We start from the raw sequence: 57,921 nt of genomic DNA, 5'->3' as shown, positions 1-57,921 counted from the left end.
CCACGTCAATCCCACCTCACGTTAACCTATTTTCACATTTGGAATTTAAAAAACTTTGGTTTCACACATTTTTCGTTGGTGTCAGATTATTTATAACATATTGGTGATGAACACTGGTCAGAAGGGCCCCCTGGAAATTTTTGCTTGGGGCCACAACAGACTCTAGAATTGCCTCCGGGTGCTCCGGTTTCCCCCACAGTCCAAAGACATGCAGGTTAGGTTAACTGGTGACTCTAAATTGAGCGTAGGTGTGAATGTGAGTGTGAATGGTTGTCTGTGTCTATGTGTCAGCCCTGTGATGACCTGGCGACTTGTCCAGGGTGTACCCTGCCTTTCACCCGTAGTCAGCTGGGATAGGCTCCAGCTTGCCCGCGACCCTGTAGAACAGGATAAAGCGGCTACAGATAACGAGATGAGATGAGACTGTAGGTTCACTAGTAGGCCATAGAACAGCTTTAATGTAGCCATTCATTATTTCCTCTGAGAGACAAAGCAGATACCTGACTGTATGAATGACACCTTGGTTCTGTCATTAAGGACAGAGAGGTCATGACTGTCATGACACTTGTGGTTTGATTACATGTTGGCATTTTAATTGTAAGGAGTTTAAACTTCCATGTGAGCATGGGCGTAGCATACGTGGGGGACATGTCCCCCGCACTTCCCGTATTTGTGCCCTCTGTCCCCCGCACTTTTTACAGCCATTACAACCACTCAGTTCATTTTTAACGTGTGGAAACGCGTTATTCCGAGCCACCTCTAAACGCATCATGAGCAGGCGGCGCTCAGGCAGTAAAAACCCCGCTGTCGTGTGTGATCAGAGACGCTTTAGAAAATATTGTGTGATTATCTTTGGTGTGATTCAGATCTGGGCAGCGCTTCTGTATGTTCAGCAAACCAGCCAAGAGGCTAAAGACTTTAGACAATTTTTTTTTCCAAACAAACCATGTAAGTTGAGTAATGCTGTTGAATGTAGATAATGTTTAGCGAAAGGATGACAAATAGATGTCAATTTAGTTAGTTAAGCTAGCTAGCTAACTTAGAGGCGGTAGTAACTAGTTACATTTACTCCGTTACATTTACTTGAATAACTTTTTGGATAAATTGTACTCTTAAGAGTTGTTTTGTTTCAAGATATGTTTTACTTTTACTTGAGTAATATTATCCTAAAGTAACAATACTCTTACTTGAGTAACTTTACTATTTTGATCTGTGGTTGGTAGAAGCGAGCAACTGGACTTGCTTGAAGATTCTTGAAAACGTTTCGCCTCTGATCCGAAAGGCTTCCTCAGTTCTGTCTGACTAACAGGGAGTATCCAGTATTTATCCTCTCATGGATCATCATAGAATCCGAATCAGAATGCTGATGGCTGCATTGTAGGTGGTGTTCACACGGCAACTTTTACTCCGGTGTAGCACCGGGGCTGCCCCGGTAGAGCGTTCACACGGTACAAAGTTATACCGGTGTAGCCCCTGAAAGCTGCTTAAACCGGTGCAAATCTAACCCTGCTCGGGAGGTGGTTTAAGAAATTTACTCCGGAGTAAATGCTAGTTTGCGGGGCAGCACCGATATAAAATGGGCCGTCTGAACGCTACAGGGGTAGACTCGCTACGCGTGAGGAGAGTTGATTACATACGGGCATTGCATAATTTTGCATCCTGGTATTTTGCGCTTCCAAAATGGCGAATATCAACAACAACAGAACTGCGTGTCTTCCAGTGTTGCCAGATTGTCAGTTTTAAGTGCATTTTGGTGGATTTGAACATATTTTGGGATGGAAAAAGTCAGCAATATCTGGCAACACTGGTGTCTTCATCCACGTTGTTTTCCCGGCGCTTGATGATGCCATGACAACCGGGAAAAGGAAGTACATTTTCACGCATGCGCATATTTCATTTCCGCATTATTACTATCGGAAATGATAGTAATAATGATAGGAAATGATATCAAAACTTTATTACTATCAAAGGAAATGATAGTAATAAAGTTTTTGCTACTATAACACGGTCGCAGAAACTGCCGTGTGACCGCAAGTGGGGCTGCACCGGTGCTAACACGCTTCTCTCTAGTAAGCAGGGTTGTGACGTGTGAACGCTCCACAAAATTTACACCGGTGTAAGATATATCGCAACAAAATACATCGGTGCAGCATCGATGCAAATATGTGCCGTGTGAACAGGGCTATTGACACCCACCTCTGTTCAGTGATGGTATTTCCAGGTTGACAAAAATGAACAATCCTCTCTGGCTAAGATGTCTGCCAGTTCTCTGGAAGTCCTCTCATACTCCCGCACCAGTCGAAGGGATCTCATCCCAAAGTGTGTAGAAACATATCTGTGAAGATTCTCAGACTACATCCACACGACAACGGCAACGAGATTTTTTTTTTTTTAATATCGCGTCCACATGGGCAACGGATCAATAAAATTTCAGGTACATATGGCAACGCAACGCTTGCTGAAAACACATGCCACACCACTACGTGCGCTGTAAGACGGTCCCATCGGAAACACCAGAACAATAGAAGAAGTAGGACGCATGCGCATAAACCCCTTCTTCTGTAGCATTAGCCACATAAAGTTTTGATTATTAATCAGTAGCGTAAAATGAAAGTCGCGGAAAGAGGAATGAATGGGGGTAGATGGAAGCCGGTACGCCAACATTCTGATATCCTCCAGAATTCTTTAATGGCCCGGAATAAATTGAATGCTACACGTTGATGGGTTACTTTGTTCTTCTACGCCCTTTTTGAGGAATGTATTGTCGGCAGGGGCATATCACCCGCGGGGGATGCATGTTTCATCCCCCCCACTTTTGTTGAAACACAATTTCATCCCCCGCACTTTTGTCAGATTGAAATGACATCATTATGAAAATTATACAGCTACTATAAAATGTGTAACAAGGAAGTAAACTATTGCCATAACGTTAGACAAAAAACAGCCACGCAACGGACTCAAAACAGTTTTTCTCACCCGACTAATCAGCAGTTACGTGAATATAATAGCCAGTTTGCATAGCGTGCCGAAAGCGCTCAATAATACAGTATCTGTCTGCAGAGCTGCAGAGCCAACACCAGTTTTACCGCTGATTCACCGTTCCAGGTTTGACGTCGCATGCGGTGCTTACTGTGCCTGGCTCTGCGGCTCTGCACACAGACCCTTCTCAAAGCGCTTGCGATGCCATCGTTCAAACAGTTGTCCCAGGTGCCATGCCCTAAAAGATTGTATTAATAGTAGTTACTAGTTGTAAAGTCAGTTGAGGCAAGTTTTTTATTACGAGTGTGTGTGTTTGTACCAAGTCTACTTTTCATGCATTATAACTGCTTATCACTTTTTAGAAGAGTTTTTTAATTGAGATTTAAAGGCATTTCAAATCAAATGAATGTTCAATAATTGTTGTACAGTAATGTTATTTGGCCATTAAGTGTTTGTTGTATGTGTAGTCTATTGCATCATTTTCAAATTTTATGCATTAAACCTGATGTAATGCATGAGGCAAACAAGTTTTGTACACGAGTTTGAATAATTAAAGACATTAAAAGCAGGAACTGCCCCGTCTTATTTGAATGCTATACTAAAGAGGTCCTTCCAGGATGCTGCGCTTCTCCAACATGAACTGATCAGCCATGCCTCCTGCTCACACAAAGCGATCCCAGTCCAAACTGTTATGCATGATGGTGTATGATCTATACACTGTGTATGACTTCTTGGGCTATATGAAGTTTTTGGTTTTGTTTATATCAGTGTATACCAGTGTAGGCAGCAATACTGACATCTCTGTTATAGAACAGTATCCTGTTACCTAGAATTATCACTCAATACTTTTTGCCTTCACTTACTGAATAATTACATAGCCCTGGCAGTAACAACACCAAAACCCAACATGATAGATCTCTGCATGAAATGCAGAACTTGGCTGGAGTCAACTGGATTTATAGGCTTTCTGCTGTCCTCCCTTTCATTTGCATCCATGGACCATGGGTATGAAAAAGTTCCATATCGGTCATTGACAGTACATCACAGTGTACACGCCAGGGTGTATATAGCCATAAACCGATTTCTAATGATATGGCTTCCCCATTCCAGAACACCCCCACTTTTGGAAAGCTTGATACGCCCCTGATTGTCGGACTTAAATCAACATCTGAAGAGGTGAGATCGCTCCTTTTTTTCCCTATTTTTGCTGGCGGGATTGTTTTTGTTTTTGGAAAGCGCACGGGTGGTGCGCGGTTTTGGTTATACTGCTTCCACAGTGTTTGGACTAAAGACTCTGCCCTAAGGGCTATTCTCTCACTCTCTCTCTCTCTCTTGCTCTCTCTCTCTCTCTCTCTCTCACTTTGCACCATTACACAATAAATATTCACAGTGAAAATATTTTGTAAACGCGTTTCATGAACCAAGTTATAGGATTTGTTGACAACTCGCATCGAGTTCGTTACACTTCTACCCGGCGTGAAGCACTGACAGTCATGTGGTTGTGACGTCATCATAAACAAATCCATTCTACTCATCCAGACGACTTCGCAACGGCGCCGTTGCCAGATTTTTTCACTCTGGAACCCGGACTCAAAAGATTTCGTTTTGGGGCACCCAAAACGCCGGTGCCGCGTGGACGCCAGGCCGAAATGATAAATAATTTTATCAGATTCACCTGAATCCGTTGCCGTGTGGACAGGGCCTCAGTCATCCAGGTACATAGTAATCTGTGGTTGGTAGAAGAGAGCAACTGGACTTGCTTGAAGATTCTTGAAAACATTTCGCCTCTCATCCAAAAGGCTTCCTCAGTTCTGTCTGTCTGTCGTTTTCAAGAATCTTCAAGCAAGTCCAGTTGCTCTCTTCTACCAACCACAGATTACTGGGTGATTCTCATGAAGCTGCAGTGAACATGTCCAGGACGCATTTTCCAAAATCAATACTTAATTCACATAAACTCTGATATTTTGTGTAAAGAAAATAGGGAGCACTGTATGGACAAATTGTTTTCATCATCATATAAACTAATTTTTATATCAATTAAACAAAAAATCTATGGAAATTCTCATTACCGTTATGTGTCCGCATCCCTTTTTTTAATGTTTACTTTAAATCATATAAAAATTCCTAATTATATAAAAAAATACAGTGTAAAGTTATTTTAAAACATCTATATTTATGCATAATATTAATATTTTTTGTGTTGAACAAAAAAAAGGTACTTGATTTTAAACAAAATAACTGTGTCCGCACCAAATGTTTCTCATTACCGTTTCATGATTTCACCCCCCTATAAAAAGTACACCGTGCCTTTAAATTGATCAGCTATCCCATGATGCATCACTTCAGATACAAGATTCAAAATGGAGACAAGGTCAGTTGCTCACTCTTCTCTTACTTTGTGATATTTATGTTAATGTTGCTAAATCTGTCCTCAGTTACACTGTCTATTATCATTACCATTATGATTTAATACTCATTACTTTTAAAAATAAAAAAACCATATTATTTTATGATTATGATCACAATATAAGGCTTTAACATGTGGCAAAGTTATAGGTTGCTAGCATTTCAGGTTATTTGTGAAATTAGCCAAGAGTATCTCATTACCGTTACTCAATATTATAATTACCATGCACTGTGAGGGCAATAAATAAATGTCAAAAAAAAAAAGTAATTGTCATGGACTGTGCTGTTCATTTAATGGGATATTTTGTGGAAATATGAAATAAATTGTCAAAAAATGTTTTTAACTCATGATCTAGCTTCATCATTTACTGTAACAGTGATGAAAATTATTCTGGATCATGTAAGCCTCAAATAAGAATAAAATTCCATTAAAATATTTTTCCATTAAAAAAAGATCAACATAGTAAAGTTCACACTCTATTTTAGGCTCTCAACTTGAAAAAATACTGAAATGAGGTGAAAAACTTTATGTTAATGTAAACATAAGTCTTCATGAGAATCACCCTGTGTACCTGGATGAGTGCTTACGAAAATCTACCACAGTTTACTATGGTTTTACCATGGTTTTTATGTAGTAACCATGATTCTACCATGGTATCTCATGGTTATTCTAAGTACTATGAACCAACCATAGTATTACTATGGTTCATCCATGGTAGTAACCATGGATCTACTATGGTATTTCATGGTGATTCTAAGTACTATGAACCAACCATAGCATTACTGTGGTTTATCCATAGTACTGCAGTAGCTGTGGTAGCATCATAGTTGTATGTGTAATAGGTCATAGTAACTATGAAATTAGTTTAAAAAGGGATAGTATGGTTTTTAAAAGGATGCACTAACTGTAGTATTACCATGCTTTCGTCCAACAGTCAACGCTGTAGAGAAGGATCTCGATTAACAGCCCAGATACATTAACATTTACTTAGAACCTAAAAATTTAAGTGAACATTGGGGTAAAATGCACCATGGTTTTCATGGTTACCCAAAAAACCATGAATAACTATAAACCATGGTAAAACCATGGTTAGTTTTCGTGATTCCTAATTCTATTTCAAAATGTTGCTTTCCACATATTTTTTAATCTTTATTGCCACAATAGAAAGAGCAGGGTGAGAGAGGAGACAGTGGACCAGAGGCCAACAGGGATAATTATGCAGGGTCACAGGTGAGAAGAGAATATAACTAGCTATGTCACTACTACTATTCTTAATTCTATTTATACATTTTACTTTATAGATTTAGATAGTAGATCATTTTAAAGAACTAAAGTCGGTTCCGGGTGGCACGGTGGTGTAGTGGTTAGCGCTGTCGCCTCACAGCAAGAAGGTCCGGGTTCGAGCCCCGTGGCCGGTGAGGGCCTTTCTGTGCGGAGTTTGCATGTTCTCCCCGTGTCCGCGTGGGTTTCCTCCGGGTGCTCCGGTTTCCCCCACAGTCCAAAGACATGCAGGTTAGGTTAACTGGTGACTCTAAATTGACCGTAGGTGTGAGTGTGAATGGTTGTGTATGTGTCAGCCCTGTGATGACCTGGCGACTTGTCCAGGGTGTACCCCGCCTTTCGCCCGTAGTCAGCTGGGATAGGCTCTAGCTGGCCTGCGACCCTGTAGAAGGACAAAGCGGCTAGAGATAATGAGATGAGATGAGAAAGTCGGTTCCCCGGTGCTGTGCTGTTTGTGGTGATGTGGTTCTTTAGCTGCTAAGGAGAGGTGCAGTTGAATGTGAGAGGATGATAAATCACTCAGTAGACCTCTGAATAATTTGTCCCCCTCACTTCTCCAGTGGGCGGCACGGTGGTGTAATGGTTAGCGCTGTCGCCTCACAGCAAGAAGGTCCGGGTTCGAGCCCCGTGGCCGGCGAGGGCCTTTCTGTGTGGAGTTTGCATGTTCTCCCCGTGTCTGCGTGGGTTTCCTCCGGGTGCTCCGGTTTCCCCCACAGTCCACAGACATGCAGGTTAGGTTAACTGGTGACTCTAAATTGAGCGTAGGTGTGAATGTGAGTGTGAATGGTTGTCTGTGTCTATGTGTCAGCCCTGTGATGACCTGGCGACTTGTCCAGGGTGTACCCCGCCTTTCGCCCGTAGTCAGCTGGGATAGGCTCCAGCTTGCCTGCGACCCTGTAGAACAGGATAAAGCGGCTAGAGATAATGAGATGAGATGAGAATGAGACTTCTCCGGTGATGCTGCGCGTGCGCGTGCGCGCATCCACAGGAGATAAAGCGGAAACCTGATTGCCGAGCGCTTCTGCTCCACCCGCTGGCGCGCGCCGCCTTTTCAGCGGAAACACTCACACGTGCACGCACGCGCTCCGAGCAGACAGCGCGCGCGCTGAGCAGCAGACAGCAGCGGCACGTGGACTTGATGCCCCGCTCGGGCTGCTCCCGCAGGGAAGCCGAATGGTGTGAGGGTCGAGGCGCCCTGAAGAGGCGGCCATGTTGGTGCTCAGGGTTCTGGCCGGGTTCTGCCTGTGCAGCGCGGCCGCCTCTGGATACGGAAGATGGACGAAGAACTTTCGCACCAACTCAAATGAAGTGGACAAACCCGGCTCTCAGCCGCACATCATTTTCGTTATGGTGGACGATCAGGGTTACAGGGACGTGGGATATCACGGGTCCGAGATCAAGACCCCGACACTGGACTGGCTGGCGGCGAACGGAGTGAAACTGGAGAATTATTACGTGCAGCCGCTGTGCAGCCCATCCCGCAGTCAGCTCATGACCGGCAGGTGAGCATGTGTTCCAGCCCCTCAATCAGCCTGCATGCACATCCTGACCCGCTGTGCCTTATTCATCTCATCTCATCTCATTATCTGTAGCCGCTTTATCCTGTTCCGAAAGGCGGGGTACACCCTGGACAAGTTGCCAGGTCATCACAGGGCTGACACATAGACACAGACAACCATTCACACTCACATTCACACCTACGGTCAATTTAGAGTCACCAGTTAACCTAACCTGCATGTCTTTGGACTGTGGGGGAAACCGGAGCACCCGGAGGAAACCCACGCGGACACGGGGAGAACATGCAAACTCCACACAGAAAGGCCCTCGCCGGCCCCGGGGCTCGAACCTGGACCTTCTTGCTGTGAGGTGACAGCGCTAACCACTACACCACCGTGCCACCCATTATTATTATTATTATGCATAATAATAGTCCTAATAATAAGCACGGTGGTGTAGCAGTTAGCGCTGTCGCCTCACAGCAAGAAGGTTCTGGGTTCGAGCCGGCGAGGGCCTTTCTGTGTGGAGTTTGCATGTTCTCCCCGTGTCCGCATGGGTTTCCTCCACAGTCCAAAGACATGCAGGTTAGGTTAACTGGTGGCTCTAAATTGACCGTAGGTGTGAATGTGAGTGTGAATGATCCAGCTTGCCTGCCAGAACAGGATAAGCAGCTACAGATAATGGATGGATGGATAATAACCAGTTTAGGGTGGCACAGTGGTGTAGTGGTTAGCGCTGTCGCCTCACAGCAAGAAGGTCCGGGTTCAAGCCCCGTGGCCGGCAAGGGCCTTTCTGTGCGGAGTTTGCATGTTCTCCCCGTGTCCGCGTGGGTTTCCTCCACAGTCCAAAGACATGCAGGTTAGGTTAACTGGTGACTCTAAATTGAGCGTAGGTGTGAATGTGAGTGTGAATGGTTGTCTGTATCTATGTGTCAGCCCTGTGATGACCTGGCGGCTTGTCCAGGGTGTACCCCGCCTTTCGCCCGTAGTCAGCTGGGATAGGCTCCAGCTTGCCTGCAGTACAGGTTAGGCGGCTACAGATGATGGATGGATGGATGTACAAACCCAGTAGCTGGGTATTTTACCAAATCTGGAAACCCACACAGACATGGCGAGAACATGCAAACTCCACACAGAAAGGCCCCCGTCGGTCATGAGGTTCGATCCCAGAACCTTTTTGCTGTGAGGCAACAGTGCTTACTACTGCGCCACCAAATCCACATTAAATTGTGTACATTTCACAATAAAGTCCTAATTTCTGCACTATAGGACTGAAATTGACACTAAAGTGTGCATATTTTACAGCAAAGACATACTTTCTGCCCCATAAGACTGAAATATACACTATATAAATATAATAAGCATGTATCTTTTACATTAAAACTCTTGCGTTTACACTGAAGTGCTAAAATCATCAAGAACTCTGAAATAAATTCTGAGCAGAAGCATGTACATGTTGTACCAAAGCGCTGCAGTCTGTTTCACTGACGGCTCACATATCAGCCATGGGTAACGCTACACGTGTTGTTCATTTCCACACAATCTACATAAATGCTGTCAAGCATTCTATTATAATGAACTCATTTCAGATTACATCTTCAAGCCTGCATTCAGGATATCAGTGTTCCACAATATGCCACAATATGAATCATACAAAACCCCATGCACAAGCCTTGATGTTACATTTTTATTACCCTAGATAATGTCTGTCGTCAGATACTGTACAGACACTGTCGTAGACATTTATAGTAAAATACTGCATCCTAATGGAAATCACCCCAACTGTTCACTCATTGCGCAATGCACATTTCCAAGCTCGGATGCCTTCAGGTCAAATCCATTCATTAATGAATAAGGAATAAAACATGTCCGACTGTGCTGTTGTAGGAAAATAATCCACCAGGGGGTGGTGTTATTTTGGACTGAAGTCGATTATTTTCCTGTACTAGCATGGGGTGTTTTATTCCTCTCATACCACAGCAATTTGCCAACTCATTCATTCCCATCTCATTATCTCTAGCCGCTTTATCCTATTCTACAGGGTCGCAGGCAAGCTGGAGCCTATCCCAGCTGACTACGGGCGAGAGGCGGGGTACACCCTGGACAAGTCGCCAGGTCATCACAGGGCTGACACATAGACACAGACAACCATTCACACTCACATTCACACCTACGCTCAATTTAGAGTCACCAGTTAACCTAACCTGCATGTCTTTGGACTGTGGGGGAAACCGGAGCACCCGGAGGAAACCCACGCGGACACGGGGAGAACATGCAAACTCCGCACAGAAAGGCCCTCGCCGGCCACGGGGCTCAAACCTGGACCTTCTTGCTGTGAGGCGACAGCGTTAACCACTACACCACCGTGCCGCCCCAATTTGCCAACTCTTACACTTTTTATTTATTTATACAGTAAACATAGATGGGCGGAACCAGTGTTGGGCACGTTACTTTCAAAAAGTAATTAGTTATAGTTACTAGTTACTTTTCCCAAAAAGTAACTGAGTTAGTAACGGAGTTACTTTGTCATAAAAGTAACTAATTACCAGGGAAAGTAATTATTCCGTTACATTTTGTTCCCCCTCAAAAAAATCTAATTAAATTGGTGTAATCATAATAAAAGTGAATGTTAAATGTGTTTAATGACTGAAATGGACACTTAACAGAACCAATTAGTAATGTCATCTACACTATATTAATATTTTTGTGGGACAATGTGAGATAATGCATCTATCAAATGTAATATATTTTTGTAGTTATTAAAATTATATTACTAATTACTGGCCACTGACGAGGACAAACGCTTTGTTCCTCGACATAATGTGCATTGCACGTAAACACTCTTGCCTTTTATTTCAAGTAATGAAAAGTAATGGCTGTATTTCCAATGTGAAAGCGCAGTGCTGGGCTGACCGCTCGCCATCGCTGGGTCTTCTGATTGAAAGAGCGTGCAGTAGTGCAGTAGGCGTGGCCTACCTACGTATGTTGTCCAAATCTACTCTGATTGGCTTACTGTGCCGTTGTCTCGCATCTCCCCGCCCCACACGAAAGCAGAGTAAAGAAAGGCTGAGCGAGCAGCGTGCCAGATGAGAACAGCTTTAATAAAGTAACGCATAGTATTTTATTGCAAGTAACGGGAACGGCGTTATAACAATGTAAAAAGTAATTAGTTAGATTACTCGTTACTAAAAAAAGTAACGCCGTTAGTAACTCCGTTTATTTGTAACGCCGTTATTCCCATCAGTGGGCGGAACGGTGGTGTCGTGGTCAGCACTGTCGCCTCACAGCAATGAAGTTTGAGATGAAGTTTATCTTCTCATGTTGAAAAACTCACACTTTTCATACAAAATACATCACAGATCCAGGCCTAGAAATTCATATATTTTTTCACCAGCCAGCCGGACTAGTTACCTTCCAAAGTAAGTCGCCAAACAGAAAATCAACCCGCCAAAATTTATTCATGTATGAATTTTACTTCTGTCAAAAATAACGCAAAAGAGAGTAGTTACCATTGTTCATGACTAATGTGCATTTATTTCAAGACCCGAGTATTTTGATACTGTGGTTAAATACATAAATGAGAACAACACAGAGCACCATAATATAATATCAACAAATAATATATTGGAAAAAAAACTTGGCAACTTGGTGTACGAGTATTGAAAACAAATATACTTACTATCATGACTATAGCACCCAAAATATGTCCAACATGCTTTCTGTATTTAACCATTTATGAGAGAGAAAGCATTAGGAGCATCATATTGACTAGGAATCAACTTGAAAAAAATGAATTATTCCATAAAAATCGTATCGCAGCCGAGGCCTACCCTGCTCCCACGTTTGCTTGTAAGTCCTTTGTCGTTTCTCCTTCTCGTACTCTTTATCAGTGGCCTTTTACTCCTCTTCAGACCGAGGTCGCTTTGTCCCCGTCTCTGGCGGTTTCTGTACACCTTTCAGAAAATTCCACATCGCAACGTAGCTTTGGCAGATGTAGATGTAAACAACAACAACAAAAATGCGTGTTTAAACGGGCGATAATGTGGCCACATCTGTTGAATGTGATAACGTGATTACCACGATATTCAACGAGATGCGTTATATGCATGCGCAGTTGTGAAAAAACCGACAACCTGACTCGGACACGATATGATTCAGAATTCTTCGGTATTTTCCGTCCTGCCGATAAACACATCGATTAACACAGACATGGCACACGCTTAATATGTGGCGGCTTTAGTTGACGGTGTGTCTGAATCTTTGCTTCATATATATATATATATATATATATATATATATATATATATATATATATATATATATATTTTATTTTCAACTAGCCAGCCGGGCTGGTTAGTGACAGGAATTACCCGCCAAATGACAAATGAAGTCGCCTCGGGCGACCGGACCACCGCGAATTTCAAGCCGTGCATATCTGAGTGATGTATTTTCCCAATATTTCACTCAGATGATGTTATGACTAGATGCACATTGTCAAAATGGCGTACCGGTTCAAAATTTAAATTCTTTTGATTAATTTGTGGTGGCATGGTGGTGTAGTGGTTAGTGCTGTCGCCTCACAGCAAGAAGGTCCGGGTTCGAGCCCTGTGGCCGACGAGGGCCTTTCTGTATGGAGTTTGCATGTTCTCCCCGTGTCCGCGTGGGTTTCCTCCGGGTGCTCCGGTTTCCCCCACAGTCCAAAGACATGCAGGTTAGGTTAACTGGTGACTCTAAATTGACCGTAGGTGTGAATGTGAGTGTGAATGGTTGTCTGTGTCTATGTGTCAGCCCTGTGATGACCTGGCGACTTGTCCAGGGTGTACCCCGCCTTTCGCCCGTAGTCAGCTGGGATAGGCTCCAGCTTGCCTGCGACCCTGTAGAACAGGATAAAGCGGCTACAGATAACGAGATGAAATGAGATGATTAACTTGCATGTAGTGGTTAGCACTGTATCAGCTTTGCAATGACCTGGCGACTTGTCCAGGGTGTACCCCGCCTCTCGCCCATAGTCAGCTGGGATAGGCTCCAGCTTGCCCACAACCCTGCACAGGATAAGCAGCTACAGATAATGGATGGATAAACATAGGGATCAACAATGCTTATAACCATTTATCCTCACTCACCCATTTCAGTAATGATTTTATCTGAGAACACGCCGCATGAGGCAGAACCGCACCCTGTCTTTCACAGGGCACCATGCGCTCACATACATATTCACAATTACTGGCAGTTTATCTTTGCCAATTCACCGCTGGGGATGTTTTTAGGAAGTGGGAGGAAAACTGAGAACCACACGGATAAGATAAAATATACTTTATATCTAGGAGGGAGCATGCACAGAATCTCCACATAGACACATTAATGACATTTAGCAGACACTCTTATCCAGAGCAGCCTGGGAAGCAGTTGGGGTTTTGGTGATTGCTCAAGGGCACCTCAGCCATTTCTGCTGGTCTAGGGAATCAAACCAGCAACCTTTTGGTCCCAAAGCTGCTTCTCTAACCATAAGGCCATGACTTTCCACGGTAACCAAACACTATGACATTTATAATTACAATTAATTTAACGGAGTGTCCATGAATCAGGCTAGTTCTTGTTATCAGTTATGTTTGTAATGGTTATAAACCGTTCCCTCACCCTTTTCTCTCACAATCTCTCTTTTGAAGTTAATATACAGCTTGCCGTGTTACCAGTAAGTCCTGACTTACTGACCATTACAGCACACGAACACCCAAAGCTCTTTTCATAAATGTTAAATAAACGTCTCCTTACAGAAAGCTTCACTGTATCAACAAGGCTAGGTTTTTTTTTTCTTTATTAAATAACAAATCCGGGCAGCACGGTGGTGTAGTGGTTAGCACTGTCGCCTCACAGCAAGAAGGTCCAGGTTCGAGCCCCGTGGCCGGCGAGGGCCTTTCTGTGCAGAGTTTGCATGTTCTCCCCGTGTCCGCGTGGGTTTCCTCCGGGTGCTCCGGTTTCCCCCACAGTCCAAAGACATGCAGGTTAGGTTAACTGGTGACTCTAAATTGAGCGTAGGTGTGAATGTGAGTGTGAATGGTTGTCTGTGTCAATGTGTCAGCCCTGTGATGACCTGGCGACTTGTCCAGGGTGTACCCCGCCTTTCACCCGTAGTCAGCTGGGATAGACTCCAGCTTGCCTGCGACCCTGTAGAAGGATAAAGCGGCTAGAGATAATGAGATGAGATGAGATTAAATAACAAATCCGGGCGGCACGGCGGTGTAGTGGTTAGCGCTGTCGCCTCACAGCAAGAAAGTCCGGGTTCAAGCCCCGTGGCCGGCGAGGGCCTTTCTGTGTGGAGTTTGCATGTTCTCCCCGTGTCCGCGTGGGTTTCCTCTGGGTGCTCCGGTTTCCCCCACAGTCCAAAGACATGCAGGTTAGGTTAACTGGTGACTCTAAATTGACCGTAGGTGTGAATGTGAGTGTGAATGGTTGTCTGTGTCTATGTGTCAGCCCTGTGATGACCTGGCGACTTGTCCAGGGTGTACCCCGCCTTTCGCCCGTAGTCAGCTGGGATAGGCTCCAGCTTACCTGCGACCCTCTAGAACAGGATAAAGCGGCTACAGATAATGAGATGAGAAATAACAAATCCTTTTTAGTCAATTAATGATTAGGCTTAGACTATGTGGAACAGCCTCCATACAAGTCTCTGTGGTTTAGTTCTTACGATAGAAATGATAATGTATTATAGCTGTCATCATTTGAATTATAGCTGGCACTATCGTCGGAGTTATGCTGTCCTCGAACGTTAATCAACACCTTCTGATCCATCAGATTTGAGAGTTCAGCAGCACTGTTTTATTTGAACAAACCCTTTAATGTTGAGTAGAATGGTTGAGTGAATTCCTTAAAGCGCTCCACAGGACGAGAAACTTGCCAGGCTCCTGCTTTGAAGGTCATGAAAGAGGCTCCACTTTCACACTCCTTAAGGACTACAGAATAAATACGAGCGTCTAGTGCCCATGTTGAAAGCTCTCGTGACTTTAATAAAGTCTCCTCTTAGAGAAAAGAATGTAAAGAGGCTGCCGGGTACAAGGTATTTGGAATAAGGGGTGCTATTGTTGGTGTGTGTTTGCTTTCTGCTCAGGAATATTTGAAGAGCTCTTTGCATCCTGAACTAACAAGCGAAGTCTTCATCTTATTTACGTGCATAATAAAGCAACGCAGAATGACTAGGAGGATAACCTGTGGCATTGGCATTAAAGCAAGGGCACCAGTCTCAGCAGGCAGATAAATGACATTGTGGGTAATGTAGGAAACCATTAACTGAAGTGAAAGTTTACCAACCTGTCAACGAAAGAAGTTTAAGCTACAAAAATGTCAACTCAGAATTTCTTTACAAAATAAATCTTTGATGCCATTGGCGATCACATTCATATAAAGACTAATAGCAAGTCATTCACTATGGAATTTTCCTTTAAGCCTTAAATCAAATGTTGTGAAATGTCTCGGCGTGTGATGTACGTTTGACTGGAATGAAAAGAGAGATGTATTTCATCAGAGGAGTTAGAGCCTCTTGTAGAGGGACGCAAGTGGATGTGGGATTAACATTTTTGTCTTATACTTGACCTAAATAATAATGTGCTTGTAGATCTGACATGGCTGATGTTGGGGGGAAAAAATGCTGAAATGCCTAAGATGGTCTTTCACCTTGTGTGACGAAGAACCAGAGGCTGCAAGGAAGTGTGTGTCAGAAATCAGATTATGACGGCCAAATGAGTCTCATCTCATCTCATTATCTCTAGCCGCTTTATCCTGTTCTACAGGGTCGCAGGCAAGCTGGAGCCTATCCCAGCTGACTACGGGCGAGAGGCGGGGTACACCCTGGACAAGTCGCCAGGTCATCACAGGGCTGACACATAGACACAGACAACCATTCACACTCACATTCACACCTACGCTCAATTTAGAGTCACCAGTTAACCTAACCTGCATGTCTTTGGACTGTGGGGGAAACCGGAGCACCCGGAGGAAACCCACGCGGACACGGGGAGAACATGCAAACTCCACACAGAAAGGCCCTCGCCAGCCACGGGGCTCGAACCCGGACCTTCTTGCTGTGAGGCGACAGTGCTAACCACTACACCACCGTGCTGCCCGGATTTGTTATTTAATAAAGAAAAAAAAAAACCTAGCCTTGTTGATACAGTGAAGCTTTCTGTAAGGAAACGTTTATTTAACATTTATGAAAAGAGTTTTGGGTGTTCGTGTGCTGTAATGGTCAGTAAGTCAGGACTTACTGGTAACACGGCAAGCTGTATATTAACTTCAAAAGAGAGATTGTGAGAGAAAAGGGTGAGGGAACGGTTTATAACCATTACAAACATAACTGATAACAAGAACTAGCCTGATTCATGGACACTCCGTTAAATTAATTGTAATTATAAATGTCATAGTGTTTGGTTACCGTGGAAAGCCATGGCCTTATGGTTAGAGAAGCAGCTTTGGGACCAAAAGGTTGCTGGTTTGATTCCCTAGACCAGCAGAAATGGCTGAGGTGCCCTTGAGCAATCACCAAAACCCCAACTGCTTCCCAGGCTGCTCTGGATAAGAGTGTCTGCTAAATGTCATTAATGTGTCTATGTGGAGATTCTGTGCATGCTCCCTCCTAGATATAAAGTATATTTTATCTTATCCATGTGGTTCTCAGTTTTCCTCCCACTTCCTAAAAACATCCCCAGCGGTGAATTGGCAAAGATAAACTGCCAGTAATTGTGAATATGTATGTGAGCGCATGGTGCCCTGTGAAAGACAGGGTGCGGTTCTGCCTCATGCGGCGTGTTCTCAGATAAAATCATTACTGAAATGGGTGAGTGAGGATAAATGGTTATAAGCATTGTTGATCCCTATGTTTATCCATCCATTATCTGTAGCTGCTTATCCTGTGCAGGGTTGTGGGCAAGCTGGAGCCTATCCCAGCTGACTATGGGCGAGAGGCGGGGTACACCCTGGACAAGTCGCCAGATCATTGCAAAGCTGATACAGTGCTAACCACTACATGCAAGTTAATCATCTCATTTCATCTCGTTATCTCTAGCCGCTTTATCCTGTTCTACAGGGTCGCAGGCAAGCTGGAGCCTATCCCAGCTGACTACGGGCGAGAGGCGGGGTACACCCTGGACAAGTCGCCAGGTCATCACAGGGCTGACACATAGACACAGACAACCATTCACACTCACATTCACACCTACGCTCAATTTAGAGTCACCAGTTAACCTAACCTGCATGTCTTTGGACTGTGGGGGAAACCGGAGCACCCGGAGGAAACCCACGCGGACATGGGGAGAACATGCAAACTCCGCACAGAAAGGCCCTCGTCGGCCACGGGGCTCGAACCCGGACCTTCTTGCTGTGAGGCGACAGCGCTAACCACTACACCACCATGCCGCCGAGGGCCTTTCTGTGCAGAGTTTGCATGTTGCTTTAATCTTGGTGATTAATGTACATATTGATTAGCGGTTTAAATTTCTGTCATAATTAAGTGATGATTAATTGAACTAGACTATGTACAGTGGCCAAAAAACAAACAAGAGAATGCTCTTCACATGACTTCCTATTTTAGCCAAGTCCACCTGCCCATGCCACACAAAATATAGGTTTGTTCATATCCTATGAGAACTTCTGATTTTGTGTAAATTTACTAACACCAACCTCAACTGATCAGCTTAAAAAGTGTACGACTGGCGATGAGTTACTCTCATTTTATATACATGAATTACCTTGTCAGTTATACACTATATGTCCAAAAGTTCCGTATGTAGACGCCTGACCATCACGCCCATATGTGGACATTCTCCCAATTGTTCCCACAAAGTTGTAAGCAAACAGTTGCCTAGAATGTGTTTATCTACAGCAGTGGCGAACTGTTACTATTAGAGCTGGGACTTCAGCTCAGCCAAAGCTTAGCCAGACACCAAAAAAGCAACAGGGCAAAGGGTTTTGCAAGGGATTAGCGCCAGGCTGCCAGGTCGCTCCGTTGTGTGTAGTTGTTGATATTGATTTTAAAAATACCTAAGAAATTACACAGGGAAACGAACACTTAAGTCAGAGTGAAAAATACTGTAGCGAGCGAGTGAGCATGGGAGAAGAGTCTGGAGACAGAAATCTTAGTTTCTCGGTCATTAGCCTGTACTACTTGCTCTCAATAGCACTGGCTTGACTGCTTTATTAGCATTTGCTAACACTACTGATGAACACTACACCGGCTGGAAGGTGACTTCACTGCTGCGCTGACGGTGCCGACTCGCGGTTAAGCTCACGTTGGTCTTCGAGAAGGCCGAGGGTGATAAATTTTTGGTCCCTCTCACTATGAATCAAAATCTGATTGGTTAATTCATCCATCACCTCCTACATAAACATACACTGCCATGGCCTTCTGTCCCGGCAGTGACGTCGTAACCAACCAGTGACGTCGTAACTCTTCTCAGGATAGACAGCAAACAAAATCTCATTGGATAACTCGATTTTAATGTTTTCAGGACAGTAACCCTTTCATTTCTGAAGCAAATTTGATAGAAAATGAGGCAAAATTAGAAAAGAATAATTGTAATGAAATTATGAACGAATGAAATCAATGAACAAATGAAACAAATAAAATATAACATTTGAAATGCTGATCTGTTTGGGCCTTCTCTGAAGGTCTAGAAGGCCGTGACGGTTCCCCTCTGATTATAAGAGAAGAACATACCAACGGACATCAAAAAACTGGAAAAGAGTGTGCATGTATCATTTTTATAATTTTGTATGTAAATATGTATAATTTTTTTCGTGGTATATCAGATATATTCCATTCAGCTAGCATGATATTGAACGAGTCGAAGACGAGTATATATCTGAGAATATATCTGATATACAACTCCACTCCAGCCAATATTATTTGAATGTCAAATGTTCCCCAGTTTTCTCAGGCCACCAAACATGCAATGGGAATGTGAAAAGATCAAAGACTGAAGAAAACTCAGTGGCTCAGTTCCATGTGTGGTCAATAGTGTATCAGTCTGGCCGAGGGTGATAAATTTTTGGTCCCTTTCACTATAACTCAAAATCTGATTGGTTAATTCATTTGTCACTTCCTACATAAATATACACTGCCATGGCCTTCTGTCCCGGCAATGAAGTCCTAACCAATGAGTGAGCCGGCTCTAAACTCTTCTCAGGATAGAGACAACAAACAAACAAAAATCTCATTGCATAACTCGATTTTAATGTTTCCAGGACAGTAACCCTTTCATTTCTGAAGCAAATTTGATAGAAAATGAAGCCAAATTAAAATTATAAGAGAATAATTATAATGAATGAAATCAATTAAATATAACATTTGAAATGCTGATATGTTCTAGGCCTTCAGAGAAAGCCCAAAGGCCCTGATGGTTCCCCTCTGATATAAAGTAGCATTAAGAGAACCCTTTACTGGAACTAAGGGGCCCAATCATGTTCCATGAAGACATGGTTTGCCAAGGTTGAAGTGGAAGAACTGCAGAGAGCCCTGACCTCAACCCCACTGAACACCTTTGGGATGAAATGGAACGCCAACTACACGTCAGGTCTCCTCAGTGCCTGATGTTATAGTGGCAAAGGAAGGGGGGGGCACTAAATCCATATGGTTTTGGAGTGGGATGTGCAACAAACACAAGGGTATCAGGGCTCGAAATTCATATTTTTTTTTTCACCAGCCAGCCGGACTAGTTACCTTCCAAAGTAACTCGCCAAACAGAAAATCAACTTGCCAAAATTTGTTCATGTATGAATTTTACTTCTGTCAAGAGAGTAGTTACCATTGTTCATGACTAATGTGCATTTATTTCAAGACCCGAGTATTTTGATACTGTTTTTTTTGCACACTTTACAAATTGGCATTTGCTGTTCCACGTCCTCCTCGCGATATCCAAAAAAATGCCAGATGACTGACCCCTTACTAGTTCTTTTAGGAACCAATTCGTCCGCTTCCATTTTTAATTTGTCACTGAAATTGACAGAGCTTACGCGGTAGCCTATGCAGCACCAGTGATTGCACGAACTGAGTGAGCGCTGTAAACCGAAACTAGGAAATCTTCCCGCAAGTTCCTTTCAGCACCTAGATGTTGCCCGGGATTGGTTGGCGAGTGTGTGACGTTAATGTTTTTTTTTTTTTTTTACCCTTAGGCAGCCTGAGGGACAGGGAGAAAACCACCGGAAAAGGTTTTAAACAAACGCAACAAACACGAAACAAACGCAAGTCGGCAGATGACCATAAAATACTCGATAGTTACGATATAATAACGTAATTATCGTTACGTTATATGTATCTACGTTATGTAACATAGATACATATAATAATATAATAATATATATATATATATATATATATATATATATATATATATCTCACACAGAATTTTTGGAGATATATCGAGTATATTCGATATATTGCACAGCCCTAGTCTGAATTTTCTTTCAGCACCTAGATGTCGCCCGGGATTGGTTGGTGAGTGTGTGACGTTATTGTTTTTTTTTTACCCTTAGGCAGCCTCTCACGTTACTGCCTGAGGGACAGGGAGAAAACCACCGGAAAAGGTTTTAAACAAACGCAACGAACACGAATAATTACATGTATCTCACACACAATTTTCGGAGATATATCGAGTATATTCGATATATCGCACAGCCCTAGTCTGAATTTTCGCTTCATATATATTTTTTATTTTCAACTAGCCAGTCGGGCTGCCTAGTAACATGAATTACCCGCCAAATGACAAATTAAGTCGCCTCGGGCGACCGGACCACCGCAAGTTTCGAGCCCTGGGTATGTTGGTCAGATCTCCACATACTTTTGTCCATATAGTGTATCATATTTATTTCAATTACACACACACATTTTGTGAGATTCCGGTTTTGTCATTTATTTAGAGAACACAATAAAAAATTCCATAAATTAAGATAAATAATACTAGCTATTCGATTAGGACAGTGGTTCTCAACCGGGGGGGCGTGCCCCCCTGGTGGGGCGCGGAGGTACTCCAGGGGGGTCGCGAGTAGGCTTCATGTATGGAGGAAAAAAAAAATCTGGGGCTAACAGGCTATAGTAGCTAAGCAGATGCAACACATTTACCCATGTCAAAATGCAGGACATTGGACTATTACATACAAATCAATACTATTATAAAATCTATCATCAATCTATCATAAAATCTTGTGTGTAGGTTATTTTAAGCCCGTGACGCGAACATGACGCAACGTCACGTGAGTGAGTCTGCATACCGTGGCCACCGTGTGAGTGCTTGCCACACACACACTAGTCTGGTTTCTTGCCGAGTTAACTCGTGCCGACTCTCGCTAGTCTACTATCATCAATCCATCGATACAGCGCAAAACCCAAACAGTCTTTTTAAAGACTACTACCCCACACTGTATTTTTGCTTTCCCCATTTCAGCTCTACCCAAATAATTTGTTGTTTTTGTTGTTTTCTTACTGCTAGTCTACTATGGATAATGCTACTACTGCTGCTACTGCTACTACTACTACTACTACTACTAATAATAATAATAATAATCTAGCCCAGGGCTATCTATCTATCTATCTATCTATCTATCTATCTATCTATCTATCTATCTATCTATCTATCTATCTATCTATCTATCTATCTATCTATCTATCGGTCGATATAAGGTGCTGTAGGTCGGGTGGCGTCACTGCGGGTGAGTGTGTTTGGGGGGGGGATGGGGGCGGGGCGAGAAGAGGGGCCCCCAACTGCAATGAACCAGATTTGGTGGGGCCCAGGTTGCAAAAGGTTGAGAACCCCTGGATTAGGACAAAAGAAATGCCACAGTATAAAAGGGTGGTGGGTGTGGTAGCTGATGTGATACACTGGTTGTACTGCAACCAGTACAACCAGTGTATCACACTGACAGTAAGAGGTGCTCCTTTGCCATTAAGTCAAAACATGGGGATCATTTCTACATGTTTCAAAATAGTATCTACTGGAACCGTTTGACTAGCTTTACTTACGCTAGCGGAACGAGTGCTGTGCGCCTTAAAGTTAGCAGTGTTTATGCCACTTAAGTCAAGAAGTGTTTTAATCCATCGACCTACTGTGCTGGTTCCAACTGGTGAAAAAGGCTTAACATACAAAAGCAACAGTTTTGTGTGTCCAGTAGGGGTGAGCAAAAATATCGATACGGCGATATATCACGATACTTTGTCTTCCGATTCAATATCGATACTCAAAATTTGAATATCGATATTTTTTCAAATAATAAATGTTTCAGATGGGTTGTAAATCCAGTACGACTTCCGCTCCGCAAGGTGTCGCTGTGCCGCTACCTCACTGCAAGGCACTCTTCGTCTTCTCTTTTTTTCCCGGTGGTTGCAGTGAGGAAAAAAAACAAGCAAGCATGGCTGTTAACGTAAACCTAGGGACGCCACCGAACTTTAAGGCAGATGTTTGGAGGCACTTTGGATTCCAAAGGAAAGGAGAAAAAAAAACAGTGAGCCGGACAAAGAGTACGCACTCTGCGAAACCTGTTTCGCTCCAATTAGATATTCAGTTTCTACTGCAGGTGACATAATCAGCTCTCAGAGGAGCTGTCTCACCTCTGAGCATGCTGACCAGTTGCTCTTCCTGAAGAAGAACATGCAGTTTTGTAATGTGTGCTCACAGTACAGGTTTGGATCAAACTTTACACAAGTACTAAGTTAAAAAGTTAAAGTCCTTCCCACACCTTACAGTACCTGGTATTCCTAGGCAGTCTCCCACTCAAGTACTAACCAGGCCCAACTCTGTATGGTGGCGCATCGGGCGGCGCCGATCTCCGTTTCCATAGCCCTCGGCCTCTCGCCTATTACATAGCTAGGGTTACAGTGGGGGGCTAGTCCTCTGGTAACCACGAGAGTTTAACTCCCCATGCACATCTGTATTGCAGCGTGCCTTGCCAGATGGTACCATTTTTTTATGATGGTCTTTGGTATGACCCGACCGTGAATAGAACTCACGATCTCCCAATCGAGAGGCAGACACGCTACCACTAGGCCACTAGTCGGTACGCAAGTACTTAGCACAAGTTAAATGTTCTCTGGTATATGTTCTCAAGTTTACAAAGAACAAATTGATATTAGTGTTAGCACTGAAATGTATGTGCAGTCTGCAGTGCAAGTTTTAAGTTTTCATAAAACAATTTGATTCTGCTTGTTAAGCAGCACTGATGTGTCCATGCTTACAGAAAAGTTGATAATACTAGCACAGAAATGGGAATTTTCTGTATGTTGTAGTGAAGCAACTCTTGGTTTTGCCAGCAGTGGAATAGAGACAAATGTATGTCTGGCAAGAGTGTGTAGTTATGTATGTGAAATGTAATTTTACAGTGGTCAATAAATTCTGATTTTCTTCAGTGACACAGATATTGTGATGTGGTTGAAATTTCTTGCAATATATCGATTATCGCTGTACTGTGATATTGTTATCGTGAGCAAAATATCGCCATCGTATCGTGAGGTATCTGGTGATACCCAGCCCTAGTGTCCAGGCTGACGATGTAACAAAGTTCGCTGAAGATAATGTTCTAGTGTCGTATAAACACACAATTCCTGTTCCTGATATTTTATTACGTAGAAGGAATCAAATGTATTTCCTGGTCTACTCTGCTTCATGTGCTCCGTTAGTTGGAATAAATAATAATTCTGTGTTTTCTTCATGCATTCAATATCCAAATGAACTAAAGTTTGACATCTCTGTCCTGAGGTATGGGCAAGAAGGCCCACTAACTTTAACGTAAGTTCTTTTAATGAAAGCTTGTCCAAAGGGTATAATAACTTCATATAATCTAACACAACGTCAACATCCCATGTTTCAGAGTACCTGGGTAAAGGTTTTCGACAATTGAAAACACCCCTGAAATAACGAACAATAAATAGATGATTGGCCACAGTATAACAAGTTCCAGATAAGGGTGTGCCCATTAAATAATTAGATAAAGCTGAACGCGCTGTGTTCATAGTGGAATATTGGCATTTATTAGCATACATGCAGATGCAAAGAAAATTCAAAGCCCATTCCGTATATCCGTGTTGAATCATTCAAGAGAGAACTGTGATCTTAATAAATCACTTATTTATTTTTCTGTCCTTGATGAAATGATGACATGACTGTATCGCATGGTATTGATTTTATGATAACATTCTGCAACGTGCTTGCAATTTTCTCAGTTTCACTACAGTGGAAATTCAATACATTAATTCAGTAACTCGACACTTTCAAAAGAGCAAAATGCTTGCATGGGGTGGCACGGTGGTGTAGTGGTTAGCGCTGTCACCTCACAGCAAGAAGGTCCGGGTTCGAGCCCCGTGGCCGGCGAGGGCCTTTCTGTGTGGAGTTTGCATGTTCTCCCCGTGTCCGCGTGGGTTTCCTCCGGGTGCTCCGGTTTCCCCCACAGTCCAAAGACATGCAGGTTAGGTTAACTGGTGACTCTAAATTGACTGTAGGTATGAGTGTGAATGGTTGTCTATGCCCATGTTTACATTAGACCGTATCAGCGGATCATCAGATTAACATTTTTAAAACGAATAGTGTGCACACAGCAACACCAATACACGGATACGCTCGGCTCCGCAGGCATCCTGCGCTCCAAATCACTCCGCCCTGAACAGCGAGTGCCCTCTGGAGGGTGCGCACTCCGGCCCTGCGCAGCTCACAGAGCACGCGAGTGAAGCGCACAAGCCACGATTCGGGACTGAGCCGCTGTGTGTGTGATCCCAGCGCGTATCACTTACCACTTGCAAGTGGAAGGATGGCAAGCCTAAAGACAATCATAACTACACAATGGGCAGTATTTGCATCAGTATTTGCAGTATTTTCATACTTTTATACTCTTTAATGAAAGGTGATACAAGGTGGAAGTCCGCGCCGTTTTTCAGCAGTCGCGTCACATGACCAACGCCAGCGAATCAGGAAGGTGGATGTCACAGTGACGTTGTCCAATGACGACGCCAGCTAGAGCTCAGCACAGCGTATCCGCGTATCTCAATGTTTACACAGCACCGGAGCTGACACGATCTAGATTGAATACGTGGACCCTGGCGGATTCCCGTTTCCCGGCGTTTCCAGGCGGTTTAATGTAAACGGACCGTGCATCCGCGAAGAAAACGAGACAGATACGGTCTAATGTAAACTTGGCCTATGTGTCAACCCTGTGATGACCTGGCGACTTGTCCAGGGTGTACCCCGCCTTTCGCCCGTAGTCAGCTGGGATAGGCTCCAGCTTGCCTGCGACCCTGTAGAACAGGATAAAGCGGCTAGAGATAATGAGATGAGATGAGAAAATGCTTGCATGTCTTAGTTTTAACTTTTTAGAATAATGTAGTACATTAGGTCACATGGAGTGGAAAAATGGAGAGGATTAAAAAGGAGGAATCGGCAGATTGAATGATCTGTTAGGAAGAATCGGAAACTAGAAAAAGGTGTGACTGAATGACTGTTAGTCTGAGGGAAAACCTAAAAGAGCAGCTTTTTTTTTTTTTTTGATTCAGGGTCTGTATGTGATTAACTGTAGAGTGGAGTTTAATGTGTTTATTTGGACCAGATGTAGGAGGAACACTGTAGTGTGGAAGAACATAGAGCTGGCAGCACTTCCAGCACGGATTGGGTAAGGATTTGTAGAGCTAGTGGCTGTGGTGGTCAAAAGACACATGTATTGTGGACTGCATACAAGGAGAGACTTTTGGTTTTACTGGATGTGTGATAGGTTGAAGTACACTCCAGCGGTTACGTCAACACGCCAGCCGTGATTAGAAACCGTGACAGGATTTTGACAGCAACTTTTAGCAGTTGAAAGAGATTTTGGATCGGGTTCCACTTGTCTGTGGTGTCTCTGACCACAGTTCTAACTCCATAAAAATAAGATTAACTATAAAATATACTCACTTTTACCTTAGCTCAGTATTTTTCTCTTTAACAATACATTTTCAGTCCTTTTTCAAAACACATAACTTAATCTGATGAATCTACGCTCACCGGCCACTTTATTAGATACACCTTGCCAGTCCCGGGTTGGAACCCTTTTTGCCTCCGCAACCATCTTAATTCTTCATGGCATAGATTCAACAAGGTGCTGGAAACATTCCTCAGAGGTTTTGGTCCATATTGACATCATAGCATCATGCAGTTGCTGTAGGTTTGTCGGCTGCACATCCATGACGCGAATCTCCCGTTCCACTACATCCAGGGATGTGATTTTTCCGCGAATTTGCGGAATTCCGCTTTTTTCACCTCAAAACTTGGAAAAAAAAATGTTTCCGATTTTCCCTCAAATCCACATTCGTATCCTATTCGTTCCGACTTTGTTTGAAAGATGGCAGCCTCGGATTTGCATCTTTATGCCTCGATCACGGAGGCTGCCATCTTTCAACTCTTTGTTTGAAGCGAGCGCGTTCATTGGTTGTTACAGAGCGATGGGCCAATCACGTACCTCGTTTCATCTCATTGACGTAATTACGTCATTTACGCAATTACGTGATTGAGATGAAACGAGGTACGTGATTGGCCCATCGCTCTGTAACAACCAATGAACGCGCTTGTTAGCTGTACGTAAGCTCGCTTCAAACAAAGAGTTGAAAGATGGCAACCTCCGTGATCGAGCGTAAAGATGCAAATCGAGTTAAAGAAATCGACAGAATAGTGAAAAACAAGTTCCGCTGGGAATGGTTGGAGAAAGAGGTTGCTACAGACGTTGGACATGAGACTGTGAGACATTTGTTCAGCGATTTCGTTCTTTGGGGAGAGGGCAGAGGTCTCTGGCTGTCAAGTTTGGGGATACTGGGACCTCCCCTGCCCGAGCTACGAGCGTGCAAAGTCGGGCTGGAGCCCGGGATAGAAACGAAACCTAAGCGGAGCGCCGCGGCTCGCCTCGGGGCGAATTACGTCCCAAGGCGCGGGGCTAGCGGGCCCTGCTCGCGCTGGTTCTTTGGGGGGGGGGGAGAGTGAGTGTGTGTGTGTGTGTGTGTGTGTGTGTGTGTGTGTGTGTGTGTGTGTGTGTGTGTGAGTGAGAGTGAGCGTGTGTGTCAGAGTTGCATGTTGACCATTAAATTGGCTTGAATTTGTTAATCATGACAAGTTTTTTCTTGTGTGTTTTGCTTGCCATTTTAGTACAATTTTTAAGTCAGAAAACCCCAAAACCCAGGAGCTTCGGGGGGCTTCCCCCCTTGTCCCCCCACCAGGGCGCTGCCCTGGACCAGCTGGGGGCCTGCGGCCCCCAGACCCCCGCCTAAAATTTTCAGATAATTTCACCAGTCCCAAATCACATCCCTGTACATCCCAAAGGTGCTGTATTGGATTGAGATCTGGTGACTATGGAGGTCATTTGAGTACTCATTGTCATGTTCAAGAAACCAGTTTGAGATGACTTGAGCTTTCTGACATGGCGTGTTATCTTGATGGAAGTAACCATCAGAAGATGGGTACACCGCGGTCATAAAGGGATGGACATGGCCAGCAACAATACTTGGGTAGGCTGTGGCCTTTAAACGATGCTCAGTTGGTACTAAGGGGCTCAAAGTGTGCCAAGAAAATATCCACACACCATTACACCACCACCACCAGCAGCCTGAGCTGTTGATACAAAACAGGGTGGATCTACGCTTTCGTGTTGTTTATGCCAAATTCTGACCCTGCCATCTGAATGTCACAGCAAAAATCAAGACTCATCAGACCAGGCAACGTTTTTCCAATCTTCTATTGTCCGATTTTGGTGAGCCCATGTGAATTGTAGCCTCAGTTTCCTGTTCTTAGCTGACAGGAGTGGCACCTAGTGTGGTCTTCTGTTGGTGTAGCCCAGCTGCTTCAAGGTTCGACATGTTATGCATTCACACATGGTCTTCTGCATACCTTGGTTGTAATGAGTGGTTACTTGAGTGATTGTTGCCTTTTTGTTATCTCGAACCAGTCTTGCCATTCTCCTCTGGCATCAACAAGGCATTTTCACCCAGAGAACTGCTGCTCACTGGATATTTTCTCTTTTTCACACCATTCTCTGTAAACCCTAGATGTGGTTGTGCATGAAAATCCCAGTAGATCAGCAGTTTCTGAAATACTCAGACCAACCCGTCTGGCAACAACAACCATGCCACATTCAAAGTCACTTAAATCACCTTTCTTCCCCATTCTGCTGCTTGGTTTGAACTTCAGCAGGTTGTCTTGACCATATCTACATGCCTAAATATATTGAGTTGCTGCCATGTGATTGGTTGATTAGATATTTGTGTTAACGAGCAGTTGAACAGGTGTGCCTAATAAAGTGGCCGGTGAGTCTATGTTGGTACAGTGATATTGGTCAGTGACCCTAAAGTTCTACGTGTGACTTAAAGCCAACCTTGCTGTTGCAGATTTATGACATCGTAAATTAGAGCTAATGGAGTATAACACGGTGGCATGGTGGTGTAGTGGTTAGCACTGTCACCTCACAGCAAGAAGGTCTTGGGTTCAAACCCAGTGGCCGGCGAGGGCCTTTCTGTGCGGAGTTTGCATGTTCTCCCCATATCCGCGTGGGTTTCCTCCACAGTCCAAAGACATGCAGGTTAGGCTAATTGCTGGCTCTAAATTGACCGTAGATGTGAGTGTGAATGGTTGTGTGTATCTGTGTCAGCCCTGTGATGACCTGGCGACTTGTCCAGGGTGTACCCTGCCTCTTGCCCATATGGCCCTTTTCCACTACCCTTTTTCAGCTCACTTCAGCCCGACACGGCTCGCGTTTCGACTACCAAAAAACAGCACGACTCAGCTCGCTTCAGCTCTGCTTAGCCCCTAAAACTCGCACCGTTTTGGAGTGGGGCTGAAGCGAGCCAAAGCGAGCCGAGTGAGGCTGGGGGCGTGAGCAGACACTCCCCTGTGCACTGATTGGTGAGGAGGAGTGTCCTCACATGCCCACACACGCCCCGCGAGCACGCTGGGATCTGTAAACACTGTAAACCCGGAAGGAGCATAATTACGAATTACGAGAATTTCTGAAGCCTTATGCGCCTCGCCTCATCTATACGCTCTTGCCAGTATCTGTTGGCGTTGTCGGTGACAACAAGCCACAGCACCAAGACCAGCAACACTAACGACTTCATGTTTATTGTTTACTATTCGGGTCGTGAGACTACCGCTTAAAAGCTCACTGATGTCACTGTTTGCGCTGCTTAACGACATCACCTGACGTCCACCCACTTTCGCTAACTCCACCCAATGTGTCCACCCACTTCCAGCCAGCACGGTTCAGCGCGGTTGTAGTCGAAATGCAACTCCAACAGCCCCGCTCAGCTCGACTCAGCACGGCACGGCTCAGCCACGTTTGTAGTGGAAAAGCGGCACTAGTCCGCTGGGATAGGCTCCAGCTTGCCTGCAACCCTGTAGGACAGGATAAGCAGCTACAGATAATGGATGGAGTATAACACCGTGAATCTCATATTTCTGCTGACCTGTTCAGGTTTGAGCTTTTTTTTTAAAAACAGTTTGTTCATTTATGCTATGTAACCTTTCTTTTTCACTGTATTGAAACACCCACTAGTGTCTGTCTTCATCCCTTTAATAAAGGTGTTACAAAAATCCTACAATGTGCTAGAGGATTTAATGAATAGACACTTGAAGAGAATTATTGTTAATTACCAAAGATGACGAGGAAACTTTTTACACTTTGCACATTATCTGCCTACCTGAAATTTTCAACACTTTACTGTTCTATTTTTATTATATTTATTATAAGCCATGGCCTAAAGGTTAGAGAAGCAGCCTTGGGACCTAAAGGTTGCCTGTTTGATTCCCTGGACCAGCAGGAATGGCTGAAGTGCCCTTGAGCAAGGTACCTAACCCCCAACTGCTCCCCGGGCTGCCCACTGCTGTGGGTATGTCAAGGTCTTGTTGTACGTCGCTCTGAATAAGCGTGTCTGCTAAATGCCTGTCTCTCTCTCTCTCTCTCTCTTATTATCTCTAGCCGCTTTATCCTGTTCTACAGGGTTGCAGACAAGCTGGAGCCTATCCCAGCTGACTACGGGCGAAAGGCGGGGTACACCCTGGACAAGTCGCCAGGTCATCACAGGGCTGACACATAGACACAGACAACCATTCACACTCACATTCACACCTACGCTCAATTTAGAGTCACCAGTTAACCTAACCTGCATGTCTTTGGACTGTGGGGGAAACCGGAGCACCCGGAGGAAACCCACGCGGACACGGGGAGAACATGCAAACTCCACACAGAAAGGCCCTCGCCGGCCACGGGGCTGTGAGGCGACAGTGCTAACCACTACACCACCATGCCGTCTGCTAAATGCCTGTAATGTAATGTAATACTAACTTGCTGTCAGTTTAGCACCTGGATACTTTATTCCATATGACACTGTAGCTACCTTACTTATTGACTTACAGATACAGCTCTGGAAAAAAATTTAGAGACCAATTCATGTTTTTTCTTAAATCAGCATTTCTATGTATGGCAGCCATTTTGTTCCAGTGTCTGTGCTGGAATTCCAACACAAGCACACCTCTTTTTACTTAATGAGGTCAAAGTCTTTCCCACACCATTTGTGGCACATTTGGCGTTGCCGATCTCTGTTTTGTAGCCCTCAGCTTCTCGCCAATATTACATAGCTGGGGTTACAGTGGGGGGCTAGTCCTCTGGTAACCGCAAGAGTTTGACTCCCCACTCACATCTGTATTGCAGCATGCCTTGCCACTAAGCACTATTTTTATGATGGTCTTTGGTATGACCTGACCGTGAGTAGAACTCACGATCTCCCGATTGAGAGGCGGACACCCTAACCACTGGCCACTCGGCGGCTGATGTAGCGTAATGAGGCACTGATTAGGTAAATCACCTGAACCAAATCTTATTTAATGATGAAAAATATAAAAACCACTGCTGTGGTCATCACTATCCTCTTGCAATAGGATCAGTTTGGATAGCAAAAACAGTGCTAGTAGTACCTTAAATTTAATTGGAATACAAAAATATAATGTCAAAAGAGGTAAAAAGGAAAGTTTTGAGTGAGGAAAATAAGGGTTCAGACCTGGCTTTACTGATAGAAGGATTCAGTGAGCATCAGGTTGCTTCCATCCTCAAAATTTCAAAGATGGCAGTTCATCTTTCTTGGCAAGGTCAAGCAGCAGACACTGGGGACAGCAAAGTTACAGACCGGCAGAGGAAGAAAGCGACTCTCCACTGACCGGGATGATGATCAGCTCCTTTGAATGTCACTCAACAACCACAGGATGACATCAAATGACCTGCAAAAAAATGGCAAATGGCAGCTGGGGTTAAGTGCATGGCAAGGACAGTTCAAAACCGGTTTCTCCAGGTGGGGTTGAAGTCATACAAAGCTAGAAATAAAACTCTTCATCACTGAGAAGCAAAGAAGAGCCAGGTTGAAGTTTGCTAAAGGACCGTAGCAGTCTGGAATAAGGTCATCTTCTCTGAGGAGTCCAATTTTCCACTTTTCCCATCACCTGGTCATCTAATGGTTAGACGGAGACATGGAGAAACCTTCAAGCCTCAGTGTCTTGCACCCATTGTGAAATTTGGTGGGGGCCGGTGATGATCTGGGGGTGCTTCAGCAAGGCTGGAATGGGGCAGATTTTTGTTTGTGAAGAACGCATAAATCAAGCCATGTACAAGGTTCTCCTGGAAGAAAACTTGCTTCCTTCTGCTCTGACAATGTTCCCTAACTCTGAGGATTGGGTTTTTCAGCAGGACAGTGCTCTATGCCACACAGCCAGGCCAAACAAAGTTTGGATAGAGGACCACAAGATCAAGACCCTGTCATGGCCAGCCCAATCTCCAGACCTGAACCCCATTGAAAACCTCTGGAATGTGATCAAGCAAAGGGGAGTCCCATATACGATTCGTACATTAGGGGAGTGCCTGTTAGAGAGCGCACTTGTCCTGGGCCATCGGCATAGTGAGGTAGGGTGGCCAGTTCCTTTCCTCGCCGCCTTTAACTTCCCCAGTGTTTCCACCAGGTCCCCATTCACTGCTGGGTGGACAGGGAGCGAGCCCCAGATCCCCGTCGAGCCGAGGCTCGAACCAGGGACCATTCGCTTAGCGGTCAAGCGCTCTAACCACTTGGCCACCTGCGCGCCGGAATGTGATCAAGAGGAAAATGGATGGTCACCAGCCATCAAAGAAAGCTGAGCTAATTGAATTTTTGCACCAGCAGTGGCATAAAGTCACCCAAGAGCAACGTGAAAGGCTGGTGGAGAGCATGCCAAGATGCATGAAAGCTGTGATTAAATGTCAGGGTTATTCCACCAAATATTGATTTCTGAACTCATCCTAAGTTCAGACATTAGTATTGTGTTGCTTAGAATTGAATATGATCTTGATTTCTATGAATTATTCAAGGTCTGCAGGGCTTGACATTAACTTTTTAATCCACTCGGACAAGCAGCAAGAGTTTTCACTTATCTTGACCATAACCTTTTTATTACTATGCATTTACAAGTTCAGTGAAAGGAAAGTGGTTAACAAAGTCTATCAAAAAGCAGGTGTAGTTATGATAATCATTATGCTTTAATGATTTACAATTTTTCGATAAAACTTAAACTTTAGCTGTAACAATAAACAAAAACTACCCAATTCTCCATTATGGTGCATGTGTTGTTGTAACCCATTACCTGATTTACAGTTTTAAGAGTTAGACTCACCCAAATTCAAAGCTTCTGGAGGAAATAAAGTTAAATCTTGATTAATCCAGTAAAGCATGAAGTATAAATTAATTTAAAAAAATGAAACTGAAAGAAAACAAGTTGGATATGATAAGGGTGACAGAATCATGTTGTGAATGAAAACAAACCGTAAGTGAGTTTGGCACTGTCATAAAATTCCTGCCAAATATTTTCCGACATTTGTGATGGTTAATGTGAACCATGGAAAAGGAAAATGCAATGAAAGTCTGAATGAAATGAAAATTCACCACAAATATTTATTTTATTGAGGTATTTGATCGCCATTTCTCTGATTTCGATGAATTCAAAGTCTAATAATCTATAATTGTATATTATGTTGCAGTTATTATTACACACACACACCTGCTGTACTCAGTTTACCCGGAATTTCGTAAGCAATAACATGGCCAGATCGAGGTGATTGAACTAGTTTTGTTGGAACTTTATTGATGCAAGTCTTGAATAATTACTATAAAAATAGTTATTTTCAACAAATATTCAATTTGTCCCATCAGACAGGCAGATGCAAATTTGACTTGTCCAGACTAAACATTTGGTTGTCCCGGACAGTCGGACTACCGTTAATGTCAAGTTCTGGTTTGAGAACACTTCATCTTAATTGTTATTTTGACCAGTTGTCATTTTCTGCAAGTAAATGCTCAAAGTGACAATATTTTTACGTGGAATTTGGGGGAAATGTTGTCAGTAGTTTATGGAATAAAACAATGTTCATATTCCTTAAACACATACCTCTAAATAGTAAAACCAGAGAAACTGATAATTTTGCAGTGGTCTCTTAATTTTTTCCAGAGCTGTGTGTGTGGCTTGTTAGTAGAGCAGCGGCTACAATTATCGACACCTTAACAATCTTTTGGCCATTGCAAAAGTAGAAAAGACTTTCAATATGTAAATTGTGCATAAATAATTACTCAAACTTCCACTAAAAAAAAGAGTTGATTCCCGATTACTTACCGTATCGGATCACGCGACGCCGTTCCAAAATTATTGACACCTTTGTCCACAGTTATCGACACCGTTCCACAATCATCGACACCCAGATGATTGATTATTTAAAAAAAATAATAATAATTGGTATGTGGTATTAAGTTAACAAAACATAATTTTTATTTAAAATTTGTTTTACATACTTATATTTTGTACTAAATATCTTTTAGATAATTAAACAAGGGCGGCACGGTGGTGTAGTGGTTAGCGCTGTCGCCTCACAGCAAGAAGGTCCTGGGTTCGAGCCCCGGGGCCGGTGAGGGCCTTTCTGTGCGGAGTTTGCATGTTCTCCCCGTGTCCGCGTGGGTTTCCTCTGGGTGCTCCGGTTTCCCCCACAGTCCAAAGACATGCAGGTTAGGTTAACTGGTGACTCTAAATTGCCCGTAGGTGTGAATGTTTGTCTGTGTCTATGTGTCAGCCCTGTGATGACCTGGCGACTTGTCCAGGGTGTACCCCGCCTTTCGCCCGTAGTCAGCTGGGATAGGCTCCAGCTTGCCTGCGACCCTGTAGAAGGATAAAGCGGCTAGAGATAATGAGATGAGATCTTTTAGATAAATATATCGATGTCGGTGCTTACATAAATGAGGAAGTAATTCTAATGTTTATAAATGAATGAAGTGATAATGTTTAACCTGTCAGAAAATCTTTTTGTTCCACTTTCTACCCACTTTGTACGTATTTTCATAGATCACATTTTGTTAATCATTCGTTGTTTGTATTTAATTTCTAGTTTTGTAGTTTACCAGTAAACGTCAACAGGCACCTGACATTGTAACCGCATGGAAATCCAGGTCAAAGGTGGCATGTCATTTCTCAAACCAAAATATAAAATGTCTGCTGATATTGTAATATGTGGTAGATATTTACAACAAACTGCAAAAAAAAATTTCTGAATGGAATAGAAAAATCTGAATATTTCAAGCATGTAATTTGTTATATGCTAGGAATTTAATTCTGGTCTAATTCTATTTATTGCAATCAGATTCCAAATACTCTATAAACATTCCATTCTGTTATGGATCAGAAAAAAATTATTATAAATCACAGCGCACTTATTTTTTTTAAAGTACTTCATCTACTTCAACAATGTTACACAAAGTTCGATCCATAACAGTTGTAGATGTCTCTTAATTCTAAAGAGTGTCGATAATGATGGACACCGGTGAAAGTGATCACTATTATCGACACCTCACGTGATTCTCAAACGCGCGTTTAGATACAAAATGGCGACTGTCAAACGAAAGAGTAAGAAACAAAGTAGGTTTCGACAAGGAGATCATGAAATATCGGTGAATTTGAGAAGTAAAAACATGTCCATGATCTTTCCACCATGCTTACCTGCGATGATAACATCCGGGTTTTCCTCATGTTACTGATCATGCTGAAGAAAAATTCATCTCCGGTGACGGGCGGTGTCATCAAACGACAAGGGCAAAGGGTGAGGGGGGGGGGGTCTTCCGATTGATTGATTAATTAACCAATAATAACTGTTGTAACTGAAACTCACCTTTGTAAAATTTTTGTTTTTATTGTTAAATCTGAAAAGGTGTCAGTTATTAACTGTCGATAATTGTAGCCGCTGCTCTATTTGGTATTTGTTACTTCTGTAATTGTCTGCTGCTCTGACAAAGCAGTTACAGTTTCCCTCAGGGATCAATAAAATTCTCTCTCTCTCTCTGTGTATCTGTCTCCCCCTTCCCAACACACTTTACTGATATGCTCTCATCATATATAAAATATATCGTTTGCTTATGTAATGTTATCATCTGAGACTATTGGAAAAAAAAACTATTAAAAAAATAATGAAGCTGTGAAGGTGTTTTATATGCAGGAATGTATATAAAATGGCAAAGGTTTGCCAGAAAAAAAGGCTTCATAAAGGTATAAATGAACTTTTATTGGACTTTTTTTGTGAACAAACATGAAGTGAAACACAAATGCAGTTAAAATTCTGCTTCATGTTTCCAGTACGCAAAAACAAACCATTTTAAGGGAATCAGTTTTACATTGCAAACACTATCTCTATGTATAAACAGATTCTGTAAGTGTTTTTAATGCATTTACAGTCATAGCAAGTAGTGTTGCTGTGTCACAGCTCCAGACTTGATCCTGACCTTTGGTTATTGACTATATGGGGTTTCTCTGCATGTTCTCCCTGTGTTCGAATGGGTTGTTTCCTCACTCCTCCCAAAACATGCTTGGAGATCGATTGGCTAAGAATTTTCCCCAACATATGAATGTATGTGGGGTGGCACGGTGGTGTAGTGGTTAGCACTGTCGCCTCACAGCAAGAAGGTCCGGGTTCAAGCCCAGCGGCCGAAGAGGGCCTTTCCGTGTGGAGTTTGCATGTTCTCCCCGTGTCCGCGTGGGTTTCCTCTGGGTGCTCCGGTTTCCCCCACAGTCCAAAGACATGCAGATTAGGTTAACTGGTGACTCTAAATTGACCGTAGGTGTGAATGTGAGTGTGAATGGTTGTCTGTGTCTATGTGTCAGCCCTGTGATGACCTGGCGACTTGTCCAGGGTGTACCCCGCCTTTCGCCCGTAGTCAGCTGGGATAGGCTCCAGCTTGCCTGCGACCCTGTAGAACAGGATAAAGCGGCTACAGATAATGAGATGAGATGAATGTGTGTCCGCATTGGACTACAATGCAGTGGACTGGCAACCCATCTAGGGTGTATTCCCACCTCATGCCTAGTGTTCCAGAGATAGGCTCTGAATCCACTGCAACCCTGACCAGCATGAGATGGTTAAAGAAGATGAAGGAATTTGTGAAGCACAGTCCTTACATACAGCCTTAAGTCTAATTGGGGTTTAGGTTGGTGCACCTGGATTTAGGAAACTTCTCCCAGAATTTCTCAAACTTGGTCAGATTGGATGGGGAGTGTCACTATGGACCCTTTTCACGTGACATCACGACAAACGCGGCCGCCATTTTGGACATGTACTACCAGTAGTTTACCACAGCCAACATTGAGGAACGGCAGCAAAGAAAGTGTTTATTTTCAGCAAGACTTCCATCATGCCACTATATTGTTGTGCACCTGGATGTAGTAACCATCAACAAACAAGGCAAGGGTTATCATTTTATCGGATCCCGGTAGATGCTGACCGACGGAGAAGATGGATAGCGACATACCAACGCTTGTGTAGTGACCACTTTGTTGGAGGTAAGACGAATAAAATTAGCCAGAAAAGGCATTACATTGCTGTTAACATTCCATTCTAGTTTACTGTAATTATGATCTGGCAGCTATTTACACCGGATCCAGTGTAAATAGCTGCCGGAGCCAACGTCCGAGGTTCCGGAGCGCGCTCGCTCGCGGCCCGGCCGGACGTTGGCTCCGGCAGCTATTTACACTGGATCCGGTGTAAATAGCTGCCAGATCATAATTACAGTAAACTAGTAAATACAGTTTTCTGCATCTCGCTCCTTTTTCTTTTATGTTTGTCGCCTTCCTCGCATTCAAACCGATTCGAGCCGAAGTCCACTACATGTCCAAAATGGCGGTCGCGTTTATGAAGGTCATGTGACTGAAAAGGTTCTATACCATTACCCTCTGAGATGTTCAAGTCCACACTGGGCCACTTAAGGACATTCAGAGACTTATGCCAAAGTTGTCTTGGCTGCATATCTTGAATTAGTGTTTTATTAGACAGTAAACCATTACCCCACTCTGAGCACTTGGGTATCTTTGAGCATTTTTTCCTCTTTCCCTCAATTCTGAAAAGCTTGCCAGTCCCTGCTGCTGCTGAAAAACATCGCCATAGAATGATGCTGCACCTTTTCAGCTAAATAACACTTTGCAAAAAAAAAAAGTACTAACCCCATTTCCAGAAAAGCTGGGATATTTTCCAAAATGCAATAAAAACAAAAATCTGTGATTTGTTAATTCATGTGAACCTTAATTTAACTGACCAAAAATACGAAGAAAAGATTTTCAGTAGTTTTACTGACCAACTTAATTGTATTTTCTAAATATAAATTAAATTAGAATTTGATGCCTGCAACACACACAAAAAAAAGTTGGGACAGAGCAGAGGCAAAATAAGATTGTAAATGGTGTTACTTGAATATCCTATAACTTTTCAAAGATTGCACAATATGCAGGTTAATTGGTAACATGATTGGTATAAAAGGAGCAGCACCAAAGGCTCAGTCTTTGAAAGGTCGTGGCTCATGCCTTTGTGCCAAAATCTGTGAAAGAATTGTTAGTCAGTTCAAAAAGAACATTGTGGTGAGTAAGATTTTAGGTCTTTCAGAATCTATAGTACATAATATTGTCAAAAGATTCCAGGAATTCAGCGACATCTCAGTGTGTAAAGGGTAAGGTCGGAAACCACTGTTGAATGTGCGTAACCTTTGAGCCTTCAGACGGCACTGCCTGAGAAACCATCATGCTAATGTGACAAATATAGCCACATGGACTTGGGAGTATTTCGGAAAACCATTGTCATTTGAGTCCACCGCTGCATCCAGAAATGCAACCTGAAACTGTATTACACAACGAGGAAGCCATTCATCAATTCTATGCAGAAACAGCACCAATTTCTCTGGGCCTGAACTCATCTCAGATGGACCGAAAGACAGTGGAAACGTGCTGTGGTCAGATGAGTCCACATTTCAGCTTGTTTTCAGGAAAATCGGATGTCAAGTTCTCCATGCCAAAGCTAAACATGACCATCCAGTTTGTTTTCAGAGAAAGGTGCAAAAGCCAGCATCTGTGATGGTATGTACGCTCATCAGTGCCTACGGTACAGTTGAGGTGTGTGTGTGTGTGTGTGTGTGTGTGTGTGTGTGTGTGTGTGAAGGTACCATTGATGCAGAGGCATATATCGGGATTTTAGAGAGACATGTTCATCAAAGTAACATGTCTTCCCAGGAAGTCCATGCTTATTTCAGCAGGACAATGCCAGGCCTCATTGTGCACAGGCTACAACAGCATGGCTTCGTAGACAGAGTGCATGTGCTCGACTGACCTGCTGCCAGTCCAGATCTGTCTCCTATTGTGAATGTATGGCGCAGCATGAAGAGAATCCGACAACGGCGACCACGGACTGTTGAGCAACTGAAGTCTTGTATCAAGCAAGAATGGACAAAAATTCCAATTGCAAAACTGCAAAAATTAGTATCCTCAGCTCCCATATGATTCAAAAGTGTTATTAAAGGAAAGGTGATGTAACACAATGGTAATAATGCCTCTGTCCCAACTTTTTTTGAGCGTGTTGCAGACATCAAATTGTAACTTTTTTGTTTATATTTACAAAATACAATTAAGTTGGTCAGTAAAACTATTGAAAATCTTTTTTTTCTTTTTACCTTAGTCACTTAAATAAAGGTTCATGTGAATTAACACATCACAGATTATTTTTATTTCATTTTGGAAAATATCCCAACTTTTCTGGAAATGGGATTAGTACTTAAACATGACTCCTACTCAAAAAATAATACTTATCCTTGTTAATTCAGAACATATACGACTGAAATATGCTAACATGTGTTAGTAGTGTTGATATCACCTCTTTACATTTGCCTACCACTCTATGCACACTGTATCTCACATTCTCACATGCTGTTGAGACCATCCCATTTTTTTAAAGTGCATTTTCAAAATTGCAGGAAGGGCAGGAACTGATGACGTGTACAGTAGCAGTCAAAAGTTTGGACACAGTTAATTCAGTGGTGTTCTTTATTTTTATGAATTAAAAGACACGTCATGTCTTCAAGTAATGATGGACTGTCGTTTCACTTTACTTAGTTGAGCCACTGTGTTCTTCCAGATTTCCAAAGCTGTATATATTTTTGATTCCTTTCTCCAGATGTGTGTCTCAACAAAATCCTGTTCCTGAAGACTATGGACAATTCTATTTTTTTTCCTTTTCTCTGACATGCACTATCAGCTTTATACAGACAGAGATGTGCCTTTCTGAATCACATCCAGTCAATTGAATTGGCCATGATGCACTTGATGCGATGCACTTTAGCTCAATTTCAGGCGTTGTCGCAAATAGCTTTACAAAATCTGTTAATGCCTTTCATCATGGAGTATTTCTGTAGATTACTGAATTTAATTCAGGTTGGAATAAAGCTATAATGTAAAGGAATTTCAGAAAAGGTGAAGAGATAAGAAAAGCTGAAATAGTTGTACTATTATCTATAAATTTCCCCACTATAAAGAAGTGGGGAAAGGGAGAAGCCATGGCCTAATGGTTAGAGGAGCAGCTTTGGGACCAGAAGGTTTCTGGTTCAATTCCCTGGACCAGGATTCAAGGAATGCCTTGAGCAAAGCACCTAATCCCCAACTGCTCTGGGTATGTTGTACATTGCTCTGGATAAGAGCATTAATGTAATGTGAGCAATTTTACCTTTATTATGACTGTGTGCCATTTAAACTCCTATAACTGTGAAGTGTCTCACAGCTAGACCCCTTTCACATGCCGTCACCGCACCGCGAGATTTTGTTAGGCGCCATATTGGAAGACCAAGTACATGCACTCACAATATAAAACAAAGTACGAGCAAGAGTAAAGTGACACGATGAATGATAATTCGGGTTATGTGAGTACATTACCAGCTGCAGAAAGGGCACGGTATGTGGAGAAACTGGCTGTGATTGATGGGTTTGACCCATATGATAAGACTCGCGGCAAGGGAGAATGGAAACATAAGGAGGACCGGACACCAATTCTGCCATCTGTTTGCTACCCAGACATTGTAAACTATTTGTTGTTTACACCCAGTGCCTACACTCAGTGTTCGAACTATGCCGATATTTTCGGGGGGTCCCTTTTTTTCCCTTGGGGGGGGGGGGGCGCTTGCGCTTGTCTCGGAGCGCGGATCTCCAAACACATGAGAAGCCTATCTTGCGCACATATCACGCGAACTCCACACCTCCACACACGCATCGCGTCTGAAGTCATAACTCATCAGGGGAAATCGTGTCCGCATTGGCATGTTCAAAAAACAACCTCGCGTCAACAATGATACCACACGCAAGGAAAAAAACAGTCAGGCTACTCAACAACCAACCTGGCAGCAGCAAGCAAGCCCCAAACCATCCTAAATTATTATTAAATTGTAGAAGTCTGGGAGGCTTGCTCCTCATACAGTTATCAACTTGGGGCCAATTTAGCATGTTTTAAATCTGAATTTCTTGCGTTTGCTTACCTCAAAGTGTCCGCAGATCATGCACAGACTTATCCATTATATCCACAGTTTTTTGCCAAGTCTCACACAGGTTTCTTTCAAGTCTACTGTTGGGCCAATAAATCATAAATAAAACAGCTCAGATTTGTTTGTTTAAGTCATTTGCCACTCCACTTTATTCTTGTGGGTTCACATACTGCTGCCGTTATTATCCCCTTATCATGAGTTTGTTGGTCTTCCAAAATGGCGCAGGGTCTGTTTACTTCCGGTTTCGGGTGACGTCAGTGAAAGGGGTCTATATGTATCATTAATGGCCGTTAGGGGTTAGGTAACTGCTTAGCCTTGCTCAAAGGCACTTCAGCCATTCCTCCTGGTCCAGGATATGAAACTGGCGATCTTTTGGTCCCAAAGCTGCGTCTCTAACCATTAGACCATGGCTTCCCCCATGTTATCTTTTACCCCTCCCCACACTGTTTTAGCTTGAGCTAGTCTTGTATGGGCCTACTGTATGAATTGTTTAGAGCCAAGTAGAAAACCAGCCAAGTGTGTTGGCAGGATTTCTAATATAGCAGCCCAAGTTTAAACACATCCATCGCAAGGATGTGCTTTTTGTAGCTGAGAGTGTAACAAACCTCTGTGGTTTACATGTAGTCACGGACACGCACCAATTTAATGCTTTCTCTCCGAATGATTTGGATTTTGGATTAGCTCATTAAATATATAGAACCTAAACTATACCATGACTGTTAAAAACCTTTTCTAATCCATCTCTGTTTGCAATAATATATGTATTGTGTAGCAAAGCAGAGTTTAATTACACAGCTCCACCACTCCCAAACATTTTTCTATTCTCTCCAAAGCTCATGGCATAGGGAATCTATAAATTAACTGAACAGCGGGATGGTAGCCAGCACAGCTGTGTGTGTGTGTGTGTGTGTGTGTGTGTGAGAGAGAGAGATGTTTGCTTAGTAAAAGAACAGCAAACCCTTCTTTGTTTCTTCATAGATTCATAATATGCATGGCTCTAAAATTACATTATTAAATGACATTTGACATTTTTATTTAGTTGGTCACAGATTTTAAGCATTTTCGGTGTCAAGTTAATACCCATCTATTTGTCCAATCTTGCATTCCTCACTCTTCTAACTGCATACCTTTCCTGTTAGTTTCACTGTAGTTACTGAATAATTAATAGTAGTTACTGAATAATATGCTCTAAGACAGGGGTGGGCAATTATTTTTTCCATGGGGCCACATGAGAAACAGAAAATTTTGTGGAGGGCCGGACCAAAAGGCTGAACTAAATTCTGCATAATATTAATTATATTTCTTTATATAAAGCAATAAATAACATTTGTTTTTACAAGCTGCTAAGACTGGTAAGAGTATGGAAAAAACGAGGTTGCCTTACAAAAAATGTCATTTATTCAATCAAATTTCCCAAAACAATGGTTAACAAAATGTGAACGTTTGTACCTTTTTTTTTTCAGTCACATTCACCCCAAACCACAATAAAGACATCACAATATTGTCTTTCTACTCCAAATATCAAGCAAGATACATCATATTATAATAATGATGCCCACATTTGTAGTTTAATCACCTCATTGGGTGTTTTTCGCTGGAGATCGGCATCGGCGCCTGCTGGTGACGTCACACGATGTGATTGGCTGGACCGTTTGAAGGATGACGTACAAGTTTGTGGTTGGTCTGGACAAATTACGGAAGTAGTTATCGTGGGATTAGGTTTCGTGGGATTTCATGTCATGTTCATGTCGCGCGCATTGCGTTTTTGTTGAACACAACTTCAGAATAAAAGCAATGCACATTCAGTCCATGCATGAGGTCAAATTAGAAAATACGTTTATTTTGTAATTTCTCATTAACCTTACGCGGGCCGGTCAGAATGAACCAAAGGGCCGGATGCGGCCCGCGGGCCGGAAAATGCCCAGGTCTGCTCTAAGATGTGCTCTAAGTACCTTTTAATACTTTAACTCTTTACCCCTTAATGACGACATATGACAACCCCGTGTATATCCCATAATGATGACATATGATGCCTTGTCTAAAATCTTGTCTTTAGACTTTTTGTCTTGTAAATGTTCTCAGGGTGAACAGTATATACATATACAAGGGTGGCTGTAGCAACTGCTTTAAGGGGTAAAGAGTTAAGGGGTTAAACTGAGGTGAAATGATATGTACACTACCGTTCAAAAGTTTGGGGTCACTTTGAAATGTCCTTATTTTTGAAAGAAAAGCACTGTTCTTTTCAATGAAGATCACTTTAAACTAATCAGAAATCCACTCTATACATTGCTAATGTGGTAAATGACTATTCTAGCTGCAAATGTCTGGTTTTTGGTGCAATATCTCCATAGGTGTATAGAGGCCCATTTCCAGCAACTCTCACTCCAGTGTTCTAATGGTACAATGTGTTTGCTCATTGCCTCAGAAGGCTAATGGATGATTAGAAAACCCTTGTACAATCATGTTAGCACAGCTGAAAACAGTTGAGCTCTTTAGAGAAGCTATAAAACTGACCTTCCTTTGAGCACATTGAGTTTCTGGAGCATCACATTTGTGGAGTCGATTAAATGCTCAAAATGGCCAGAAAAATGTCTTGACTATATTTTCTATTCATTTTACAACTTATGGTGGGAAATAAAAGTGTGACTTTTCATGGAAAACACAAAATTGTCTGGGTGACCCCAAACTTTTGAACGGTAGTGTACCTGCTGTTGAGCTAACACACAGAACCATAGATATGAGGAAATATAACAAGAACAAACCGAATCATACTTTAACTGCATGAGCTGGAAGCATTCGGTGTTCGTGTACTTTAGTGTACAAACCAGGCTTGTCGTACTCGAGTCCGACTCGTGCCGTAATTTTAAGGACTGGTGACATGAGTTTCAGCAGTGACTTTCTGTGACTTCCCCTCCTTGTGGACGGTATCTGATCATCTTCTGGACAACTGTCAAGTCAGCAGTCTTCCCCATGGTTGTGGTTGCGTGTACTGAACTAGACCGAGAAATACACGGTGTTTATACTGTTTTTACTCAAACTCGAATTTAAATATTTTCACATTTTGAGATTTTTAAATGTTTTTGTGCTGTCGGCCATAATTATCAAAACTGAAATTGAAAAATGCTTGAAACGTTTTAGTTTAGGTGTAATGAGTCTAGAATATATTAAATTTTCACTTTCTTAAATAACTGACAGAAAATATTGAACTTTTACATGATGTACTAGTATATATTTGTGTGTGTGTGTTGTGCTGTTTCATTGCCCAGGGTGTATCACGTCCAGTGTTTTAGGGATAGACTCCAGGTTCACCTTGACCTGGATAACTGGAGATTGATTGATTAGTCTATCAGTTAATGATTTATGGGATGTCATTCTCTGGACAGTAACATGCATGCCAGCAGAAGTGGACAAAGTATGCAACTTCATTACTCAAGTCAAAGTACAGATCCCACTGGTCAAATGTTACTCCAATACAAATGAAAATTCTCCAGTCAGATATTTACTTAAGTTAAAGTACTGAAGAACTTGCTTTTAAAAATACTTAAGCATAGCTGCCAACATTCCGAAATTGTAAATAGTAATACAAGGTTGGGTACTGAGTCTTGGTGGGGGGTCAGGGGGGCTTTGCCCCCCCGCCGCCAAAGCTTTCTAGCAAAACTACCCTGAAAAATCACACCAAAACAAAATAGTTTGACAAAGTTTAGTTTGTAGAATAAATTATCATCTTACATTAATTTGCAAAGTTCTTTTCAACAATGGAAACAAATTTACCTGGAACTAGAATACTTATATCATCAAAGCAATTTGGCACAGATCAAACATAAAAGGAACCTCTTGTAATCAACACCAAACATAAAAATGTCTCAAAACATGCTTGGCACAAAGTGAAACAGCTCAAAAAAAAGTGTCAATTTCAACTTGCTTCTTCACATGACTACAAATCAAACAGAACAGAATCAACAACACACCCCGGGCATCAAATCGTGCCCGCCAATCACAACGCAAGGTTTTTGTTTGGATTCTTTGGGCGGGCTTTTGCAGGAGTGACGACAAGGCTGCACGACGCTGGAGAAAGCGCTATTGAACAGCGCTCGTTTGACTCCGCTTTGGAATCAGTTTTAGAAGAATTAGGAGTTTTCGTTGAAACATGAGCAGGAAGAGGCTCTCTGCTCATTCCATGATTGCTGAATCTTCACCAAAACACTCGACACTCCAATGGTGTCCCTCTCCACATGCTGTTTGTTTACCCCATAGACATATAAACATAGACGCCGTATTGAGCTGGTGGCCCGTTGCTGGGATACGTCAGAGTGTCTGCCATATTTGATGTGGCAGATCTTCCCCGTAAACCAATGCAAGTAAATGGACTGAACTTCATAAAGCCCCTTTCTACAATAATATTTAACTCGATGCCTTTTATTCACCCATTAAGACACACACGTATATATTTGGGAAACAAACAGGCATCAAAACAACATATATAACTTTTAATGTGATGGTTATAAATAGTGTGCGAAATACCCTGTACACTGCAAACTAGCGACAGATACGCGATAGATAGCTCAGGTAAGCTAATCAGTCAGCCCACCGTAGCAAGCTACCAAAACCTGAGGCCACAATAACCAACCTACAAGACTGAATATGATAAATGATGGAAATAGTGAATGAAAATAAAAATGTACTGTTTTATTTATTGAGTCACCACACAGACCTACTCTCGTTGAATAAAGTGAGCTGAATGAGCGCCAAACTGAGTTCGGCCAGGTTCTAACGTCATACCAAAACAAAATACATCACTGATTCCTTCACATTCAGAAAGGTTAAAAACGTTCACCATAGTGTGGCACTGTATTATCTAATTCTCACTGCTTATAACTCTACACCTACCCGGTGGAGATGAGCTGGGAGACTGAAGGAACAGTATTGAGAAGTATTTTTCCAGTCTCGCCTGTGAAAGGTAATCCCATGTGATCTCGTTTGGATGGTAAACCTGTTGGTACAGTTAAACGCAGCACATGAACGAGGCATCTTTATTCTCAGCTACTGTCTAGACGCTATACCAGAGACGGTTGAAGAATCTCCACTTTGCCACATCCAATTTAGCTTTTGGCGGCGAGGATGAAATATGATTCTACGGAGAATGCGGCGTCTGTTTATGTCTATGGTTTACCCTCCCCCACTGCTTTCTGTCGCTCTGACTACGTCACAGTCACTGTTGCGCTGATTGGTCAGAGCGTTGGCCTATATGCACAGAGACAGTTTGAAAGACAACGGGTTCAAATACGAATCCCACCGGTGATAGACTTTGAAAATGACCCATGAAAATTGGCAAAATCGTATTTTATTGTAGTAAATTCGTATTTTCGTAATCAAAACGACAAATCGTAATAAATACGATTTATTCGTAGTAGTTGGCAGCTATGCTTAAGTATTAAAAGTGCATTTTCTGTCAACGCATTGTTGTATTATTGCAACAACGCTTACAAAACCTAATGCCTCTGAAGCAACCAACTGGATTTAATGGATTTCCAAAATGAACGCATGCTGTGCCATCATGGTGGTTTAATGTTAAGCTAACTAGTCAGTGAAACTCCACCCGACATGCTAGCAAACTCTTTTCAAATTTGAAATCATACTGGGTAGCTAACGTTACTAGAAAAGAAAGAGTTCTACATTCTGTTTATTTGCCAAGATTATGATAAAACAAAGGACTTCAGACAAGTTAATGTTATTCATGTTAGCGTAACTCCGTTTTAACAGTGTCCAAGTTAACTAGCTATGTGTAAACGTTAGCCGTGGACAACGCAATGGCAACTTGGTGGGAAAATCCATAGAAAGTCATTTGACTAATCAGACTGTACAGCTATTGCAATGTTATCGCTCGCTCTAAAAGCACAGACAACTTCATTGCAAGCTTTCTCTTGGAATAAAACATTTATATACCTCAATATGCTTCCGCAGGTCAGATGGTGAGTTTTTGTAGGCTGTGATGTGGTTCGTTTTAGGTAAACAAAGCAAACATTTAAAACAATGAATCTTTAATCCTTGCAGAAAACTGAAACATGGGTTCATGGGCCATGAGTGTGTGCGTTCCTCAGAAGAACCGCCTCCTTCCATTCTGCCATCAAATGATCATGTTAAGTAACGCTGCGGAGAAATCACTGAACTTGACTTTATAGTCTATGGATGTGACGTGACCCGAGTGATTACTGATCGGCTGTCTCAGTGTCACCTGCGGAAAAACCAATCACGTTTTAGAAAAGAAAAGAAGAAACATCCACTTTCAAAACTGCTTCATAGTAACGAGGACCTTGATAGAAATGTAGTGGAGTGAAAAGTATGATATTTGCCTTTCAAATGTAGTGAAGTTAAAGTCATAAGTTTCCCCTAAAAAATACTCAAGTAAAGTACAAATACTCAAAAAGTGTACTTCAGTACAGTGCTCAAGTAAATGTACTTCGTTACTGTCCACCTCTGCATGCCAGTTTAAACGATGCAGTAAGAATGTTTCGTATCTGTGGCAGGAATATGCTTGCTGAACACCCCCTTAAGCACCTTTCCCCCTCCTCAGCAACCCTAGTGGTCACCCTGCAGATCTCACTACAGTATGCATGCTTACGAATGTGATAATTACTGTTTGTGTTTTAGTACCAGCACAGACACTGGAACATTGTGAAACCGTGCCAGTATTTACATGTTGTTCTTCAACCTGCCTGTTGCCGCAAACCCTTCACGAACAACTAGAGCTCGTATTCCATTCCCTACCTGATTAGAGGATGCCTGTTTGTTGCTCACTGAAAGACAGAAGGAGGGGGTGATGGAGAGAGGGATAGATGACAGAGATGAAGGGAAAGGAGAGTGACTGAGAAAATAATGAGGGGAGCCTGGTTGTCTGGGCACTCAGAAAGGCACACAAGAGGCACCAATACCACTTTTTTTTTTCCTTTTTTTTTTTCCAGAGGAAAGCAGTGAAATTGTTGAAGTAACATATATATATATATATATATGGGCGGCACGGTGGTGTAGTGGTTAGCGCTGTCGCCTCACAGCAAGAAGGTCCTGGGTTCGAGCCCCGGGGCTGGCGAGGGCCTTTCTGTGCGGAGTTTGCATGTTCTCCCCGTGTCCGCGTGGGTTTCCTCCGGGTGCTCCGGTTTCCCCCACAGTCCAAAGACATGCAGGTTAGGTTAACTGGTGACTCTAAATTGACCGTAGGTGTGAATGTGAGTGTGAATGGTTGTCTGTGTCTATGTGTCAGCCCTGTGATGACCTGGCGACTTGTCCAGGGTGTACCCCGCCTTTCGCCCGTAGTCAGCTGGGATAGGCTCCAGCTTGCCTGCGACCCTGTAGAAGGATAAAGCGGCTAGAGATACTGAGATGAGATATATATATATATATATATATATATGAGTGATTCCACGCTTATGGGTACTGAAATGGGGACATGAACTTATTTTTAAAAATTCACCTAAAACCATTTCTTTTTTTACCATCAGGTCACAAAACATGTAATCTTTAATGAATGATATGTTAAAAGATAACTTTAATTTTCTGAGATGTAATAAAAACATATTTATATGCCAAAGTCAGAACGTAACAGAAGTGTTGTGGACATATAGATTCTCAATTTTAACAATGTAGAATTACTTTTTGAAACATAGGAAGGTGATGTTTTAGCAAATATAATTAATAAACATGTGTAGTAGAATAAACATACACATTCTTTCAATAAGATTAACATGGTATATAGCTAGATTGTAATTAATTTGTAACAGACGCGAGATGGACAATCGTAACAGAAGTAATGTAACAGACATCATTTTGGAACTCATAGGCTTGACTTTGGCATATAAATATGTTTTTATTACATCTCAGAAAATTAAAATTATCTTTTAACATATCATTCATTAAAGATTACATGTTTTGTGACCTGATGGTAAAAAAAGAAATGGTTTTAGGTGCATAAGTTCATGTCCCCATTTCAGTATCCATAAGCGTGGAATCACTCATATATATATATATATATATATAATTTTTTTTTTTAACACCATAATAGATTAAAACCCCACTTTCCAGGGTGTCGAAGACCATTCATATTCATTTCTGATCATTAACTCTAGCATGTCATTATTAAGTCATTGTTTTCGCAAATTTATTTACATTTTATGAGGGACTTTATGGGAGAGTTAAAGTGCACTTCACGGGTAAATTCAGGAGCAAGATCAATGTAATTCTCCTATTTTATATTAAACTTTGGTCAAATATCTGACACATTTTGCATTTTGTGCAATTGTTTTACCTTGCGCAATACCAGAAAAATTCAGTTGAAATCAAGCCATTTGAGGCGAATTGGTCCGCCTCTGAAAAAACTTGGCATTTGGATTTCCCGGCAAACATTGATTTTCGTGACGTCGCGTGCGGGACGCCTCCTTCTGAATCCTACGTCAGCGCTGGTTTGTTTATGAGAAAATGACCTGGTGGTTTTCTGCAAATTTCTTCAACGTTATCGCGTAATTATTAAAATGGTTAACAGCTGTATCGCAGGAGGGTGTAGCAACACCAATCTTGATGGGATTAGTACTCATCGTTTCCCAAAAGACCGGACAGTGAGAGAGAAATGGGAGCGCTTGGTCTACACAGGCTGTGCACTGAAACCGTGCAAAGCTCGCGCAGCCTGCTGGCGCTTCCGCAGGTAACGTCACGAATCTGGCTCCAGACTCCCTTGGGATTTTTCCAGATGCGTTTTGTTATTTTATTTTTTCCTGCTGTAGACAGATGGCCTTGTGCAAAATTACCCTTCTGGATGAGTGTGTAAAGGGACATACTTTCATATAAAAAAAAACCCCGAAATTGGTCCAGAGTATGCCCTTTAAAACAGAGTGATAGCTGTCGGCTAGGCGTTTATGTTCTACTGTTTGTTATATATGCCTTGATGAAAGTCTTAGTTCAAAGGGAAGTATGATGAAAAACTCACTTTTTCTGTACTTGTGCACATACATTTGGGTATCTGGAGTGCTTACTAACACACAAACTCTGAAATACAGTCAGTTTCTTTTGTGCTGCCTATTTCAGAAAACATGTTCAGATTTGACTCTCTTTTCAATGTCACAAGTGGAGCTCATTAGAATGATCCCACCCCTTCATCTGAGTACTCATATGCCGCTTTTCCACTACCAACGCGGCTGAGTCGGGCTGAGCCGTGCCGTGCTGAGCTGGGCTGAGTCGAGCTGAGCTGGGCTGTTGGAGTTGCATTTCGACTACAACCGCGCTGAACCGTGCTGGCTGGAAGTGGGTGGACGCATTGGGTGGAGTTAGCGAAAGTGGGTGGATGTCACGTGATGTCGTTAAGCAGCGCAAACAGTGACATCAGTGAGCTTTTAAGCGGTAGTCTCACGACCCGGATAGTAAACAATAAACATGGAGTCGTTAGTGTTGCTGGTCTTGGTGCTGTGGCTTGTTGTCACCGACAACGCCAATAGATACTGGCAAGAGCGTATAGATGAGGCGAGGCGCATAAGGCTTCAGAAATTCTCGTAATTCATAATTCTTCTTCCAGGTTTGCGGTGTTTACAGATCCCAGCGTGCTCGCGGGGCGTGTGTGGGCATGTGAGGACACTCCTCCTCACCAATCAGTGCACAGGGGAGTGTCTGCTCACGCCCCCAGCCTCATTTGGCTCGCTTCAGCCCCACTCCAAAACGGTGCGAGTTTTAGGGGCTAAGCAGGGCTGAAGCGAGCCGAGTCGTGCTGTTCTTTGGTAGTCGAAACGCGAGCCGTGTCGGGCTGAAGTGAGCTGAAGCGAGCTGAAGTGAGCTGAAAAAGGGTAGTGGAAAAGGGCCAATAGCTTGAGAACTGTCTTTGCGAATGAATATTCATGAGAAAAGTCGGCGTATCAGACGCTCGCTGGCCGTGCTGTGAAAATTGTGCATGCAGACGCTCATCTGAGTTTCCAAATCTGCCACTGCTTAACTCTTGAACATTTTCTATCATGAATACTATCATTAAAACACTTATAATTTCTACTTTCCAAAGAAATTTATCTCGTTAAGATCTGTTCAGTACTTTGGGAGTAACGGCAGGTTGAAGTTGAGACAACAGAGTTCACGCTCTGCTCGCGGGACGTCGGGAAACTACCGGTGCTTTTTGAGTCATGTGAAAACAGTCAGGCTGTCTCTCTTCTGATCGGTTTCCAACTGGATTACTTGTGAATATCAATCTGAAAACTTTTATAGGGATCTTCTCTGGCTCTCACTGTTTCTGTTGAAGTATTCAGCAAAATTTTCCGTCAGCTAGTTTTGATGTTATGATTCACGGAAGATTTTGAAGTGAGTTTTCACAGCTTTACCTACTTATTTTTTCAAATCAAACTGATTGATGTAAATAGATAATGGTTTTAGAATATAATTTGATGAAAAAAATGGAGAGCTTAGTGGTCGGAATGATATTTTTAAAAAAAACGGAAGTCAGAAACGCGAGTGTCAATTTCAGTTCATCTCATCTCATTATCTCTAGCCGCTTTATCCTGTTCTACAGGGTCGCAGGCGAGCTGGAGCCTATCCCAGCTGACTACGGGCGAAAGGCGGGGTACACCCTGGACAAGTCGCCAGGTCATCACAGGGCTGACACAATTTCAGTTCAGTTAATTGGAATTGTTTGTTGGATGTGGATCACACACAGTTTTTTCGAGGTTCGCCTTGAAAGCTGTGAATGTTATCTTTTATATTCTTTCATATAAACGCTAGTAGGCCCTACTCTTTAGAAATACAAAGGCCTTCAGAGTGCAAAGAGGGTATTAGAAATAATCTTTTATTACTTTTTATTGGGTGTTTACCTAATTTGCATAATTAATACTAATTAACTACTAATTTGCATATTTAAAATTAAATTTTTCAAACTCTGTATTCAGTATACAATCTATGAACCTGTCAATTCCCCTGTAAATATCTTGAAAAATAAAACAGTTATTAAGAAAAAAAAACATTTGATCTCAGTCATTAACGAGGCCCATTTTGGACCATGTGATCCGAATACGTAATATTACGGCAGTTTTCTAAAAATTAACCCGTTTTTTCAATCTTTGATTTGTAATATCTCAAGAATGGATCAACATATTTTAATTCTATAAAAAGTATGTTGTTTAGCATTCAGTTCTAAATTCAATGAGAGCAATTTCAAGCTGTTTGGATTGAATTTGTATTTTCACCTGATATGCCTAAGAAAAGTGCTACTTAAAGGGGAACTGAAGGCAAATTTTTTTATTATCAAAATTGTATTTCTCTCATTTTATTAAATATAGGAATGCATTTCTGACAGCTATTTTGTCGCTGCTATAGCAAGTTATGAGTGTTTGAAATATGCTCTGTAATATATCAGTCCATATGTCAAAGCGACGGCCGTAAACGAGATTCGTTGAGACCTGTGTGAGACATCGTAGGACGGAAGTAAAACGTAAGCGGAAATCAAAGTGACCAACATCTGCCAACGCTGTCAAAAGGCACGCGTGCCCTCCTTCGAATGCTGACGTCATCAAGCCGGAAGTTTTCCCTGTGTCCGAAATCACTCCCTACTCACTATATAGTGTGGACGCCATTTTGTAGTGCTGTCCGAAACCTTAGTGAGGATTATGTGGGAAATGTGCTCAGTATAATATATATTTATCACAAAAATACATGCATGTGTTTATTATTTTGAAACCCACCAGCCGACTGATCTGGCATGTTTTAATTGTGCGACAGTAATGATGTAAATACCAGTGCGACAGACTCGTCCTTATCCTGTCGTCTTTCCAACTCTTCTCTACTCCATGTTGGTTCGAAGTCGTATGGAATAATCTCCATCACTGATGAAGCTGGCAAGTATTGAAATTAATCTAAATTGGAATGATATGGCGATCTGGCTGCTGTGTAAACAGTTTTCAAAATGGTGGCGCTGACACTTCACGTTTCGAAGTCTTGCACAAGTCTCGTGAAGATCATGCGGATAAGCGACACCTGCCGTGGACCAAACGAACTACATTCAGCATGGCTAAAAACTGAAAAGGCCGATAAGTATAATATTTAATTGCAATTAGTTGCCAATACGAGTCACAATATAAGGTTACTAAAACCGAAAACGTAATTGAATAATGCGTTAATTAAGAAATAAAGCAAGTTTAAAAATGATTTCAGTTCCCCTTTAATAGGCTGGTGGAAGAGGGGGGAGGGGGAGCAGTAGCTTATTGTCATAAACTACTGCTCTCGAACAGGCACTCGAATCAGCCGTTTTGCACAGGGCTGTTTAGACAGGGTGAGAAGGGAGCTGTGGTGCTTTATCCTTGTGGTATTTTGACCAAAACATGTCACAGACATTTCATGAAGACCTCCGGGGACTGTGTCAACTTATGGAAAAGGGGTATAATACGGTATATCACCTTTAAATTTCTTAAGTTGGTTAATGTGCAAAGTTAGGTAAGATTAGTTCGGGGGTTGCAGTCGGATTTCTGTTTGTCTGGTGTATTTATCATGATTCCAGTTTTGACAGATATGAAGCCATGTCTATCACATTCATCTCATCTCATCTCATCATCTCTAGCCGCTTTATCCTGTTCTACAGGGTCGCAGGCAAGCTGGAGCCTATCCCAGCTGACTACGGGCGAAAGGCGGGGTACACCCTGGACAAGTCGCCAGGTCATCACAGGGCTGACACATGGACACAGACAACCATTCACACTCACATTCACACCTACGGTCAATTTAGAGTCACCAGTTAACCTAACCTGCATGTCTTTGGACTGTGGGGGAAACCGGAGCACCCGGAGGAAACCCACGCGGACACGGGGAGAACATGCAAACTCCGCACAGAAAGGCCCTCGCCGGCCACGGGGCTCGAACCCGGACCTTCTTGCTGTGAGGCGACAGTGACACCACCGTGCCGCCCTGGGATGAATATATTTTTGTAAAAGTAACAACATCTGTACATAATAAAACACGAAATTTGCATTTAGGCTACGTTCACACTGCAGGCTGAAGTGACTCAAATCCGATCTTTTCGCCCATATGTGACCTGTATCCGATCTTTTATTGACAATATGAACGACACAGATCCGATTTTTTCAAATCCGACCCAGGCCGTTTGGATATGTGGTCCTAATTCCGATTCCTATCCGCTCTTTTCATATGCGACTTCAGTCTGAACCGCCAGGTCGCATTCATCCGACTTACACGTCATCAACAAGCCACAAACGTCACTATTCTGCGCTGAAGTAGGCGGCGGGTCTCTCAAAAAAAGTTACAACAACATGGCGCATAATCACGGGCGCAGATAGAGGGTGGGACTCGTCCCACCCAGATTTAAATTCACCTCGTTCGGTCCCCCCCACTTATAGGGAGGAAAAAACGTCTATGCTGTCTTTCTTTGCATAAGGCAAACCTCACGGAAAAATCAAAAGACTAATTACCATTCAGTTTATTGAGGTGCACAGCAGTGTATACATAGTTGCAACAACTCACATAAAACAAAGACTGATATTCGGTTGGTTGAGCTGCGCAGACTGCACAGGTTGCGAGCTCGAGCTTGGTTGCTATGGTAACCCACAACAAGTTTGACAGGCATATCGGGGTTGGGGTTGGTTTGCTGGCAGCTTTGTCCCCCCCAGTTCAAAAAACGTATCTGCGCCCCTGCGCATGACATCAATGCGAGGGACGCTTCGGGCTGTGAAGGTTCTGAATCTTCTCAATGGAAGGACGCAGAGGTTAGGGAGCTGATTTCCATTTGGGGGGATGCAGCTATTCAAGCTAGATTGGATGGGTCATACCGCAACCGGGCGGTTTTACTTCCGTAAACACTGGCCATGCTCACTGCGTGTGACGTCGTCGTATCCTGCAATGCGCATGCGGAACACTTTTAGGTCGCTTTTCGTTCATACTGAGGATCACATACAAGTCGCATATATTTGTTAATGTGAACGACCTCACAAAAAAAAAATCGGATTTCACAAAAAAATCAGAATTGAGCATTAAGCCTTGCAGTGTGAACGTAGCGTATGTGATTATATGTAATCTTGTTACTGCTGATTGCTGATATATGAATAAAACAACATCGCATACAGATGCTTTTTCAGGGAAAATATATTAACATCACCTGTGATGTCTGTAACAAATCTTATTTTGTGAAAATTTGTCGAATATGACACGAGTTCCAGCTGGTTTAGAACAGACAGGCATCACTACATAGTGTAGTACTGGCTTACAGTATTCACCTGCCCCTCTCATCATGGCAAATGCGTTGAGATCTCATACGATCTCACGACAGTGGGTCTTTATGCTCCTTTGTGGACATTTTTTGATTTACAAAAAGGTAATTTAGTACAGTAAGCCTTTACTTTGAAACACAATGTATAGTAGCCTCCATTATTTTAGGTAAGAACTATAATCAGGCTGCCTGTAGTTTTTGTTTATGGTATTCATCATGTGTTTTGTCTCCTTAGTAACTGAGGTGTGACTCAACCCATGCATTGTATAAACACAGCAACTTCTTCCAGACAAAACAAGACATGTTTACATGAACTTCAAAAGAAAGCACTTAATCAAACAAAATTCCACGCAATTCTACAAAATACCAGCTCTTGTAGTTATATCATACTTGTGCTATGTCTATGGCTTTCAGATTCTACCCATGACGGATAGATGCCTAGATATTACTGGTATAGATGATTTTATTTTATTGGTAAGAGCCACGGGAAGAGCGCGCTTTATGAGTTAAACCCATAATAATAATTAATCTCGAGGCTGATTCCTTTTTTGAACTTTTAGTTCATTTTATTATTTTATTTCTACTCTTGTTTAATTCTTATTATTTTTCTTCCCCAATTATTTTATGTAATTTTATTTTCTATTGTTCACTGTTCTGCTTTTACTTCTGTAAAGCACATTGAACTGCCACTGTGTATGAAATGTGCTATATAAATAAACTTGCCTTGCCTTGGTAAAGTAAAGCAGTACTTGTGCAACTTGATCTTAAAACAAACATGATTCTTATACTATTGTATTCAAATTTGAATTATAATTTGCTTATATTTGTCTGTACCATAGGTATCAAATCCACACTGGGCTCCAACACTCCATAATCCGCCCCACCCAAGCCAACTGCCTCCCCCTAGAAAACGTCACCCTCCCCCAAAAGCTCAAGAACGCAGGCTATGCTACACACATGGTTGGCAAGTGGCACCTTGGTTTCTACAAGCGTAGCTGCATGCCTACACAGCGTGGCTTTGACTCCTTTTTCGGCTCCCTTCTAGGGAGCGGTGACTACTACAGCCACTACAAATGTGACAGCCCTGGAATGTGTGGCTTTGACCTGCATGAAGGTGAGGAAGCTGCATGGGAGCAAGACCGAGGGATCTATTCCACCCACATGTATACTCAAAAGGCAGTACGTATACTAGCATCACACAACCCTAGACAACCCATCTTCCTGTACTTGGCATACCAAGCAGTGCACTCCCCTCTGCAGGTTCCTGCTCGCTATCTGGAACGCTATAAATCCATCCCAAATCTGCAACGACGCAAGTACGCTGCCATGGTCAGCTGCTTGGATGAGGCTATGCGCAACTTAACACTTGCACTCAAACGCTATGGCTACTATGACAACGTGGTCTTGGTGTACTCTTCCGACAATGGGGGTCAACCTCTGGCAGGTGGCAGCAACTGGCCGCTAAGAGGTAGTAAGGGAACCTACTGGGAGGGAGGCATACGGGTAGTGGGGTTTGTGCACAGTCCCCGACTTGTGAGGAGAGGTACTTGTAAGGCCCTGATCCACATTACTGACTGGTACCCAACCCTGGTAACACTTGGTGAAGGTACGCTTGATGAGAATCAGAATCTGGATGGCTATGACGTTTGGGAGTCGATCAGCGAAGGGTTTCCATCTCCACGTCATGACATCCTCCACAACATAGACCCCATCTACACCAAAGCTAAGAACGGCTCCTGGAAGGCAGGATATGGAATCTGGAACACAGCAGTCCAGGCAGCTCTCCGTGTTGGGGACTGGAAACTCCTGACAGGTGTTCCAGGCTACAGCGACTGGGTTCCACCACAAACCTTTTCCAAACACACGTTGAGCAAACGCTTGCACAGTGAGCGTGTGCGCTGGGATCGAGGCAAGTCGATTTGGCTTTTTAACATCACAGCTGACCCTTTTGAGCGTGTGGATCTGTCCAAACGTTACCCACACATCGTGAAAAAGATGCTACTCAAACTTTTGCACTACAACAAGACAGCTGTGCCGTGCCGCTACCCACCCAAGGACTATCGGTCCAATCCTCAGTACAATGGAGGGGTCTGGGGACCTTGGTACTCGAACATTGATGAACAGGAGAATGAAAATAATAGTATTCTTTCCAATAATGTACGTAAGATTAAAAAAGAGAAAAAAGTCAAACATAAAGGGAAGTGGAAAAGGAAATCTGATGACTTCTTGGGTCTTCAATTGCAGTGACTTTTATGTTTTACCTTGAAATACTCCAGTACTCAGGGACTGACGGGCAGACTTGATCTGTTCACATGATTTTTCACTGACAGAGTTTTATATTTAGATAAAGTTACGTCTAGTTAGATATTTTGGATGTAAGCAACAGGAATCGGTTGTTACGCATCTGATTCGTTCGAAGAAGCCCACTTAAACACTGCTGTTTCTCCAGCTTAGAATTGAACAATGTTTGCTAGAGCTTTAAGAAAAAGATATATATTTATTTTTAACATTTTATTGCATGCTCAGTCTTCCTTGGTCTTGATCTGCTTTTATGAATTGTAGGTTCAAAGGAAATTACACTATTTCTAAGAGGCACAATTATTTGTCAGGCTAATCAAATGAGGACGAATACTGCGTTCTATGCCTGAGTAGATGCTGTTTAGTCCCAGAAGCA

General features: G+C 42.6%; 1 protein-coding gene across 1 annotated transcript; it reads left to right on the top strand.

Moving 5' to 3' along the window:
- The first annotated feature begins 7,784 nt into the window (after positions 1 to 7,784).
- On the top strand, positions 7,785 to 57,713 carry arsj (arylsulfatase family, member J). The gene is made up of 2 exons (XM_060933453.1): positions 7,785 to 8,169; positions 56,087 to 57,713. Exons 1-2 carry the CDS (start codon positions 7,877 to 7,879, stop codon positions 57,492 to 57,494), a joined length of 1,701 nt encoding a protein of 566 aa, XP_060789436.1. The 5' UTR covers positions 7,785 to 7,876; the 3' UTR covers positions 57,495 to 57,713.
- Positions 57,714 to 57,921: the final 208 nt, after the last annotated feature.

Source organism: Neoarius graeffei, chromosome 1 (assembly GCF_027579695.1).
Source record: "Neoarius graeffei isolate fNeoGra1 chromosome 1, fNeoGra1.pri, whole genome shotgun sequence".
Lineage (NCBI taxonomy): Eukaryota > Metazoa > Chordata > Actinopteri > Siluriformes > Ariidae > Neoarius > Neoarius graeffei.
The sequence above is the reverse complement of the archived record's forward strand: the minus strand, read 5'-3'. Positions and strand labels throughout refer to the sequence as shown.

Excerpts from the sequence above, each read along its gene's own strand:
- arsj (XM_060933453.1), top strand. The coding sequence starts at position 7,877 with ATGTTGGTGCTCAGGGTTCTGGCCGGGTTCTGCCTGTGCAGCGCGGCC. Across the intron at positions 8,170-56,086 it reads AGTCAGCTCATGACCGGCAG|GTATCAAATCCACACTGGGC; the intron begins GTGAGCATGTGT and ends TCTGTACCATAG.